Source organism: Leucoraja erinacea, chromosome 1 (genome assembly GCF_028641065.1).
Source record: "Leucoraja erinacea ecotype New England chromosome 1, Leri_hhj_1, whole genome shotgun sequence".
NCBI classification, from domain to species: domain Eukaryota; kingdom Metazoa; phylum Chordata; class Chondrichthyes; order Rajiformes; family Rajidae; genus Leucoraja; species Leucoraja erinaceus.
In genome coordinates, this window is record NC_073377.1 from 7,904,327 (window position 1) to 7,976,115 (window position 71,789).

At 44.6% G+C, this 71,789-nt stretch overlaps 3 protein-coding genes and 1 non-coding gene across 8 annotated transcripts in view; 1 reads left to right on the top strand and 3 right to left on the bottom strand.

Annotated features, from left to right (window-relative positions):
* Nucleotides 1–9,508: 9,508 nt before the first annotated feature.
* Nucleotides 9,509–34,412, bottom strand: ubox5 (U-box domain containing 5). 4 transcript variants are annotated; one of them, XM_055647403.1, is made up of 5 exons: nucleotides 34,297–34,412; nucleotides 22,765–22,858; nucleotides 19,034–20,195; nucleotides 13,811–13,954; nucleotides 9,509–11,081 (listed from the first exon to the last, which is right to left on the bottom strand). In XM_055647403.1, exons 2-5 carry the CDS (start codon nucleotides 22,813–22,815, stop codon nucleotides 10,879–10,881), a joined length of 1,560 nt encoding a protein of 519 aa, XP_055503378.1. In that variant the 5' UTR covers nucleotides 22,816–22,858; nucleotides 34,297–34,412; the 3' UTR covers nucleotides 9,509–10,878. The 4 variants fall into 4 exon arrangements, with proteins under 4 accessions (XP_055503378.1, XP_055503443.1, XP_055503500.1 ...); XM_055647468.1 differs by lacking the exon at nucleotides 34,297–34,412 and adding an exon at nucleotides 32,575–32,700; XM_055647525.1 differs by lacking the exon at nucleotides 34,297–34,412 and adding an exon at nucleotides 27,638–27,770.
* LOC129700724 (FAST kinase domain-containing protein 5, mitochondrial) lies at nucleotides 24,733–34,715 on the bottom strand. The gene is made up of 3 exons (XM_055641385.1): nucleotides 34,488–34,715; nucleotides 34,297–34,405; nucleotides 24,733–27,801 (listed from the first exon to the last, which is right to left on the bottom strand). Exons 1-3 carry the CDS (start codon nucleotides 34,713–34,715, stop codon nucleotides 25,241–25,243), a joined length of 2,898 nt encoding a protein of 965 aa, XP_055497360.1. The 3' UTR covers nucleotides 24,733–25,240.
* Nucleotides 34,716–36,133: 1,418 nt separating this feature from the next.
* Nucleotides 36,134–36,297, top strand: LOC129705066 (U1 spliceosomal RNA). Its single transcript, XR_008724848.1, has one exon. It is a non-coding gene; the product is annotated as a U1 spliceosomal RNA (small nuclear RNA).
* A 26,321-nt stretch (nucleotides 36,298–62,618) lies between these two features.
* LOC129704495 (leucine zipper putative tumor suppressor 3-like) overlaps nucleotides 62,619–71,789 on the bottom strand; it is a 195,099-nt gene continuing 185,928 nt past the window's right edge. For both annotated transcript variants that reach the window (XM_055647737.1, XM_055647654.1), the window contains exon 4: nucleotides 62,619–65,161. In XM_055647737.1, coding sequence (XP_055503712.1) covers nucleotides 64,385–65,161 — 777 coding nt within the window. In that variant the 3' untranslated portion in view covers nucleotides 62,619–64,384. The remainder of the gene's footprint in view (nucleotides 65,162–71,789) is intronic.

The following is a 71,789-nucleotide window of genomic DNA, read 5'->3' on the forward strand; positions in this document are numbered from 1 at the left end:
TGTGGTGGATGTTAATTTGTGTTTATTGTGTGTTTTGTTGTTTATTATTATATGTATGGCTGCAAGCAACGACATTTCGTTCAGACCGCAAGGTCTGAATGACAAATAAAGGATCTAATCTAATCTAATCTAATTCTTCTGCCTTCTTCCCATACACCCTTACTAATCAAGAACCTATCAATATCCGCTTTAAAAATACCCAATGACTTGGCCTCCACAGCCATCTGTGGCAATGAATTCGACAGATTCACCGCCCTCTGGCTAAGGAAATTCCTTCTCATCTCCTTTTTAAAGGTGCCTTCTTTTATTCTGAGGCTGTGCCTTCTGGTCCTAGACGCTCCCACTAGTGGAAATATCCTCTCCCACCCTACCTGGCCCTTTCACTATTCGGTAGGTTTCAATGAGATAGCCCATCATCCTTCTAAAATCCAGCGAGTATGTGCCCAGAGAGCATTCCTCGTACGTTAACCTAATCATCCCCAGGATGATTCTTGTAAACCTCCTCTGGACCCTCTCCAACACCAGCACGTCCTTCCTCAGATATGGGGCTCAAAACTGCTCACAATCCTCCAAATGCGGTCTGACCAGCGTCTTATAGAGCCCAAGTATTACATATTTTGGTCTTCTTGAAATGAATGATGACATTGCATTTGACTTCCTTACCAGCATGTAATAACAAAAGCTAGCAGAATATTGAATTTCATCTCAAGAGGAGAATACAAAATTCGTGGGATTTATAATTTAAGTGTACATAGCCTTAGTCAAGGTTTGACTGGAATATCGGATTCATTTCTGAGCACCACACGTCTGCAGAGGAAATTCAATAGAATAATCCAAGGATTTAAATGGTTAAATCTACTCTTTAAAAGCAATGCGGTAACCGCAGAAACAGTTTTTAAAACATGCTATTCTCGTCTTCATTTTGTTTATTTAAGTTATTCAGCAGACTCACTAATTAATAATTTCAAGCAACAAATTTAAAATGAAATGTAGATTTGTTATCCTGCTGCTCGCAGCGAATGTTTATTCCCCCGAACTAGTTAGTGGGGAAGCGTCAGTGAATTACATGCTTTTATTTCTTGGAAAAAAAGTCAGCCCACGCTTTGCATTCGTAACTCAGAATTAATGTCCTCAAATGAAAATCAATGACTTCAATCATCTTCTATCCCCCTACTGTACATAAAATGCATTGAAGCAACATGCTTCCCAATTATCTGATAATCAGTTAAAATGTTTATCAATGGTTGAAATTTGACATTCATTAAATCCAAATTACCAAAGGTAGGAGAAACTTACACACAGCAATGAAGCAACAAATTGTTAGTCACTGCTTGCCTGCAGTCCTGAGAATCACTCTAAGAAATTACACAGATTACGCATGAGACATTCTTAATGCATCAGAGGGACTATTTAGAAGAAGTGAATTTAGTGGAAAAAAAAAAGGCTTCTATCTTGGGAGTTAGTGCATTACCTCAGATCCCATGAATAGTAATGCTAACGCAGTACTTGGTGGTGAATATAAATACTTTCATTTATATAATGCAGTCTTGATGTAACTAATCCACCCGACTTCATGCTGTTAGTGTGCGGCTAATGACACACTCATGACACATCACACCAAGATAAACAAACTTAAGAGTTCTTTGATTTCCTGATTAAATTATCTGGCAAAAAACAGACTTTCTCAAATCCCCCCCAAAAAGAAATGAAATGAATGGGGTTGGAACACTGAGCAGGTCAGGCAGCATTTGCAGAGCAAGTAAAATAGAGTTCATGTTTTGGGCAGTTCTGATCCATGACAGTAAAGTGGATGGTATTGTAAATACAGTCATAGAGTAATACAGCATGGAAACAGGCCCTTTGGCACAACTTGCCCACACTGGCCAACATGTCCCAGCTACACTAGTCCCACCTGCCTGCGTTTGGCCCATATCCCTGGTCGCACAGCCCATAGAATAGATAATGAAGATGGTTGTCAAAATTTGCAGCAGCATCTGGATCGGTTGGGTAGGTGGACTGAGGAATGGTTGATGGAATTTAATACAGAGAAACGTGCGGTGTTGCATTTTAGGAAGTCTTAAAAAGGGCAGGATTGGGGGGGTGGGGCTGAGCTGTAGAGTAAAGTTGAGCAGGATAGCGCAGGACGATGAGGTGTGATGTTAAAGGTGTACAAAATCGTGAGAGGCTTTTGCAAAGTCTTTTGCCCAGAGTAGGGGAATAATGAACCAGAGGTCATTGGTTTAAGGTGGGGGGGGGGGGGTAGATTTAATAAGAACCTGAGGGGTAACTTTTTTACACAAAGGGTGGTGTATGGAACAAAGTGCTAGAGGAAGCAGTTGAGGCAAGTACTATTGCAACGTTTGAGAAACATTTAAGGTACATTGAACCTAAAATGTAGGTTTAGAGGGATATGAACCCAATGTAGGCAGGTGGGAATAGTGTAATGGGGTTTGCTGGTCATGTGCGCAAGTTGGGCCTGTTTCCATGCTGTATGACCCTATGACTCTACAAACTTGAGAAACATCAACTCAACTCTCAAGGTTTCAGGGTCAGTTTATTGTCACATGTACCAGTTAGGGTACAGTGAAATTTGAATTACCATCCAGCTATACTAAGAGAAAAGCAACAAGACACACGGTCACATAAAAGTTAACATAAACATCCACCACAGCGGATTCCATATTCCTCACTCTGATTCTCATCCCACAGATGCTGCCTGACCCTATGAACTTTTTTCAACATTTATTTTTTTATATTTCAGATTTCTAGCCTATGCTTTTGTAGCCTTTACCTACAAATCAAATAGAGTGCACTATTTATTGTAAATAAAAAGGGTGCAAATTGCTGGAGTAACTCAGCGGACTAGACAGCAACTCTGCAGAACATGGATAGGCAACGTTTCAGGTGGGGAATCATTTGCCTGAACTGCTGAGTTACTCCAGCACTTTGTGTCCTTTTGTGTGAACCAGCATCTGCAGTTCCTTGTTTCTGTACTGCTTATTACGAAGTGGTCTGAGATTACAATGGTTTAGGTTTAGGTTTGCTATTGTCATGGTTACCGATGTACTGCGAAAAGCTTTGTCTTGCATGCTATTCGATCAAATCAGATAATCTCATACATAAATACAATCAACCCAAACTCAGATACAATAGGTGGAGCAAAGGGGAGGATGTAGAGTGCAGAATATAGTTATTGTAGCGCACCAGTTCCAGGGACAAAGTCAAATGGCAGCAATTGTGGATGTGGTGGAAGTGAATTGGACAATACCCTAGCTTATGGAAGGACCATTCAGAAGCCTGATAAGAGAAGTTGTTCCTGGGACTTGGCTGGGCACACCCGTACAGCAGGTCCTACAGCTTTGTGGCTTCCAGAGCATAGAAACAGGCCATTTGGTCCAGCTAATCTGTACTACTTCTTGACTTATGCATCACATGGATCTCTTGCCGACATCTGCCTGAACTTGAGTTACCAGCATCTGAACAAAGAGTTCTTTTTTCTGTACTGCTTATTACGAAGTTTCTCAATGGTTTTTACATAGGTTTGCTACTGTCATATATCGAAAAGCTTTGTCTTGCATGTTTCAGATAATCCCATAAATACAATCAACCCAAACTCAATTGGAGCAAAGGGGAGGATTAGTCGATGTTATTGTGTAAGTCAAATGGCAGCGAATTGTGGATGCATCCTGATAAATTGGACAATACCCTAGCTTATGGAAGGACCATTCAGAAGCCTGATAAGAGAAGTTGTTCCTGGGACTTGGCTGGACACACCCGTACAGCAGGTCCTACAGCTTTGTGGCTTCCAGAGCATAGAAACAGGCCATTTGGTCCAGCTACTCTGTACTAGTCTTTATGCATCACATGGATCTCTTGCCAACCCTCTTGCTGACCATATCTACAAGACCTTTTCTTATTTTTACATAGCATATATGATGCATTATGCATTAAGTACCATACATTACCCCAGCTTCTTACATAAATGAAACGTTTGTCATCTTGCTGTTTCTTGGTTTAGCAATAGTGCATTGCATTGATACATTCAGCTTTTTCATAAATGAAAGTCGTTGCTGTTTTACAAATTAATCAGTCATCATTTTAATGTTATTACCCATTGAGGTGACAAAGGTAACTGATGAGGATTGTGTAGTGGATGTTGTCCAGTTGGATTTCAGTGAGGCATTTAATGAAGTCCCCCATGGTAGGTAGATCCAGAAGATTAAGTTCAGTTTAGTTTATTGTCACATGTACCAAGTTACAGTGAAAAACTTTTGCTGTGTGTTATCCAGTCAGCAGAAAGACAATACATGATTACAATCGAGCCATTTGCAGTGTATAGATACATGATAAGGTAGAGCCAGCAATGACCGATCAAAGATAGACCGAAGGTCACCATTGAGATAGATAGTAGTTCAGCACTGCTCTCTGGTTGTGGTAGGATGATTCAGTTGCCTGATAACATCTAAGACTGTCTTATAAATGGAGTCAGTAGAAGGGAGGTTGGTTTGAATGATGGTCTGGGCTGCGTCCACAATTCACTGCAATTTCTTGTGGTCTTGGATGGAGCTGTTACCAAACCAAGCTCTGATGCATCCTGATAAAATGCTTTCGGTGGTGCATCTGTAGAAGTTGGCGAGAGTTGTAGGGAGCATGTCAAACTTCCTAAACCTTCTGAGGAAGTAGAGACGTTGGTGTGCCACGGGATTAACATCCCCTTCCACCTACATTATTACTTCCTCTGGTCGTTTGGATTCACAACTGGCTTCCTGATAGACGACAGAAGGTTGTGGTGGAAGGACAATATTGAGGCTGGAGGTCCGTGACCACTAGAGTTCCACAGGGATCTGTGCAGAGACCTCTGTTGTTAGTGATATACATAAATGACTTGAATGTAAATGTAGATGGGTTAGTTGGTAAGTTTGCAGGTGACACTAAGATTGCTGGGGTTGCAGTCTGTGGGGAAGGCTGTCATAGTATACAGTGGGGGTATAGATTAGTTACGGAAATTACAGATGGAGTTTAATCAGAACAAATGTGAGATGCTGCACTACGGAGGGCGGGGGTCAATGTAAGGGGAAATATATGGTTGATAGAATGACACGTGACACGGATGGACTGAGCGCGTGTTTGGAAAAACGGTTGCCGAGTCTGCACTCCCGACCTGTCTCATTTGGAAGAACCCCATCCACGTTTCGAGGTGACTCGGATGTTCAGATGCACTTTCTCTCACCTCACCTGCTGCATCCGATGTTCCTGACGTGGTCTTCTGTACAATGGCGAGACCAAGCGTAGACTCGGTGACTATATCGCCATAACTTCTTCCCATTCCCACTGACCTTTCTGTTCTGGGCCTCCTCCATTACCAGAGTGAGGCCACATGCAAACTGGAGGAAAAACCTCATATTCTGCATGGGTAGCTTACAATCCAGCAGTGTGAACATTTAATTCTTCCATTTTAGATAACTGCACGACCTACTCCCAAGTTTCTTCCCCTATCTCCCTTTCATTACGAATTCCCTCTCCCCTGTGCCCCACCTGGAGTCACATCTATTTCTCCCCTAACCTTCCACCTACATTCCTTCGTCTAGCTTCATAATAAGGGTGAAAAGGTGAAGTACGAAGGTAAGCTGGCCAAGAATATGAAGAAGGATAATAAAAGCTTCTTTAAGCTTGTTAACAGAAAAAGATTAGTAAAGACAAATGTGGGTCCCTTGAAGGCAGAAACATGTGAAACTAGGGAACAAGGAAATGGCAGAGAGTTGAACAGGTACTTTGGTTCTGTCTTCACTAAGGAAGACACAAACAATCTCCCAGATGATAACCTCACATTTATCCACTAGAGGACAGAGGATCTAGGGTGACTGAAGGGGGCTAGAGGAACTGAAGGAAATTTGCATTAGGCGAGAGATAGTATTGGGTAGACTGATGGGATTGAAGGCTGATAAATCCGCAGGGCCTGATGGTCTTCATCCCAGGGTACTTAAGGAGGTGACGCATCGTTGACGCATTGATGATCATTTTCCAATGTTCTATAGATTCAGGATCAATTCCTGTGGATTGGAGGGTAGCTAATGTTATCCCACTTTTCAAGAATGGAGCGAAAGAGAAAATGAGGAATTATAGACCAGTTAACCTGACATCGGTGGTGGGAAAGATGCTGGAGTCAATTATTAAAGAACTAATAATGGCGCATTTGGGTAGCAGTAAAGTGATTGGTCCAAGTCAGCATGGATTTATGAAGTGGAAATCCTGCTTCACTAATCTGGAAATTTTTGAGGATGTGACAAGTAAAATGGATGAAGGAGAGCCAGTGGATGTAGTGTATCTGGACTTTCAGAAAGCCTTCGATAAGGTCCCATACAAGAGATTAGTGGGCAAAATTAGAGCACATGGTATTGGGGGTAGGGTATTGACATAGAGAATTGGTTGGCAGACAGGAAACAAAGAGTAGGAATAAACGGGTCCCTGTCAGAATGGCAGGTAGTGATAAGTGGAGTGCCGCAAGGCTCGGTGTTGGGGCCACAACTATTTACAATATATATTAATGATTTAGATGATTTGGATTAAAAGTAACACTAGCAAATTTGCAGATGACACAAAGCTGGGTGGTAGTGTGAACTGCGAAGAGGATGCTAGGAAGTTGCAGGGTGACTTGGACAGGTAGAGTGACTGGGCAGATGCAATATAATGTAGATAATGCGAGGTTATCCACTTTGGCAGCAAGAACAAGGAGGCAGATTATTATCTCAATGGTCAGATTAGGAAAAAGGGAAGTGCAACGAGACCTGGGTGTCCTTGTACACCAGTCACTGAAAGTAAACATGCAGGTGCAGCAGGCAATGAAGAAAGCTAATGGCATGTTGGCCTTCATAACAAAGGATTTGAGTATAGGAGTAAAGAGGTCCTTCTGCAGTTGTACAGGGCCTTAGTACAATACAATACAATTTTATTTGTCATTTGAACCTCGTTGAGGTCCAAATGAAATGTTGTTTCTGCAGTCATACATACAAAAAGAAAAAGACCTAAGACACAACACAATTTACACAGACATCCATCACAGCGCATCTCCTCCTTGCTGTGATGGAAGGCAAAAAACGTATCTCTCCCCTGCACTCCCCTCTCCCCCCCCGATGTCAGTCAAAGCCCCCGGCGGGCGATGGTAATTGTCCCGCGGCCATTAAAGCCACGCCGGGTGATGCAAGGCCACGCTCAGGGTCTTGTTGTTTGAGCCCCCGGCGGGCGCTAGCAAAGTCCCGCATTTGGAGTATTGTGTTCAGTTTTGGTCTCCTGATTTAAGGAAGGACATCCTTGCTATTGAGGTAGTGCAGCGTAGGTTCACGAGGTTAATCCCGGGATGCCAGGACTGTCATATTGTGAATTTGTGGAATTCTCTGCCATGGAAGGCCAATTCACTGGATGAATTTAAAAGAGAGTCAGGTAGAGCTCTTGGGGCTAGCGGAATCAAGGCAGGCACGGGTTACTGATTGTGGATGATTAGCCATGATCACAATGGGCCGAAGGGCCAAATGGCGTCCTCCTGCATCTATTTTCTGTTTCTAAAAGTGGGTGGTTTAGCAGATAATGAAGACGGGTGTGAAAAATTGCAGCAGGATCTGGATCGATTGGCCAGGTGGTCTGAGGAAAGGTTGATGGAATTTAATACAGATAAATGTGAGGTGTTGCATTTTGGGAAGCCTAATATGGGCAGGACCTACACAGTGAATGATAGGCCTGTGGGGAGTGTTGTAGAGATCTAGGGGTGCAGGTTCATGGTTCCCTGAAGGTGGAGTCGCAGGTAGATCGGGTGGTCAAAAAGGCTATTGGCACATTAGCCTTCATCAGTCAGAGTATTGAGAAAAGAAGTTGGAAAATTCTGTTGCAGTTGCATAAGACATTGGTGAGGCCGCATTTAGAATATTGTGTTCAGTTCTGGACACTATGCTATAGGAAAGATGGTGTCAAGCTGCAAAGGGTAGAGAAGATTTTCGAGGATGTTGCCAGGTCTAGAGGACCTGAGCTATAGGGAGAGGTTGAGTAGGCTGGAACTATTCCTTGGAGCGCAGGGTTATGTGATCTTATAGATGTTGAAGATGTTTCTCGGTAAATTGATGAGGGTAAAGCAGTGGATGTTGTGTATATGGACTTCAGTAAGGCCTTTGACAAGGTTCCTCATGGAAGGTTGGTTAAGAAGGTTCAATGGTTGGGTATTAATGGTGGAGTAGCAAGATGGATTCAACAGAGGCTGAATGGGAGATGCCAGAGAGTAATGGTGGATGGTTGTTTGTCAGGTTGGAGGCCAGTGACGAGTGGGGTGCCACAGGGATCTGTGTTGGGTCCACTGTTGTTTGTCATGTACATCTATGAACTGGATGATGGTGTGGTGAATTGGATTAGTAAGTATGCAGATGATACTAAGATAGGTGGGGTTGCGGGTAGTAGAGTTTCAAAGTCTACAGAGAGATTTATGCCAGTTGGAAGAGTGGGCTGAAAGATGGCAGATGGAGTTTAATGCTGATAAGTGTGAGGTGCTACATCTTGGCAGGACAAATCAAAATAGGACGTACATGGTAAATGGTAGGGAATTGAAGAATGTAGGTGAACAGAGAGATCTGGGAATAACTGTGCACAGTTCCCTGAAAGTGGAATCCCATGTAGATAGGGTGGTAAAGAAAGCTTTTGGTGTGCTGGCCTTTTATAAATCAGAGCATTGAGTATAGAAGTTGGGATGCAATGTTAAAATTGTACAAGGCATTGGTGAGGCCAATTCTGGAGTATGGTGTACAATTTTGGTCGCCTAATTATAGGAAGGATGTCAACAAAATAGAGAGAGTACAGAGGAGATTTACTAGAATGTTGCCTGGGTTTCAGCAACTAAGTTACAGAGAAAGGTTGAACAAGTTAGGGCTTTATTCTTTGGAGCGCAGAAGGTTAAGGGGGGACTTGATAGAGGTTTTTAAAATGATGAGAGGGATAGCCAGAGTTGACGTGGAAAAACCTTTCCCACTGAGAGTAGGGAAGATTCAAACAAGGGGACATGACTTGAGAATTAAGGGACTGAAGTTTAGGGGTAACATGAGGGGGAACTTCTTTACTCAGAGAGTGGTAGCTGTGTGGAATGAGCTTCCAGTGAAGGTGGTGGAGGCAGGTTCGTTTTTATCATTTAAAAATAAATTGGATAGTTATATGGACGGGAAGGGAATGGAGGGTTATGGTCTGAGGGCAGGTATATGGGACTAGGGGAAATTATGTGTTCGGCACGGACTAGAAGGGTCGAGATGGCCTGTTTCCGTGCTGTAATTGTTATATGGTTATATGGTTATAGGTGCAAAATCATGAGGGAAATATTTAGAGATTTTAGTAGTCTACACATTAAAAGGGTACAAAATAATCTTGGAAGGAGTTTGGGCAAAGGTGCAGAAAAAACTGATCTACTGATTTATTGGAATTGTAGAACACAGTGGTTGTTGATGCAATTTCTTTTTTTTATAAATTATTAGTAAGACAACAATTCAATATTAGATTTCAGCCAGGGAATTTATTAAACAAAAACCAAATATCTAATATTCCAGGGTAACTGGATTGTATTCTACTGTCACAGGTGGAAACCAAAAACCTTTACTTTTTAGTTTTTTAGTATAGTTTAGAGTTACTGTAGAAACAGGCCCTTCAGCCCATCGAGTCCGCGGCAACCTGCGATCCCCGCACACCAACACCACACCATCCTACGCATTAGGGACAATTTACAATTTTTTTTTTAACGAAGCCAATTAACCTACAAACTTGTACTTCTTTTGAGTGTGGGAGGAAACTGGAGCTCCCTGAGAAAACCCACGCAGATCACGGGGAGAACGTACAAACTCGGTACAGACAGCACCCGTAGTCAGGATCGAACCCGGGTCTCTGGTGCTGTAAGGCAGCAACTCTATCGCTGTGCCACCGTGCTGTGCCCCATTTATTTTTCTGGAGTGCATTAGTAAATACTCCTCACTTGTAAATTTACTTGTGTAAAGGAGTAATAAATATTATATTTACTTTAGCTCAAAATAACCAGAACAAGGGGCAGTATGGCTGCTTTTTACTGAATGGAGCCAGTCATTGATAGACCAATAAGCCAGACAGACACCAGGCAGTTCCAAACTCAGTTAAGCAGTTGGAATTTGCAACACTAATTCAATTTTAGGGTCGAAATTCCATTTATTAATTCCTCAAAGTTTACATTGTTCTTAATTCCCTTATTTTATTTGATATTTTTATTCTTCGGAGGGAGGATGCTCTAAGCCATCCAAGAACTAAATTCACAAAGTGACATTAGCAGCATAGCACACTGCCACAACATTGAGAGTTCTCTTGCTCCCACTCAACACCACTGTATCTGAAACCTGAGCAATATATCAAAATTATAATTTATACAATGTTGTAAATAATATTTTAAATATCGGGAAGATTTATATTTTTTGTTTAGTTTAGAGATATAGCACGAAAACAGGCCCTTCGGCCCACCGGGTCCGCGCCGACCAGCGATCCCCGCACATTAACACGATCCTACACACGCCAGGGACAATTTTACATTTATACCAAGCCAATTTACCTATAAATCTGTATGTCTCTGGAGTATGGGAGGAACCCATAGATCTCGGAGAAAACCCATGCAGGTCACGGGGAAAACGTACAAACTCTGTACAGACAGTAGCCGTAGTCAGGATCGAACCCGGGTCTCCGGGGCTGCATTCGCTGTAAGGCAGCAACTCTACCGCTGCGCCACCATAATATCTCTATTACTTTCAAATAATATCTCTATATTATTTCCACCTCTTTTAATGTTATCTGAAGGAGTATCTCCACCAGTTCCCCAATGTAGGAGGCCAAAGTGCTACAGATCTAGAGGTGCACCCGCACTACATCGCTGGTGCTGATTGTCCTCTTGCATTTGGAGCAGGAAGGTGCTGAAGACTTCTGCCTCGCGGATAAACAGGGTCTGCAGATCAGGTGCCCACACAGCAATCTATACACCACCAGGTGTTTGGAGTATGCAGAGAATGCCTCATTGCAGCTGCTGCAAGCTTCATCAGAGCTAACTGGATCTGTGGATAAAAAGCCAACATGTTAATATGCGATAATCCAAGGTTCATAAATTCCTAATTCAAAGGAGCAGAATTAGACACCAGCCCATTGAGTCTACTCCGCCATTAGGTCATAGCTGATCTATCTTTCTCTCTCAACCCAATTCTCCTGCTTTCTCCCCACAAACATTGACACCCATACAATTCAACAACCTTTTAGTTTAATTTAGAGATACGGTGTGGAAACAGGCCCTTTGGCCTTCTGAGTTCGCATCGACTAGCGATCCTTGCACACTAACACTATCCTCCACATAACAGGGACAATTTACTATTTTACCAAGACAATTAGCCTACAAACCTGTACGTCTTTGGAGTGCGGGAGAAAACTCATGCAGGTTACGGGGAAAGCATACAAATTCCGTACAGACAGCCCTCATAGTCAGGATCAGACCCGGCTCACTGGCGCTGTAAGGCAGCAACTCTACCGCTGCGCCACTGTGCCGCCATTAATCTACCGAACAAAAATCCACAGAACCTGTCAATCTCTGGAATATAAAAATAACCAATGACTTGGCCTCCTCTGTTATAAGTGGCAATTAATTCCAGATTTACAAAAATGGTGCAAGCACTATTTGAAAATGCTGCATTTCCCTCACGTTTAATTCTGAACTCTGGAAAACACATTTCCTTGACACAAGCAAAATATTGCAAGAAATGGGGGGCTCGTGGCGCAGCAGTAGTGTTGCTGCCTTACTGCACTTGAGGAGTTTGTACTTTCTCCCCATGACATGTGTGGGTTTTCACCGAGATCTTCTGTTTCTTCACACACTCCAAAGATGTATAGGTATGTAGGTTAATGGGCTTGGTAAATGTAAAAATTGTCCCCAGTGTATCAGGATAGTGTTAATGTGCAGGGATTGCTAGATGGCGCGGACCTGGTGGGTCGAAGGGCATAGTTCCGCGCTGTATCTCTAAACTAAACTAAATAAAAATCAGCGATAGCAGGAAAAGCTGCAAGAATGCAAGTCAGGCAGCAACTCTGTAGCGAGGATCAGAGTGAAATGTTTCACAGTGATGACCTTCAGATAAGGTCATCTAATAAAAGTTGATCAGTCCAAAACATTAACTCTGTTCATCTCTATACAGGTGCAGTCAGACGCGAGTACATATGGCACATTTTGATTGTACTTTAACCTCACTAACAACTAGCGCTGGCAACATTTTGAGGAAGGATTCTTGTTCAGGCAATGGGAGAATTCACAGCGTTTCTTCAAATTATCTCTGACCTCTGGGAAGCATGTTATTCAAAGTTTTGGCAAGTTTTCAAACATTACAGTATTGATGATTTTGCTGGTAACTGGCATTTGTTGTCTATCCCTCAATTACCCCTGTGAAGGCGTTGATGAGCTGACACCTCAAATAGTTCTAGTCATTTTGGTGAAGTTACCACAATGCTTTGGGTAGGGAGTTCCAAGATACCATAAGACATAGGAGCAGCCTTCGGCCCATCGATTACGGCTGATTTACTTTTCCCCTCTCAACCCCATCATACCACCTTCTCCCCATGACCACTGACCCCCTTACTAATCAAGAACCTACCAATCTTCACTAAAAATACCTAATTACTTGGCCTCCACTTGCGTGTGTGGCAATGAATTCTGCCTATTCCTCATCTCCATTCTAAAGGTACGTCCTTTTATTCTGAGGCTGTGCCCTATGGTCTTAGACACGCCTCATTCTTGGAAATCTGTCCACATCCACTCTATCCAGGCCTTTCATTATTCAGTAGGTCTCAATGAGGTGTGCACCGCCCCCCTCACATCCTTCTAGTACAGGCCCAGAGCTGTTAAACGCTCCTTATACTTTAACTCAATCATCCCTGGGATTATTCTCATAAACCTCTGGACCTCCTGCAATGCCAGCACATCACTCCTCACATAACAGTGAAAGGCTTGGAGGGGCTGGCATTTCCGCACATCATCTGTCTTTGTCGTTTCCGGCAAAAGAGATCGCTGACAGCGAGGTGCTGTTAAGGTGTACCTTATTCTCAGTAAAGCGGTCGCACAAGAGTCATGTTCTTTATTCATTCAATGGAAGGAACACAAACACTGGTGGAAAGACCATCATTTATCATGGAAGGTAGATACAAAATGCTGGAGTAACCCAGCGGATCAAGTTGCATCTCTGGAGAAAAGGAATAGGTGACGTTTTGGGTCGAGACCCTTCATCAGTCTGTTGAAGTGTCTCGTCCCGAAACGTCACCTATTCCTTTTCTCCAGAGATGCTGTCTAACCTGCTGAATTACTCCAGCATTTTGTGTCTATCTTCCATATAGACCAACACCTGCACTTCCTTCCTACCCATAATTTATCATCTTTGGCTACAAGCCCTTTGGTAAACCCTGTTGATATTGACCTTGATGCATATCTACACCAATTCCATTTGCCTGCATTATCCCAGTATCCCTCTCCACCTTTGCTAGCCAAGTTGCTGTCTAAATGCCTTTAAAACATTGGGCTTGTAAACATTTGTAAATTGTAAATCATAAATATTGTAATTGTGTCTGCCTCCACCACTTCCTCTGACGGCTCGGTCCAGATAACAACTACATTCTGTGAGAAAATAATGTTGCCCGTCAGATCCCCTTTCAATTCTGATTCTGCATAAGCGGCACGGTAATGCTGGTTTAGAACAGATGACAATGCTTGCAGCATTACAAAGTGGATCACAATCACTGTTTATAGATTTACCTTGCAGACGGTCAGTGTTGCTGCCATCAGCTGGCTGTGATTTGTCTTGTCTTTGTCTGGCAGTAAAGGATGGGAACACACTTAAGACGGAGGCCAATGCGTTGTCCAGACTCTGCGTTAACTTCTGCTCATGCGAAACTGAACCTGTTGGGACACAAACAACGTGCCAATTACACTAAGCCACAAAGAGTCATAGACATACAGCACGGAAACAGGCCCTTCAGCCCAATTTGCCAATGCTGACCAAGATGCCCCATCTACATTAGTCCCAACTGCCCGCATTTGGTTCATATTCCTTTAGACCTATCCTATCCGTTAACCTGTCCAAATGTCTTTTAAATGTGGTTATAGTACCAGTCTCAACTACCCCCTCTGGCAGCTCGTTCTACATATCCACTATCCTCTGTGTTAAAAAAGTTGCCCCTCAGGTTCCTATTAAATCTTTCCCCTCTCTCACCTTAAACCTATGTCCTCTGATTCTTGATTCTTTATCCTTTACCCACCATAAGATTACCCCCTCAGCGGGCACGCGACAACAATAAACTAATATCAACACCAAATGTCAGAATCATTTCTAGATTCAACTCCAGCTCTATATCAACCTTGGTGGCAAACCCAACACAGCTGCTGCCTCATAGCTCCAGGAACTCGAGTTCAATCCTGATCTCCAGTGCAGTCTGTGTGGAGTTTGTACATTCTCCCTTGTTCAACTGTGTGGGCTTGACCACTGTTCAAGTTTCACCCAAAGACATGTGGGTTGATGGGTTAATTGGAAAATTGCCCCGAGTGTGTAGGAGAATGGCAGTATTTGGGAGGAATTGATGGAACTGTGGGGAGAATAAAATGGACTTCATGCATGATTTGTGAAAATGGATGTTTTATGTTCGACATGGAGTCAGTGAGCTGTGGGATCCATTTCCATTGTGTACGACTACACTAATAATTTCATAACACTAAATAAAGACTTGCATATCAATGGAACTTGTCACAATGCAGAATGCCATTTTAAAGCCAATGAATGGGTGTATGGAATAACTGCCAGAGGAGGTAGTTGAAGCTGGGACTATCCCATCGTTTAAGAAACAATTAGACAGATACATGGATAGGACAGGTTTGGGGGGATATGGACCAAACGCAGGCAGGTGGGACTAGTGTAGCTGGGACATTGTTGGCCGTGTGGGCAAGTTGGGCTGAAGGGCTGGTTTCCACACTGCATCACTCTATGACTCCATGAATGTTCGGTGCTAGAAATTCTTATGTACTGCCTAGGTGAGATCTGCTGTATGATTTTACCTAGTTGCAGATAAAGTATTTCACTGTACCTAGGCACATGTGACAATAAAATATAATTGAACCATTAAAAATAGAACAGCAATAGAAGACCCTTTGTGTCATAAGGTCTGTGCTAAACATGATGCTAAGTAAACTAATCTCATCTGCCAGCGCATGATCCATATGCCCATTTCCATGGTCATTATAGACAATAGGTGCAGGAATAGGCCATTTGGCTCTTCGAGCCAGCACCGCCATTCAATGTGATCATGGCTGATCATCCACAATCAGTACCCCGTTCCTGCCTTCTCTCCATATACCTTAAACTCCGCTATCCCTAAGAGCTCTATCTAACTCCCTCTTGAAAGCATCCACAGAACCAGCCTCCACTGCACTCTGAGAATCTGCTGAGAATTTTACACACTCACAGCTCTCTGTGTGAAAGGGTTTTTCCTTTTTAAATGGCTTACCTCTTATTCTTACTACCTTTTCATCCTTCTAAATTCCAGAGTATACAAGCCCAGCTGCTCCAATCTACCAACATATGACAGTCCCGCCATCCCGGGAATTAATTTGTGAACCTACGCAGCACTCCCTCAATAGCAAGTATGTCCTTCCTCACGTTTGGAGACTAAAACTGCACACAATACTCCAGATGTGGTCTCACTAGGGCCCTGTATAATTGCAGGAGGACCTCTTTGCTCCTATGCTCAACTCCTCTTGTTATGAAGGCCAACATGCCAATAGCTTTCTTCACTGACCCCCAAATCCCATTGCACTTCCCCTTTTCCCAACTTGACACCATTTAGATAATAATTTGCCCTCCTGTTTTTGCCACTAAAGTGGATAACCTCACATTTATCCACATTAAACTTCATCTGCCATGCATCTGCCCATTCACCCAACCTGTCCAAGTCACCCTGCATTCTCATAGCATCCTCCTCACAGTTCACACTGCCTCCCAGCTTTGTGTCATCTGCAAATTTGCTAATGTTACCTTTAATCCCTTCATCCAAATCATTAATATATATTGTAAATAGCTGCTGTCCCAGCACCGAGCCTTGCGGTACCCCACTAGTGATCGCCTGCCATTCTGAAAGGGACCTGTTAATCCCTACTCCTTGTTTCCTGTCAGCCAACCAATTTTCTATCCATGTCAGCACCCTACCCCCAATACCATGTGCTCTAATTTTGCCCACTAATCTCCTATGCGGGACCTTATCAAATGCTTTCTGAAAGTCCAGGTACACTACATCCACTGGCTCTCCCTTGTCCATTATCCTGGTTACATCCTCAAAAAATTCCAGAAGATTAGTCAAGCATGATTTCGCCTTTGTAAATCCATGCTAACTCAGACCAATCCTGCTACCGCTATCCAAATGTGCCGCTATTTCATCTTTTATTATTGACTCCAGCATCTTCCCCACCACCGATGCTACGCTAACTGGTCTATACTCATTGTTACAATATAGGAAATTTAGCAGTCAATTTGCACACAGAGTTACAATTGCTCGTGGTCCAATTAACGACGAAGCATTCTTAGGCACGGACTCTCAATTCACTTGATTTTGAACTCCACTATAACAAGTTGAAATTATGAAATAGAAATTATAAAATGTCAACCTACTATTTATTATAAAATGTATTTTTTCATAATCAATTATCTTAATCCAGAGCCTGGCCCATAGTAATGTGGTTGACTCTTAACTGCCCAATGACCAATTGGGGAACAATTGAACAAAAATACTGTTCTTTGAATCCACAAACACATTTCTCGGGACCATGGGGAATCCCCTAATTTGAGGAAGGACATTCTTTCTATTGAAGGAGTGCAGCGCAGGTTCACGAGGTTAATTCCCAGGTTGGTGGGACCGTCATATGCTGTGAGAATGGAGCGGTTGGGCTTGTATATATACTCTGGAGTTTAGAAGGATGAGAAGGTCTCTTATTGAAACATATAAGATCATTAAGGGTTTGGACACGCTAGAGGCAGGAAACATGTTCCCGATGTTGGGGGAGTCCAGAACCAGGGGCCACAGTTTAAAAATAAAGGGTAATGCATTTAGAACGGAGATGAGGAAACACTTTTTCACACACAGAGTGGTGAGTCTGTGGAATTCCCTGCCTCAGAGGGCAGTGGAGGCCGGTTCTCCGGATACTTTCGAGAAATTAACATCAGCAATCTTGGAACTGAACTCTGTCTCGGGAGCGGGTTATGGGGAAGGAGGGGGGGTGGGAGACAGTGTTAATTTATGTAAATGTGAATCCAGGGGTGGGTTGGGGGGGAGGGAGTGTAAAAGGTATGAGTATGTGAATGTTTGAAGTTCTTTTAAATGAAGAGACACAGTAATCTCGTTGTATGTGACACATGCAATGACAATAAAGCATTCTGATTCTGATTCTGAAAGAGCTTGATAGGGCTCATAAAGATAGTGGAGTCAGGGAATATGGGAAGAAGGCAGGAATGGGGTACTGATTGTGGATGATCGGCTATGATCACATTGAATGGAGGTGCTGGCTCGAAGGGCCGAATGGTCTACTACTGCACTTATTGTCTATTGACTATTGACAGTATCCTAAGCATGTGGAAGGACTGCTCAGAAGCCTGCTAACAGAGGGGAAGGGCTGTTTCTGGTTGGTGGTGCATGCTTTCAAGCATCTGTGCTTACTGGCAGGGAGGAGGAATTAAATTTGGGCTGTCTTGAAATTCAAAGATGCACAGTCCTCTTGTGGGAAAAATATTGTCCTACTCAACCTTTTCAATAATGGGAGTCTAGAACCAGAGGGCACAGCCTCAGAATGAAAAGGCTTACCTTCAAAATGGAGAGGGGGACAGAGGGTGGGGAAACAGTGGAGTCCATTGCAACAGATGCCATGGAGGACAAGACACTGGGTATTTTCAAGGTGGAGATTGACAGGTTCTTGATTAGAATGGGCAAAGATTACGGTAGAAGGCAGGAGAATGGGGTTGAGTGGGAAAAATAGATCAGCCATGATTAATTGGCATAGACTTGATTTGTGAATGGCCTAATTCCACTCCCATGTCACATGGACTTACTTTTAAGTAATGACGTTGGCCCAAACATCAAAGTACAGGTATTGATCTAAGAAGAAGAGCAGTAATGGGCAAAATGCATAAAACCTAGGAATCTCTTGCTACCTATAATTTTTGCGTATACTAGCATCCGCAAAGTCCACTTGGATTTTCTGACACTTGGGATTTTTCTCATCAGTCATTTCAAAGGCGATTGGAGATGGAGTTTAAGCAAGTCATCCTCCTTCCACAGACCTTCGTAGACAGACCATGTAAGAAAAGCACCAAAATACGCCTAGATTATAATCATATGGTTATAAGCACATACGTGATAGGGGGTAGAATTAGGCCATTTGGCCATTCATGTCTACTCCGTCATTCAATCGTGGCTGATCTATCTCTCCCTCCTAACCCCATTCTCCTGCCTTCTCCCCATAACCTCTGACACCTGTACTAATCAAGAATCTATCTCTGCCTGAAAAATATCCACTGATGGCCTCCACAGCCTTTTGTGGCAAAGAATTCCCCAGATTCACCACTCCCTGACTAAAGAAATGTTTCCTTTAATTTCTTCCTAAAAGAATGTCCTTTAATTCTTAATGCTGAAGTTATATCAGAAATAATTGCTTTGTGGAAATGAGTAGAAATGGCTCGTTCATAGACAAATACCGCATGGAATCAGGCTCTTTTGCCTAATGAGTCCATTCCGACCATCAAGAATATTACAATAGGGTTACGTATAGCATCTATGAATTTCCCTTGTCCTGTAATCGATCTATGCTCACGCAAGGAATGGTCATTTGCAGACACATAATTAATATTGGGTGCTATAGGACCCATGTCCTAATTCACATTTTCACAAGTTAAAATCTGTATTTATGCAACACGGGGAAATGTATGCAAATATACAGCCATACCCAAATCTCTCTCAGGCTTTTGCAGTTCCTTTATTTCGGCTTTGAATCTCTTTTGATCAGAGTACAAAATTACAGCCGAGTTTGTACTGCAGGCACTCATTTGTTCTGAGACCGGATTCACGTCGTTAGCTTGTGTGGAGTCCGATTTTCTCTTCACAGCAGACGAGGCAACAAAACCAACTCGAGTTCTCCCCACAACAGTGTGGCCTGGTATTGGGCTGTGCAGCAGGAAATGGTCCAGCCTTGCTTTAAGAGTGGAGTGAGGAACAGGCTTGCAATGGCGGCTGAAAGGGACGCCGGTGAAGGGGTCATTTGGCACCCGGCCCCAAGTAGCTTCACACCGACTATGTCTGTCCAGAGTGCTCTGATCGATTACTTTGCCGCTGGGCAGTAACATTGGAAGGACCAGGAGTTCAGAGGTAATGGGATCCAGAAATTCCTCTGGAATGCTCCCGCTGATCAGCGGAGATCCACCAGCATCTGGCTCTCGGCTATGACTTGGTGTATCGCTGGATGAGGCGATGGAAGCATTTCCCTGCTTGATCCTTGGAATCGATTGCTCAGCCTTGTATTCTTGATAAACCTTGAAGATGCTTTGGACAAGTTTACGAGGGGACGATCGAGATGGTTGACCCCAGATGTCCACCCTCTTCAAACAAGGCAAACGGCCTCCTGACACAAAGGTGATGCAGATCCTGAGGTGATTTATGCTTGTCAATGAAAACTGCCCTTTGTTCCACAAATCCTGTAGAGAAGTACAATGGTCAATGGCAGAAGGCTCATTTAACGCATGAAAAGGAGGTCTAGGTTTATATGCTATGTGCCTGAAAGATACCTTGTTTTGCTTCAGTACAACTTTACCCACTAAAGTAAAAACATCGTTGTCAAGAAAGGCCTGGCCAGCAGGCTGAGAGGTTTGTATGGAGTTTTCATTCCACGTCAAGGTCTTACTACATGTTGTACAAGTATAGATGTCCAATCCTATAGAGCTTTGCAAGGGCAGTGAGACTTCCAAGTCAATTCTACAAAGCTCCACATTGAATGGGAATGAAACAGTGACGTGTAGAGGAGGTTTGATGAAGTATTCAGCACGGAATCCACACTTCCTTTTCAGGGGATCTGCAGATATCAGATTGCCTACATCATAGCCGTCTGCGCAGACCTGAGCAAAAAGGAACAAAAGTCTTTTGTCACTTTGATTAAAAACGTTATGTGATAATTTGCTAACACTGAGGCAAAGGAATGGCACGGGTCAGGCTCCTGCAAGTTTCTAATGACTGTGGCACAGAGTGAGGAGGAAGTGGTTAAAGTCTGTGGTGTCATAGACACACAGAAACATAGGTGCAGGAGTAGGCCATTCGGCCCTTCGAGCCTGGACTGCCATTCAATGTGATCATGGCTGTTCATCCATCTCACTATCCTGTACCTGCTTTCTCTCCATACTCCCAGATCCCTTTAACCACAAGGGCCACATCTAACTCCCTCTTAAATATAGCCAATGAACTAGCCTCAACTACATTCTGTGGCCGAGAATTCTAGAGATTCACCACTCTCTGTGTAAAAATGTTTTTCTCATCTCAGTCCTAAACATAGAAACATAGAAAATAGGTGCAGGAGTAGGCCATTCGGCCCTTCAAGCCTGCACCGCCATTCAATATGATCATGGCTGATCATCCAACTCAGTATCCCGTACCTGCCTTCACTCCATACCCCCTGATCCCTTTAGCCACAAGGGCCACATCTAACTCCCTCTTAAATATAGCCAATGAACTGGCCTCAACTACCCTCTGCGGCAGAGAATTCCAGAGATTCACCACTCTCTGTGTGAAAAAGGTTTCCCTCATCTCGGTCCTAAAAGATTTCCCCTTTATCCTTAAACTGTGACCCCTTGTTCTGGACCTCCCCAACATCAGACACAATCTTCCTGTATCTAGCCTGTCCAACTACTTAAGAATTTTGTAAGTTTCTATAAGATCCCCCCTCAATCTTGTAAATTCTAGCGAGTACAAGCTGAGTTTATCCAGTCTTTCTTCATATGAAAGTCCTGACATCCCAGAAATCAGTCTGGTGATTCCTGGGATGTCTCTCTGCAAGGCGAGAGTGAAAAGGGGAGAGTAGATTGCTATTCTGGTCTCACAGCTCCACTCCAACCAAATGGCTGGTGGATTGGATTGCACATCTTCTCAGTAGCAGAGGGTCAGGGCTCAGTGAGCAGGGGAGTCTAAAACTCGACGGTGCTAACAAACAATAGTCCAGAAAATACTTCTTTATCTAGAGGATGCACAGAATGTGGAAATTGCATTCTCATGCAGACAGCTGAGGTAAAAAACAGAGATCCAAGTAGAAAAGCATGCAAGGGGGAAAGTTACAGATAGGATGCAATAAATCGAGGGATAAATCCTTTTGAGCTCATCCGCAATTTACTTGTTGTAAAAACGTCCGTCCATGGAAGAGTCTATGTGGAGACAAAGTTCTTTCTGCACAGCCAGGACACCATCCAATAGACTCAGATGTGGGCATCAGTGAGGAGTTATGGTGAATGGAGTTTAATGGAGATGTGCAAGATGTTGAATTTTGGGAAGTCAAACCAGGGCAGGACCTAGACAGTGAATGGTTCATAATAAGTTCATAAGTTGTAAGAACAGAATTAGGCCATTCGGCCCATCAAGTCTACTCCGCCATTCATTCATGACTGATCCATATTTCCCCCTCAAACCCATTTGCCTGCCTTCTCCACATAACCTCTGACATCTGTACTCATCAAGAATTTATCAATCTCCACCTTAAAAATATCCATTGACTTGGCGTCCACAAGAGTCACCACCCTCTAACTAGATAAATTCCTCTTCATCTTTCTTATGGTACACCCTTTTATTCTGAGCCTGTGGCCTCTGGTCCTAGACTCTCCCACCGATGGAAACATCCTTTCCACATCCAGGAATGGTAGGGCTCTGAGGAGTGTTGCGGACCATAGAAATCTAGGAGTGCATGTACACAGCTTCTTAAAAGTGGCGTCTCAGGTACATAGGGTTGTCAAGAAGGCTTTCAGCAAATTGGCCTTCGTCAGGGTATTGAGCATAGAAGTTGGGAAGTTATCTTAGTTGTACAAGGCACTGATGAGGCCAGAATTGGAGGATTATGTTCAGTTTTGGTCAACATGTTGTAGGAAAATATGTTGTTAAGCTGGAAAGAGTGCAGAGATGATTTACGAGAATGTCGCCAACACCTGAGGCCCTGAGCTATAGGGAGAGGTTGGGAAGGCTAGGACTTTATTCCTTGGAGCACAAGAGGCTGATGGGTGATCTTATAAGTGTATAAGATCATGAGGTGAATAAATATGGCAGATGCACAGAAACTTTTACCCAGAGCAAAGGAATCAAGAACCAGGGGGCATAGGTTTAAGGTGAGAAGGGAAAGATTTAATAGGAAGCTGAAGGGCAATTTTTTCACACTGAGGTTGGTGGGTGTATGGAACGAGCTTCCTGAGGAAGTAGTTGAGGCAGGTACTATAACAACATTTAAAATACATTTGGATAGGTACATGGAAAGGTTTAGACTAATATGGGCCAAATGTGGGCAGGTGGATGTAGCATAGATAGGGAATCTTGGGGGGCATGGGCAAGTTTGGCTGAAAGGGTTGTTTCAATGCTGTATGACTCTTATGACTATCTAATAGGAAGGTGATTTACTGCTTTCTTTAAAAAACGCAGCTAAAAACAGTATTAAGTTACCTTATTACATTGTATCCTTGGTTTAAAGCAGGGGAGGCAAAGGTTTATCATTCTTTACATCCAAATTAGGATCAAATTCCAAAAGATGTTTCTTCTGTAAAAGACAGAATAAAATATCAGTATTAAGCAAACTTGAACCAGGATTGAATACTAGACTTGTCCACAGCTATGCTGAAACACTTAAGTGACATTTACCCTGATCATAGACCATAGATTTGACCATAGACTTGGATCAGTCATGCAGACATGAAATGACTTGGGGATGAATCTGAGAATCATATGGTTTTCAGTCAAGCTTTTGCCCTTTTATCTCTGCTGTTGTATTACAACCTTCATTCAAACAGTAAAGATGGGCAAGGTACTCACTGCAACTGGTGATGAAATATCACTCACATCTACATAAAAGAGCTTTGGTCATATTCTGTTGCAACTTGAGGTTTCTGTGGAAATATGTAGGGACAAGTGATCTGGCATGCAACAAGACATGCTAAATTTGACGTTCCTTTTTTGATCACTTTATAAGTACTCGGGATTGCAAACTGACAGCAATTGGCAATTCAAAGGCAGAAAAATTCAATACCGCTTGCCGCAAACAGCCGACATACTTACTGAGAATATCAATATTGAAATTGAGGACCTGAAAGTACAAACAAAATGCTACATTGTTGGATAGAGAAACATAGAAAATAGGTGCAGGAGTAGGCCATTCGGCCCTTCGAGCCTGCACCGCCATTCAATATGATCATGGCTGATCATCCAACTCAGTATCCTGTACCTACCTTCTCTCCATACCCCCTGATCCCTTTAGCCACAAGGGCCACATCTAACTCCCTCTTAAATATAGCCAATGAACTGGCCTCAACTACCTTCTGTGGCAGAGAGTTCCAGAGATTCACCACTCTCTGTGTAAAAAATGTTTTTCTCACCTCAGTACTAAAAAATTCCCCATTTATCCTTAAACTGTGACCCCTTGTCCTGGACTTCCCCAACATCGGGAATAATCTTCCTGCATCTAGCCTGTCTAACCCCTTAAGAATTTTGTAAGTTTCTATAAGATCCCCCCTCAATCTTCTAAATTCTAGCTTCTACAAGCCGAGTCTATCCAGTCTTCTTTCATATGATAGTCCCGACATCCCAGGAATCAGTCTGGGAATCAGTCTCTGTACTCCCTCTATGGCAAGAATGTCTTTCCTCAGATTTGGAGACCAAAACTGTACGCAATACTCCAGATGTGGTCTCACCAAGACCCTGTACAACTGCAGTAAAACCTCCCTGCTCCTATACTCAAATCCTTTTGCTATGAATGCTAACATACCATTCGCTTCCTTCACTGCCTGCTGCACCTGCATGCCTACTTTCAATGACTGGTGTGCCCAGGTCTCATTGCATCTCCCCTTTTCCTAATCGGCCACCATTCATATAATAGTCTACTTTCCTGTTTTTGCCACCAAAGTGGATAACCTCACATTTATCCACATTATACTGTATCTGCCATGCATTTGCCCACTCACCCAGCCTATCCAAGTCACCTTGCAGTCTCCTAGCATCCTCCTCACAGCTAACACTGCCCCCCTGCTTCGTGTCATCCGCAATTTGTGTCATCGCATCCCAAGAAGGACATGGATTTCATTTTTATAATTTAGTTTATAGATTTCTACTTTTGTCATATTTTCAGAAGTGCAGTTTGACTGAAATTGTTTCAATGGTGATTTATTTCAATGCTGCTTTATTTGCCACAACAGCACAGTGAAATTCCTTTTGCATATTTACACATGCAGTCTGTAAAATTTTGCTGCGTAAAGAACCGACTCTTTTGCCAATTAATATTCTGAACCCACTAAGCAAGTTTATTATTTTAATAGGCAATTATGTACAGAATAAGAAAATAACTCATTTCTCCCCAGGCACTTCCCACAATTATCCAAGCTATCATTCGCATCTCCCAAGAAAATGAACAGTTCTTTGGCAACAATTTTGACCATTTATTTACATGAAACAGATGTAGGTACATTTACAATAAATCAGAAAACCCTCATAGATTCTAGGTCCCTCATGTTAGTGATGAGATTTCAGAACTGTGACAATATGTTGAAAAGATTCAGAATTACCAGGCTTGTTAATCACCATGAACACTGTATTTGTGCATTAGTAATACGAATGCACAGAAATATATCCCCAGGTTACAAATGACCCGATCTACAGAATAGTTTTCAAGCTACTGTACAATAATAAATAAAAATATATTTCATAATACACATTAATGATGGAATATTGTATATATTGCATTAATTTAATTGTGTTTGGTGTTCACCAATAGATTCCTATAACGTTTTATTTTCATGACACGGAGCAAGGAGCTTGACATGGAATAGATAGTTTACTTTTTTTGAATTTAATTGCATTAAACTCAGTAATTTCAGAACATTAAATTCTGGCCTGAGAGACATGATCTCCTTTCAAGAAGGCGTGTTTTATTTCAATCCAGTGCATTGTAGAGTTTCTGTTGCAAGTAGGCTATTTTCTCAGAGCGAGTCCTTTTAAGTAAAGGGACCCACTCCCAATATGGAAGCTCTATGACCACATAGCCTACTCGTGCCAGCTGCCTCCTCTTCATGCTGTGCAGCCCCAGGAGGATGTTGGAACTGTGGCAGTAGTGGTTGCGGTTGGACACCTGAATGGCAAGTTTTTTTATTTCTGATCGTTCCTTGGGCTGGCAAGCAGTTGTTTTGTCCACAGTATTTGAGTTAGTCAGTGAGCTGAGGAGACTGTTGGTAAGGGCCACATCATTTCTAAATTGCTTTATATTTAATCTCACGTGGTTTCTTTCTTTTATATCTTCAGTGTTGCGTAAAGTTTTAACAATGTCCACATCTTCTCCCACGCCTGAGCTGTCAGGGTCATTTTTTAAAGTGGACCTGCTGACTCTGCATTTTGCAATTTGGGAAATTAACTCATCGGTGACCTGAACGCTGTTGAACTTCAACTCGAGTTTTTGCACCTTGTTACTTGAAGCTACTGTGTTAAATGGAAGTGGCTTGCCAAACGGGTCAAAATGCACCTCTAGATCAGCTGACCTGGTATGGGGCAAAATCAGATGGTTCTTTACAAACTGAGGGCCACCCAGCATAATTTGCAGCAAAGTGGCAGCTTCCACCATCTCAGGCTTCACACAGATATCCTGCTTGGCAAAACTCCAGAGCATTTCTGTGACTTCTTGTTGCAACAGCTGTGGGAGACGATGACCTCCGTAAACGGGGCACTCAATTGCCACCGTGCCGTCGAGCGTGAAGAGATCTTTCTTCAGCTCAAATGGACTCCCTTCCGTTGCTAGCTTCACAAACTGCGGACTCAGAGCGATGTCGATGAGATCGTGAGGGAAGCGTTGAGTAAACGCCAGCGCCAACAACGAGGTCAGAAAATGCTCCGGGAAACGCTGAAACTCCTGCATTTTGTGGTGCAGCTGCTCAGTTAGGCTGGAGAAGAAGTCCACAGCATTGTTGGGCTCGTAGTTCAGAGCTGCGAAGGACCAGAGGTATTTGGCGACATCTTTGCTCCTGCAATACTGTACCTTTGAAGGCACCTTTGCAGCGACAGCGTCCAAGATACGGCTGTCTCGATAGTGCAATGCTGCACATGCCAGCACAATATGCATCACCCCCTGCGTGCCAATCGTGGGAATGCGCTCAGCTGCCACCTCCCCTAGACGCTCCAAGAACGGCAAGTGGCTCTGGTGCGTGTAACGGAACATTTTCATCACGTTCACCAAGCTATAATTACTAATATCCTCCATATTAGCAGCAACCTTGTCACCGATTCTTTTCATCAGCTGCTCCGAAAATCCATTTTTTGACTTGAAGAAACCCAGGCAGGCAGTTCCGACGTCCTCCATGTTCATCCGATCCAAATGCGTGGAGAGCAGCAGTTCCAGTTTCTGCATGAGATCCGGAGGGGCCCGGCGACTTTCTCCGATGATGTAAAGGAGCTGAACCAGCTGGGGCATGGTCAGCTCCTTCCAGCGCAAGCCCACGTAGCTCAGGAGAAGTCCCGTGTACCGCGGCACGCTGCGCCCCAGGCAGCGCCACAGGTCGGCTGTGAACAAGAGCTGATCAAAGTCCATATCCCACACCCGGCGGCAGAACTCGGCCTCGTAGGCCTTCAGGAACGTGTGGGCAGGGGGCACCCCCAGGCGGACCGTGCCCTCGAGAATTCGGAGGAGCTGAGGCAAAGTGAATGCTTCCTGAATGTCTAAGCTGTACTGACAAAGCATTGCAAAGCGGGAATCTGCCTTCACTTGTGTGTGCTGATCGGCAGGCAGCCAGCTGAGCTGCCACAAGTAGTCAGATATGCACTCCGGGGTCAGGCTGCTCTTCATGATGGAAATATTACTCAGGATCTTCTGCCCCTCTTGCACAGAGAGTGCCTCTCTCTGTTCTGAGCCGCAGTAACAAAGAGCCTTGTAGGCACTTCCAATTTTCTGGAACCCTCGAGGGTCTTCTTTGGTATCATAGACCTCCACACTGTCCACATCCAGCTTTTCCTTTGAGGTCACATGCCACTGTGCATCACCCAGCTGCTCTTCATTGGCCTTACTATGAGATAGATTCAGCAGAGTGTTTCTGACACTGGACAGCTGCCGAGAACAAGTCACCATGTAGGTGTTACGCACTTGCTTGATCCCCATATTGGATGAAACATGTTCCAATAGAAGCGGGAAAGTGTCCCTGTAATCATCTGTCTCCTTGGAAATATTCTGCTGCGCCTGGATTTTAATGCTGGCATACGCCGCAGGGAGGGAACATACTTTATAGTCCAGCCTCACTAAGTCTGTGCCGGGCACGGAGAGATTGGTCCCGGCAAACCTTACACCACCTGCCTTGTTAATTTCATTCACTTTCTTTTCTTCATCTCTTGTTGCTTCAGTACATCTACTGGTTTTTGAATATGTTCGCCAATTGTAGATTCTTCTGGGAAGCTTCCAGCACTTGACTGTAGCCATATCTGGGAAGTGTGGGGGACCGGACTTGGCTCTCTCCAGTACTGAAAAAAAGGCAGAATAGTAAGTGCTTTGATGCTTTGAATGTCCAAGATCAAGATTAATAATTTCATGGGAAAGGAAGGAGGAATGGAGGAGGAATTTCTTTAGTCAGAGAGTGGTGAGTGTGGAATCCATTGCCACAGAAGTCTGCGGAGGCCAATTCAATGGATATTTTTACGACGGAGATTGACAGATTCTTGATCAGTATGGATCTCGGGGGTTATGGGGAGAAAGTAGGAGAATGGGATTGAGAGGGAAAGATAATCAATCAAGATTGAATGGTGGAGTAGACCTGATGGGATGGATGGCCTAATTCTGGTCCTACAACTTTTGAACATGTACTCCTTGGGGACCTGCAAACACGTCTACTAGGTAACTTCTGTTTTATGACAACAGGAACATTTCCTAAAGAAAACAGTAACTAGCAAAATACATTCCAACTATCAATTCTACTTTGATATCCAACAGACCACTTGCATCTGATGGATGACAGTGCCTTTTGCATCTTCTGCAGTTTAACATTCATCACTCTAATGCAGCAGACCGAATGTATCTAGACTCTCAGTACTGGGGATGTTGATCTGGAAGACAACACTGGTTTGTTTATTGGTCCCTCCTGGCGGATTTTGAGGATTGTCTGGTGATATTTTTTCCAATGCATTGAGAGGTCTGCTCTTGTTGGTCCAGATCATACAAGTGTATAGGAGGAGAGAGATCACTGTTGCTCAGGTCTGAGGTCTTGATGTTCAAATACCCTATACTTCAATGGGGCAAAGGCTGTGATGGTAGTGAACGTCATCATACATGTCTGACTTCACTGAGACATGGATTCTGAGATACAGGACGTGGCCCACATTTTCTAGGGTGCATGGTGGAGATGAACTTTATTGTTGGAGGTGTAGTTCGGCAAGGGCAGGCTGGTGTAGGTCTTTTGCTGTGCAGATGTGGAGCATAGGGCTCGTATAATTCAAAGAAAGCAATGATGGCACTTGACCAAGTGTGCACAGGCACAAGTGTTACCTCCAGAGTACAGCTTAAGTAATTTCAGTGCTGAGGTGGAGTTGTGCAGGTTAACAGCTTCCCATTACTTGGTAAAATTAAAGTTTACTCAGGAAGATGTGTTGGGAGATCAAATGTTAGAACGCAGCAGGAAAGATCCACTGGTTAACATGATGGCGGTCATGAAGTAACTGGACATGGAGACAAGTCTCCGCCAAATGTGGGGAGGATATTCCGCTGTCCCTTTTGACTACAAAGACTATGGCGAGGTGATTAAGACCATCTGTGTAGTGGCTGTAGCTGCTCCCTGCACCTCCCTCAGAGTTGTTGCACAATGAAGATGTCAATTTTGCCTCTGGATTGTTAGAATCCAGAGTGATTCAGGAAGCAGTGACAGGCAGCTGAGGAAAGTCCCATCAATGACTTCTCCTGGGGGCAGGCAACAGGGAAGCCTTCAGTAGTTACCACAGTCAGAATGGCTTCCATTCTTTAAGATAATTATCACATCTGTGAGGTCCTCGACAAAATCATCCTCTTCATAGGCGTGCAATTTTGACAGATGGGGCTCAGTAAACAGTGGTTCAGTCGCTTAGTTTAGTTTAGTTTATTATTGTCACGTGTACAGAGGTATAGTGGGGAGCTGTTGTTTGCGAACTATCCAGCCAATGAAAAGACGATACATGATTACAATCAAGGCGTCCACAGTACACTAATAAAGAATAAAGGGATAAACAACATTTAGTGCAAGATAAAGTCCAATTGAATATGGATCAAAGGTCGCCAATGAGGTAGATGGGAGCCCAGGACTACATTCTAGTTGATGAGAGAGGACCATTCAGATATCTGATTACAGCCGGGAAGAAACTGTCCCTCAATCTGTACCCCTTGCCTGATGGGAGAGGAGTGAGATGAGACAGGTTTTTAATTATACCTGGACTATTGATCCACAGATACAGATTAAAATCCCACCATAGCAGCAGCAAAATGTAAATGCTGCTGATTAATTAAATCTGGAATTAAAATAACAATATCAAAAGTGTGCCACCCATCAATGCAAGAGCACCTGGCGAGAACGGCCTGGAACATCGGGCCTCCGTAGAGGCAACTGTGGAGGCCTCAATAGGCCCGGCTATGGGTGAACTGGGGTTGGGGACTGGACTTTGTGCCTTCCCTCATAATGGAAACCATTGTGGGGGGATGTTTTTATGTTAAAGATTCTTATTGTTCCATTTCCAAGATGACTGCCGGAAGGGAGAGTGAACACTGGTGCGATTAGCTGCCGCTGCTCTCTCTTTGAATTGTGTATTGTTGATGTCTTTACTATTTATTTACTTATTTATTTATTTATTGTTGTTTTTTTGTTTTGTTTCATTCCGCTTACATGTTTTGTAATCTGTTTACTAAATTTTGTAAGGTGTCCTTGAGAGTCCTTGAAAGGCGCCCATAAGTATAATGTATTATTATTATTATTACCATAGGCTTAAGGTGAGAATGGGGAAATTTAAGAGTGACATCAGAGGCAATGTTTTCACTCAGAGAGTAGCCTGAACCTGGAACAAGTTACTAGTAGAAGTTATAGAGCCTGATACAATTACAACTTTTAAAAGACATTTGGACAGATGTCTGGAGGGCTTTAGAGGGATATGAACCAAATACAGAAAAATTGGACAAACCCAGAGTGCCAAGGTGGGCAAGGATAAGATGGGCTGAAGGGGCTGTTTCTGTGCTGTGTATCCTTCTATGGCTCACACTCAACTGGCACATCTAATGGAGTCTGAAGAAGGATCTCGACCCGAAACAGCATCCAGAGATGCTGCCTGTCCCGCTGAGTTATCCCAGCATTTTGTATGTCTTTGAATAAAACAGATACTGGAACATTATACAGTGGGATCTAATAATTCACTGAACAAAGATATCAACTTAAAAGGGGCATTATGGCTTTCTCCTGCTCCTGTTTCTTGTGTTCTTTTAAGTAAATAGCCCCTTTATTATGAAAGATGAAAAGGAAGTAACAGTTTCTGGGACACTAACTACTCTCGAGATGCGTCTTAAAATCATCTTACATCGCTTACCAAAACCGAGCAAAATGTAATCAAACCAGACCAAACAATTTCTCTCTGCAAGTACCTTCAGAAGAATAGTGCTTTATTAGTTCTGTTTATGGACACAACGCAGTTCCTTCCTACACATCTAATAATCTACCTGGTCAGTGTCAAGCCAGCAGGCCATTCAACTATGAACTCAATTACTGGCTCCAAAGCTTTTCTCCTAGCTAATAAACAGTGGGAAGACTGGCTACCTCTAATTAATTTGTCTCATTACCATGGTAATGGTCAACCATTATAAGTGGCGCCAAACTGGCGATTCTGTATACTGTCTTAGTATACTGCTACTACAGACGTGTACTGTATCTGAGATGCTTATCTAATATATATCTAATTGCCTAGGGTCGGAAGGGTCTCGACCTGAAACGTCACTCATTCCTTCTCTCCAGAGCTACTCCAGCATTTTATGTCTATATCTAAGTGCTTATGTATAGTGACACTTGTACTGAACTGTATACAAAAATGAATTTCACTGTACATTGGTACATGTAACAAATAAAGTGCCACACCATACCATGCCAAAGAGCCAGTTCATAGATTTAATTTAAATATCATTGAAGGGTGGCACACTTGGCCTACCATTACCATGCACGACAAAAACTGGTGCAATCATGACTCATTCCACTTCCAGCACTTGTTCCATTGTCTGTTTTATTTAAAGAATTGGTATAATGAACTTGACCTATACATAATTTGAATCATGAAAACTGGCACCAAAATATGGCGACTCTTGTATAGTGGCTCAGTGTACTATTCCTATACACTTGTACTTAACTAAGATTCTGCTTATGCATAGCAATACTATTACTGAACTGTATGCAAAATTGGAATTTTACTGTACGTCAATCAATCAACCTTTATTGTCATCTTGCAAGCAACAAGTACAGTGCAAAATGAAAAGACGTTTCCCAGTGAATAGCGGAGCCTCGCACATGAAATTTAAAACACTTCTCACATAATTTGTGACAATAAAACACCTTTGTATCATAATCAAGGCGACAATGAAAGAAAGGTAAAAGCATGTTGGGCAACAACTTTTCATACCACCAAAGGTGCCTCCTCAAAACCCAGCATCAGGTTAAGCAAACCACCTTCTCCTTGGCCAACAGGCCCAGCGTTGAAGCCTTAATTACTCTCAGTGGCAGGGCACATTATTCAAATGCCCAACACCAGGCTATTGAAACAGGCACTCTATTCCAAACTGTTATAGAAGATTGCCTGATGGACATAGGGAAAACCTCTTTGAAAACATGCAATGTTATAGGTAGCTTACAACCCAATGGTATGAACATCAAATTCTCCAGTTTTAGGCAACCATTTTCCTATCAAAATCCTTTATCATCTATTACTGACTAGAAACAAGGAACTGCAGATGCTGGCTTACACGAAAGGACAGAGTGCTGGAGTAAATCAGCGGGTCAAGCAACATATCTAGAGAACATGGATACAAAGAAGAGTCCTGACCCGAAACATCACCTATCCAAGTTCATCAGAGATGCTGCCTAACCCACTCTTGCATTTTGTCTATTTTTGTAAATCAGCATCTGTAATTCATTGTTTCTACATGCAATACCATTACCCACTTATTGTAATCACTGACCCAAAATTCAGTATGGAGCACATAGAAACCCAGCATAAACCTTGAAGGAAGTTTCCATCCACCAAACTTACAATAGGCCAAGGATCTCCTGTCATGACTAAGGTAGAGCCTGCGCATCTCTCTTTGTATTCAGCCATCTCAGAATCCACAAAAACAGACTTGAACCAAGTTATGCTCATTCCTGAGAATCTTGAGGGATGGGTTGCACCTGAACTGGAGAGAGACCAATATCCTGGTGGGTAGTTGGATTAGCAAAGACAACTCGTAAAGGTTTAATTTTGATTGTCGGGGAAACGGGATCAAATGCAGTATCGAGGCAGGTCATAGAGCCATACAGCGTGGAAACAGGCCCTTCGGCACAACCTGCCCACGCCGACGAACATTCTGTAACAGTTATTTACAGAGGTCAATGACAGCAAGTTCAGAAAACAAGCAAGGCAGGAGCATGGCAGGGAGCAAGCAAAGACATTTGGATTAAATTGCAGTTAATTCAGTGCCATAAGCCTGATAGGTAAGGCTTAAGGATAACATCGCAGCAGTGGTAGGAGATAATACTGAAGGATTGTCCAGTGAGGCCATATGGTGGTGCTGAGAAATAAAAAAAGGGATGATCTCTTTGGTGAAAATGTACTATCAGCCTCAAAATTGTCAATGGAATTAGGGGAACAAATATGCCAGAGGGTTGCAGATAGTTCCAAGACCAAGAGGCTCATCATAGTGGTGTATTTTAATTTTCCCCAATAGACTGGGATTGCTACAGTGCCATGGGTTTTGACGGTGGAATTTGTTAAGTGTGTTCAGGAAAGCCTCTTCGAGCAATAATATGTAGAGGGTGCTACAAGAAGGCTCATCAGCGTCTCTTCTTCCTGAGAAGACTGAAGAAGGTCCATCTGTCTCCTCAGATCCTGGTGAACTTCTACCGCTGCACCATCGAGAGCATCCTTACCAACTGCATCACAGTATGGTATGGCAACTGCTCTGTCTCCGACCGGAAGGCATTGCAGAGGGTGGTGAAAATTGCCCAACGCATCACCGGTTCCACGCTCCCCTCCATTGAGTCTGTCCACAGCAAGCGTGTCTGCGGAGGGCGCTCAGCATCGCCAAGGACTGCTCTCACCCCAACCATTGACCCTCCTACCATCCGGGTGGCGCACAGTTCTCCTCGACCAGCAGGTCGAGGAACAGCTTCTTTCGGCGGCCGCTGTCACTCTACTAAACAGTACCTCGGTGACTGCCAGATTTTTTTTAATTCAAAATCGTTTGCTATGTCGCTCTTCAAAGGAGATGCTAAATGCATTTCGTTGTCTCTGTACTGTACACTGACAATGACAATTAAACTTGAATCTGAATCTGAATCTGAAGAGCTTAACTTACTCTAAGGAAACTGACAAGGTGACAGAAGTGCCAGTGGACGAGCCTTTGAGACCAGTGGACACAGTTCACTCGAGCAAGTATATTGTTATAGAGGTGAAGAGAGCATGGATAGGACAGGTTTGGAGGGATATGGACCAAGCACAGGCAGGTGGGACTAGTGTAGCTGGGACATTGTTGGCCGGTGTGGGCAAGTTGTGTCCACACTGTTCACTCTATATGACTAAAGCAGATGGAGACTCCACAGACGGCGACCAGTCCGCTGCCCGCGGCCCATTGACCGGACCCAGGGTTTAACACATGAACCGATTCCACACTCCCCGTGTCCGCAACCTGCTCCAGCCCCGAACCCGCCTCCACATCATCACCGTCTTTAATTTGATCAGCCGCCCCATTGAAACGCATTGAAACGTCTCGGTTACCTTCAAGGCGCCTGGAAGTGATTGTAGATTCCGCAGGCCTCGCCGGCCCGAGACCCCGCACATGCGCACACGCCCTCTGCTCCAACCGTCCCCGCACATGCGCACACCCCTGCTCCAACCGTCCCCGCACATGCGCACAAGCCCCCTGCTCCAACCGTCCCCGCACATGCGCACAAGCCCCCTGCTCCAACCGTCCCCGCACATGCGCACACGTCCCCTGCTCCAACCGTCACCGCACATGCGCACACGCCGCTGGCTATGACCGTCCCCGCACATGCGCACACGCCCCCTGCTCCAACCGCCCCGCACATGCGCACACGCCCCAGGCTCTGACCGTCCCCACACATGCGCACACGCCCCAGGCTCTGACCGTCCCCGCACATGCGCACACGCCCTCTGCTCCAACCGTCCCCGCACATGCGCACAACCCCCCTGCTCCAACCGCCCCCACACACATGCGCACCCCAGCCCTCTGCTCAGTTTTTCGCTACACATGCGCAGGTAGAGGGCACGTGCCAGGATGATGCTGCCCAAAGATCCTATAGCGGAGCAAGAATGGGCTGACGTGTAGTACGCTACGGAGGGGATCCTGGGTATTTTTCCCCGCCCATTTTAGTAACCGGAGCCTACGTGACCCGACCCGTCTCGCAGTGTAATCAATGTTGCGGGGCAACAGTTTGTGTGGGTCAGATTCATAAATCTGTCAGTTCAAATTTCTTGTCAAGAATAACATTTGACTCTGGTAATTGTCTTTTTTAATGTTTTTAAATCATTTCTTTTTAAATGGCTCACAAACAGTGTTTGAGTTGATTTTGTAGTAACCGGAACCGACCCGACTCGCAGGGTGATTGACAGGGGGGGACTTTTTGTGCGTGATATAGGGTTAGATTCATAATTCTGTTAGTTCATAATTCTGTTAATTCTTGTTAAAGAATAAAATGTTTATAAACACACATACATGAAAATTATATAAATGTATATAATCATATAACACACACGCAGTGTAATCAATTATTAGTTTCTACTAATAATATGCAGTTCCATATTATTCCAGGATGAGACCTGTTGCACAGTGAGAACCTTGCATGTAGACACAAAATGCTGAAGTAATTCAGCGGTTGAGGCAGCATCTCTGGAGAGAAGGAATTGGCGACGTTTCGGGTCGAGACCCTTCTTCAGACTCACTGTGACGTTGCATAACTGGTGGCATTAAGGGCCTTGGTTCTGTGTGTCCTGGTGGGGTAACGAGGCATGGAGCGGCCATGAGCGATGGATTGGATTTGCAGCAACATCCTCCTCTATCCGACGAGAATTCTGCAACACCCTCTCTTGCTGCACCTTCTCTATGATTCCTCCTGCTTTTGCGAATCTTTCATTCATTTGTTCTACATATAGACATTTGTCTACATTTCTCGTTTCCCTTTCCCCTGACTCTGTCTGAAGAAGGGTCTCGACCCTAAACGTCGCCTATTCCTTCCCTCCAGGGAAGATGCCTGACCAGCTAAGTTGTTACTCCAGCATTTGTATCTAACTTCATTGAATGAAACGCTGGCGGTGGAGCAGACTGCCACTCAGAGGCGATGCTCAGTAACTGCAAGTCGGCGGCAATTCGGCAAAGGCTGCTTCCTTTAAAGGAAGAAATGCAAATGAAGCGAGCAGCAGGGAAAAGCGGGCAAATATGAAAAAGATCAGAGGTAAAACGAGAAATGAAAGGCGAAAATATGTCCTTTTTTCTGTTTTCGGCAATCAAGTGCAATATAACGTTACATTTTTGGCTCGTACAGACTTGAAAGTGTAATGATAGAGGTTGGTTGGGAGAGAGCGACAATATTCTAGCATACTTACCTGGCAGGGGAGACACCATGATCACCAAGGTGGTTCTCCCAGGACGAGGCTATCCCATTGCACTTCGGGTGTGCTGACGCCTGCGATGTCCCCAAATGCGGGATACTCGACTGCAAAATTTGTGGTAGTGGGGGACTGCGTTCGCGCTCTCCCCTGATTTAAAAATGAAAAATAGAGTTAATGCACACAAACCCCATATATGCCCGAAAGTGTAGTATCTGTTCTTATCAGGATGAGCGTTAGGGGTGTGAGGAAAGAGTTAGCAGGCATGGTTGATTTAGACTAGGGATAGAAAAATAACTTAGAAAGAAATAAGGCAGAAACCAGACTGCTAGTAGATTAGAAAGTAACGATATAAGAACAGAGAGAAATTCTAGATAAAAAGTAGCAGTAGAAATACTTCAGCAGGAGATAGTAAAGAAATTAGAACGAAGGGGAAAGGGACACGAAGTCACGCTCAACTACGCATGCTTGATGAGATTACATGAATATGTACGCACACCCACTATGACAAGATGCCTAATTTAAATGCACATGCGATGCATGATAGGGGAGGTGTCTTTGACGTTAGGTGGGCGTTCCCAGACGTTCTGGTGGGAAACAGGGCTTTATGTTATGATTGGAAGAAGCTCAATGGGGAGGGATGAGAATGTGATAATAATGAAATGAACTGTATAAAGATAGAAAGCATCTCCATCTTCTGTGTGCCTCTAGGGGACATCAGAGGAGAGGCACCTATTCTGCAGAATATGAAATTAATAAAAACACTTCTTTGTCTGAATTTGTCTCAAGAGCATTTGTGATTTTTGAATCTCACAGGGGTAAAAGAGAACATCTGTTCTTATTAGAACAATGAAAGGGGCTATCTGTTCTTGTTAGAACAGTCCTGGCCAAAGATCTTAGAGCAGAGCAAGATGGGCTACTCCTGCAAAATACAATGGGCTGACGTGTAGTACGCTACGGAGGGGATCCTGGGTATTTTTCCCCGCCCATTTTAGTAACCTGACCTGACCCGACCCGACTCGCAGTGTAATCAATGTTGCGGGGCAACAGTTTGTGTGGGTTAGATTCATAAATCTGTCAGTTCAAATTTCTTGTCAAGAATAACATTTGACTCTGGTAATTGTCTTTTTTAATGTTTTTAAATCATTTCTTTTTAAATGGCTCACAAACAGTGTTTGAGTTGATTTTGTAGTAACCGGAACCGACCCGACTCGCAGGGTGATTGACAGGGGGGGGGGGGGACTTTTTGTGCGTGATATAGGGTTAGATTCATAATTCTGTTAGTTCATAATTCTGTTAATTCTTGTTAAAGAATAAAATGTTTATAAACACACATACATGAAAATTATATAAATGTATATAATCATATAACACACACAATTATATTTCTTCTGATCCAATAATGAACTTTATTTTAGATTAGATACAATTTATTTGTCATTTGGACCCCTTGAGGTCCAAACGAAATGACGTTTCTGCAGCCATGCATTACAAACAAATAGACCCAAGACACAACATAATTTACATAAACATCCATCACATTGCTGTGATGGAAGGCCAAAAAACTTATCTCTCCACTGCACCTAACCCTAACCCGCGGGCTCCCGGTGCCGTCGTCCGCCAGACCCGCAGTTGCAGCCTCCGAATCTCCGGAGGTCGGGCCGCAGCAGCGCTCCACCACCGCGCCACCCGCTCTGGACTCGGCCAGCTCCGCGACGGTGAGGTGAGTCGTCGGCACCAGAGCCACCGGTCTTTCCTGTTGGAGGCCGCTCCTCGTTGCAGCCCCAACTACAACGGAGACCCGACAAAGAAAAGGTTGGGTCTCCCGTGCAGGAAAGAGATTTAAAAGATACCCCCCTCCCTCCCACCCCCCCCCCCCCCCCCCCCCACCCCCCCACACACATACCCCAGCAAAAAATAACAAATACTGCATAGAAAAACATAGACAAAAAATAATAAAAACGCAGACGGGCTGCAGAGGCCGCTGCTGACGAGAGTCGCGCCGCCTACTATTTCAGACTAGACACGGGACATTAAATAAGAAACATTGTAAATAAGAAACATTGTAAACCTCCCCGCAACTTCACACACACTAGGCCTTATCCCCCCCCCCCCCGCCCCCCCGGCACTCCCTCGCCTGCCCCCACACTACAATGTCTCCCCCTCTCCCCGCTGCCCCGCACTCCCTCTCCCGCTGCCCCGGGCCGCGCACTCCCTCTCCCGCTGCCCCGGGCCGCGCACTCCCTCTCCCCGCTGCGGATCCAATCTTTGGCCAGAAGCGAGATGGCTGAGCAAGATGGCCGAACAAGATGGCGGGGGCTGGTTGCTAAAATGAGTCATAAAATCACCCATGAATCCGCCCATGAGCGTACTACGCGTTTGCGTGAGAGTAACCCATCTTGCTCTGCTATAGGATCTTCGATGCTGCCTTCTTGAGGCATAAGGACCATGAGATATAGGAGCAGGATTAGGCCATTCAGCCCATCGGTCCTACTCCGCCATTCAATAGACAACAGGTGCAGGAGTAGGCCATTCGGTCCTTCGAGCCAGCACCGCCATTCAATGTGATCATGGCTGATCATCCCCAATCAGTATCACGTTCCTGCCTTCTCTCATACATCCCCTGAGGAACTACAGGACACAGAGAATATCTCATAACGAGGGATCCATCAATGACAGCAGGGAGAAATTATGTTTACTAAAGAACAGGACAGGCTAGAGTGGAAAGCCTTACCTTGGGAGCAGATGTGGAAGAGATGGAGCCATTGAGGATAGGGGATGGCATCTTTTCAAGAGACTGGGAGGGAGGAGGTGTAGTCCAGGTGACTGTGAGATTTTTGTTGAGTCTAGGTCCCTCATTCAATGCAGTGCAATGAAAGGCATAGATAGAGTGGATGTGGAAAGAATGTTTCCACTGGTGGGAGAGTCTTGGACCAGAGGTCATAGCCTCAGAATTAAAGGGCGCTCTTTTAGAAAGGAGGTGAGGAGGAACCTCTTTAGTCAGAGGGTAGTTAATCTGTGGAACTCACTGTCACAGAGGGCTGTGGAAGCAAAATCAGTGGATATTTTTAAGGCAGAGATAGAAAAATTCCTAATTAGAACAGGTGTCAAGGGTTATGGGGAGAAGGCAGGAAATGGGATTAGGAAGCAGAGATCAGCCATAATTGAATGATGGAGTAGACTCGGTGAGCCCAATGGCCTAATTCTACTCATATAACATGTGAACATGAACTTGTGAAAATATATGTCTCCTGCAGTGCAATGCTGGCATGCAGTTCTCAGGGTGAAATGTAGCCACTCCAGAAATTCAACCAGGTGTTTCCTGATACTAATCCCTGCTGCACGTATGAGGCATTTCTGCTTTCCATATGCATTCAATTACGTTATCTCATGTGTAACCCCTTGCTTCTAGTGTTTGGAGGAATTGGTCATGTAATAGAGATGGAGTCATAGAGTGATACAGTGTGGAAACAGACCCTTCGGCCCAACTTGCCCACACCGGCCAACAATGTCCCAGCTGCACTAGTCCCACTTGCCTGTGCTTGGTCCATATCCCTCCAAACCTGTCCTATCCACGTACCCGTCCAACTGTTTCTTAAATGATGGGATAGCCCCAACCTCAATTACCTCCTCTGGCAGCTTGTTCCATACACCCACCACCCTTTGTGTGAAAATGTTACCCCTCAGATTCCTATTAAATCTTTACCCCTTCATCTTGAACCTATGACCTCCGGTCTTCAATTCCCCTACACTGGGCAAAGGACTCTGTGCATCTATCCAATCTATTCCTCTCATGATTTTGTACACCTCTATAGAACCCCCCCCCCCATCCTCCTGCGCTCCATGGAATAGAGGCCCACCCTACTCAACCTCTACCTACAGCTCACGCCCTCTAGTCCAGGCAACATCCTCGTAAATCTTTTCTGAACCCTTTCAAACTTATTGATCCAAGCCAAGGGATCACAGCCAATTTGGGTTTTATTTATAGAACTGCTGCTCTGCGGGTGTGGTTTCAAGTGGCCCTTTCTGAACAGGTTTCAACCCTGATGGCCATTTGCTACCTCTGGGCCACCTTCCAGTTACTTTCTTACCGGCTATCTTTTGGACTATTCGTGGCACTTACAACCGCCATATTAGGTAAAACTAGCATCCTATGTCCTTAAGTGACCCTGGTGTCTGAGTACTGCATGGAGGTTACAGGCAAGTTGCTTTATTTCCCTTGACCTTTTAATCCCATGACAGCTTTTTTTTTAAAAAGCGGTTTGGCAATTTCGGCACTGAACCTTCTGAATGTTGTAGTCGGCAGGGCAGTACTCTGCATATCGCCAACTTGGACAATTTTACATTTTTATCAAGCCAATTAACCTACAAACCTGTACGGCTTTGGAGTGTGGGAGGAAACCGAAGATCTCGGAGAAAACCCACGCAGATCACGGGGAGAACGTACAAACTCCATACAGACAGCGCCCGTAGTAGGGATCGAACCCGGGTCTCTGGCGCTGAGGGTAAGGCAGCAACTCTACCGCTGTGCCACCGTGACTGCCCGGCACAGTAGCACAGCAGTAGAGTTGCTGCCTTACAATGCCAGAGACCCGGATATGACGCTGACTACGGATGCTGTTTGTATGGAGTTTGTATGTTCTCCTCATGACCTGCATTGGCTTTAGACAATAGACAATAGACAATAGGTGCAGGAGGAGGCCATTCGGCTCTTCGAGCCAGCACCACCATTCAATGTGATCATGACTGATCATCCACAATCAGTACCCCGTTCCTGCCTTCTACCCATATCCCCTGACTCCGCTATCTTTATGAACCCTCTCTAGCTCTCTCTTGAAAGTATCCAGAGAACCAGCCTCCACCGCCCTCTGAGGCAGAGAATTCCACAGACTCACCACTCTGTGTGAAAAAATGCTTCCTCATCTCCGTACTAAATGGTTTACTCCTTATTCTTAAACTGCGGCCCCTGGTTCTGGACTCCCCAACATCGGGAACATGTTTCTTGCTTCTAGTGTGTCCAAACCCTTAATAATCTTATATGTTTCAATAAGGACCCTCTCATCCTTCTAAACTCCAGCGTGTACAAGCCCAGCCGCTCCATTCTCTACGTTTTCTATGCAACGTACAGTGAAAAGCTGTTTTTTGCATTCTACCCATTCAGCAGAAAGACAATACATGTTCCTAGTTTGTATAGGATAGTGTAAGTGTGCAGTGATTGCTGGTCGGCATAGGCTCGGTGGGCCGAAGGACCTGTTTGCCAGGCTGTACCTCTAAACTAAACTAAACAAAACATTTCCAACTTAAAGGATGCTCTAGTTCCTGATTGAAATCGTGTTATAACTAATTTGTCCCACAAAATATATCAATTGCATTATATCCAATTAGCATTATGGAAATAGGCACTATAGCAGAACTACCCACACTTTCTTTAAGTCTGGGAAAGACTAGTCTAGCTTTTTAGGATCCTTAAAGTCGTAAAAATGTCCAATCTATCTCCACTAGATGGCGCATGTTTCCCATTTAAGGATAATCAAGACCATTTCATGCACTCCCAACAGATGAGAGGTCTGGTTTCGTGCGGCTCATAGATCACTCGGAAGACGATAATGTACAATTCCCAGCAACATACACAAGGTGGCCCCAGGAAGGAGACTCGTATAGAGCCAGAGAAAAGGAAAATACAACCAAAAAGTGCTACAAATCCTCCGTAGTTCATGTCCCAATCTTTCTTATGACACAGTGGCGCAGCAGCAGAACAGCTGCTCACAGCACCAGAGACCGAGGTTCAATCTTGACTGTGTGTGCTGTCTGTACAGAGTTTGTACGTTCTCCCTGTGACCACGTGGGTTTTCACTGAGTGCCCCGGTTTCCTCCCATATTCCAAAGACATAACAGGTTTGTAGGTCAATTGGTTTCAGTAAATTACCCTTAGTGTGTGGGGATGGGATGGCACAGAACTAGTGTACAGGTGATCGATGGTCAGCAGGGACTCAGTGGGCCAAAGGGCTTGTTTTCACGCTGTATCTCTAAACTCTAAACACACTGACAGCCAAAGGTGAAACAAAAACTGCCATGGTAATTATGACACCAATTGTCTGCAAGATACTTTAAAAAGATACGTTACGTTGTGTAAAAAGGAACTGCAGATGCTGGTTTAAATCAGAGGAAGACACAAAATGCTCGGGTAGCTTAGCGGGACAGGCAGCATCTCTGAAGAGAAGGAATGGGTCGAGACCCTTCTCTCAACTCGAAACGTCACCCATTCCTTCTCTCCAGATATGCTGCCTGTCCCGCTGAGTTACTTTAAAAAGATATTCATGTTTGATTAGCCTTGCCATAATGCTGCCCTTTCAGTATTTGTATTCATGAGATTACAGGCTTAGGAAATATCACATGTCAATATCACTAAGTTCTACAGCTGACTAGATATTGGAACATTATACAGTGGGATCTGGGAATACACTGAACAAAGACATCAGATGAAAACTAGGTCAAAATCAGATCCGCCGCTATCATCGTGAATGGTGTGGCTGGCTTGTAGTATATAGAAACATAGAAACATAGAAATTAGGTGCAGGAGTAGGCCATTCGGCCCTTCGAGCCTGCACCACCATTCAATATGATCATGGCTGATCATCCAACTCAGTATCCCGTACCTGCCTTCTCTCCATACCCCCTGATCCCCTTAGCCACAAGGGCCACATCTAACTCCCTCTTAAATATAGCCAATGAACTAGCCTCAACTACCCTCTGTGGCAGAGAGTTCCAGAGATTCACCACTCTCTGTGTGAAAGAAGTTCTTCTCATCTCGGTTTTAAAGGATTTCCCCCTTATCCTTAAGCTGTGACCCCTTGTCCTGGACTTCCCTAACATCGGGAACAATCTTCCTGCATCTAGCCTGTCCAACCCCTTAAGAATTTTGTAAGTTTCTATAAGATCCCCTCTCAATCTCCTAAATTCTAGAGAGTATTTCATTCATAGAAATTAAATACTCTCTAGAATTTAGGAGATTGAGAGGGGATCTTATAGAAACTTATCTATCCAGTCTTTCTTCATAAGACAGTCCTGACATCCCAGGAATCAGTCTGGTGAACCGTCTCTGCACTCCTTCTATGGCAATAATGTCCTTCCTCAGATTTGGGAGATATTAGTTGGTTTCTTGTCCTTCTGTTTCTTGCACTGTTCGAAGTAGATAAGAACCATCCATTATGAAATATCAATACATATTCTGACATTCAACACCCCATTTTTTTTCCGTACCGTATCTCCGTCCGCACTGCGGCCTAACATCGAGGAGCTGGAGGCCTTTGCTGGAGACTGACTTCGGGAGCTCCAAACGCAGGAGCCTGCAGACTCAACATCGTGGAGCTCGCGGTCTCTGGTTAGAGACCAACTTCAGGAGCTCTAAGCTGCAGGGGCGTTGACCGCCCCGATCACGGGGGCTTCGATCGCCCCGACGGATGGTTCGACTGCCTCGACCACGGGAGAAAAATGAGGGAAGAAGATTAGACTTTATTGCCTTCCATCACAGTGAGGAATGTGGGGAAACCGCTGTGGTGGATGTTTATGCTAACTTTTATGTAGTTGTGTGTCTTGTTGCTATGATTTTAGTGTGGCTGTAAGGTAATGACTGTACGTTAAATTGGTAAAACACCTTTGAAACTTTTAAAACAACCCAAGTTTGTTCAGCCTTCCTATAGCTAATACCTAATCCAGACAGGATTCTGGTAAACCTCTTCTGCATCTTATCCAGAGGCTGCACATCCTTCCTCTTATTGGATGACCAGAACTGCATTCAATACTGCAAATGCAGCCTAAGCAAAGTCCTGAAAAGCTGCAAAATAACTTCCTGACTCTTAGATTATGACATTGGAGCAGAATTAGGCCAGTCGGCCCAACGAGTCTACCTTAACGTTTGTTGCCCTTACTATTCAAGAACCTATCAATCTCCGCTTTAAAAATACCCAATGAGTTAGCCTCCACAACCGCCTCTGGTGATGAATTCCACGGATTCACTACCCTCTGGTTAAAGAAATTCCTCCCCATCTATATTTAAGAGGGAGTTCGATGTGGCCCTGGTGGCTAAGGGGATCAGGGGGGTATGGAGAGAAGGCAGGTACGGGATACTGAGTTGGATGATCAGCCATGATCATATTGAATGGCGGTGCAGGCTCGAAGGGCCGAATGGCCTACTCCTGCACCTAATTTCTATGTTTCTATGTTTTATCTCCATTCTAAAGGTACGTCCTTTTATTCTGGGGCTGTATCCTCTGGTCCTAGACTCTCCAACTACTGGAAACATCCTCTTCACATCCACTCTATCTAGGCACCACAGTGGCACAGTGGCACAATGGCGCAGCAGTAGAGTTGCTGCTTTGCAGTGCACGAGACCTGGGTTTGATCCTGACTACGGGTGCTGTCTGTACGGAGTTTGTACGTTCTCCCTGCGACCATGTGGGTTATCTTTGGGTGCTTTGGTTTCCTCCCACACTCCAAAGATGTGCAGGTTTGTAGGAAAATTGGCTTTGGTCAGTTGTCCCTAGTGTGTCGGATAGTGCTTGTGTGTGGGTGATCGATGGTTGGCATGGACTCGGTGGGCCGAAGGGCCTGTTTCCAAGCTGTATCTTTAAAGTCTCGGGGCTGGAACGGCGCTCCCGTGAGGGGCTGTGACGCTCCCGTGAGGGCGGCCTGGCGCGGGGCTGAGACTCTCCCGTGAGGGGCTGTGGCGCTCCCGTCGGGGCGGCCCAGCCCAAGGGTGGAACGGTGCTCCCATCGGAGCGGCCCAGCTCAAGGGAGGTACGGCACTCCCGTCGGAGCGGCCCAGCTCGCTCCCATCGGAGCAGCCCAGCTCGAGGGTGGAACGGCACTCACGTGAGGGTGATCCAGCTAGGGGCTGGAACGATGCTCCGGTGGCTGGGACGGCGTTCTGGCGGCAGTGACCGGAGTCCGGTGTTCAGCCGCGGGCCAGCGGCTGCGTCCGCTGGACTGGAGGGCGGCAGCTTCGACCACCCCGGGCCGCGGTGTTTGAGCCGGCCCGTTTGCGGGGTTCGGTGAGCCGCGGGACTGTTTGTACCATCGCCCGGTGGGGAATCGCCTCAGCGCAGAGGGAGAAGAGGAGGGAAGAGACTGCAGCCCTAAGATTTTTGCCTCCACCACAGTGAGGAGGTGTTTGGAGGACTCACTGTGGTGGATGTTAATTTGTGTTTAGTGTTGTTTATTATTGTATTATTGTATGTATGACTGCAGGCACGAAATTTTGTTCAGACCGTAAGGTCTGAATGACAATAAAGGTAATTCTAATTCTAATTCTAAAAATAAATCCAAGGTAGTGAAAGAGATGCTTTAAGTCTAAAGTTAAAGTCTAAAGGCCATTCATTACTTGGTAAGTTTCATCCTTCTAAACTTCAGCGAGTACCAGTGCCATCAAACAACTCTCACACTCTTAATGCTTTTGGGGTAAATGGTACTTTGTCCTGTCTGGTGTAATAGTGACCTTCAGCTGAGTTTCCAGTTCTGCTGTTGATACCATCATTCAAATCTTTATCCCTTTCTGGCTTAATGTCTCTCAAGTAGGACTGCCTTCTCTCACCCTCTGTAAATCGTCCAAAACTCTCCACTGAGTCGATCCCAAAGGCATCTCCTAGATCCCTGAACCCTGTCCAAAGCTTCTGAATGAAAATTAATTTTATTGCACCCTTTCTACTCTAGTACTGCTGCAATCCTTCCCATCCAAAACGTTGTCTCTCCTGCATTTAGTCCACCATCGTGACCAGACCTTCACTCTACTGGACCAATCACATAAATATTCAAACTTTAGACTTTAGAGATACAGCACAGAAACAGGCTCACTAGTGGGAGAGTCGAGGATTAGAATTAGAGGATGTTCTTTTAGGATGGAGATGAGGATACATTTATTTGGTCAGAGGGTGGCGAATCTGTCGAATTCTTTGCCACAAAAGGCTGCGGAGACCATGTTAGTGGATATTTTTAAGGCAGAAATGGATAGATTCTCGTGTCAGAGGTTGTGGTGAGAAGGCAGGAGAATGGGGTTAGTAGGAAGAAATAGATCAGCCATGATTGAATGGCGTAGACTTGATGGGCCGAATGGCCTAATTCTACTATAATTGAAGACCTTATGACCTTACGACCAGAGGTAACCCATGCACTAGCACTATCCCACGCACCAGAGACAATTTACAATTTTACCAAAGCCGATTAACCTACAAATCTGTACGTCTTTAGAGTGTGGAAGGAAACCAGAGCACCAGGAGAAAACCCACGCAGTCATCGGGAGAATGTATAAACTCAGTACAGCCAATACCCCTGGTCAGGATCGATCCCGGGTCTCTGGCGCTGTAAGGCAGCAACTCTACCCCTGCGCAACCGTGCCGCCACAAAGAAACATTAAAGAAATGTTTGTGGACACCTTGAGATGGAAGAGATAAACACTGGAATATCAGCTCAAGGTCCTCTAGGACATTGTGTCCATAAACAGAACTAACAGAGCACTATTCTTCTGAAGGTACTTGCAGAGAGAAATTGTTTGGTCTGGGTTGATTACATTTTGCTTGGTTTTGGTAAGCGATGTAAGATGATTTAAAGACACATTTCCAGAGTAGTGAATGTCCTAGAAACTGCTACTTCCTATTGATCTTTCATAATGAATGGGGGCTATTTACTTAAAAGAACACAAGAAACATGAGCAGGAGAAAGCCATAATGTTCCTTTTAAGTTGATATCTTTGTTCAGTGAATTATTAGATCCCACTGTGTAATGTTCCAGTATCTGTTTTATTCAAAGGTCGACACAAAAAGCTGGAGTAATTCAGCGGGACAGGGCAGCATCACTGAAGAGAAGGAACGGGTGACATTTCGGGCCAAGACCCTTCTTCTGACTGATGTCAGGGGAGTGGGTAGGACAGAGATAGAATGTAGTCAGAGGCAGTAGTCTAGTTTGAGTGTGGACGACTTTCTGACTGTTCAGGGAACAGGGACTACAGAGTGACAGCGGTCGGTACAACTCTGGTCACATCACGGTGAACATGATGCCAAGACAAACTCTTATCTACCTGCACATAATCCATATCCCTTCCCTGGACGCAATACCCCAAATGCGTTCTAACCAAAGTTCTATGGAGCTGCATCACCTCGATATGCCTATCCAAAAGTCTCTTAAAAGCTACTCTCGTACCTGCTGCCGCAACCATCAGCCCTGGTAGCAAATTCAACGCACTTGCCACCCTCTGTGTAAAAAAGTGGCTCTCCACATCTCCTTTAAATTTTGTCCGTCTCACCTAAAAGTTATCCCCTCCAGTATTTCATTTATCCATCCTGGGAATAAGATTCTGAAATATACCTTATTTATGCCTCTCATAATTATCTATCAGATCTCCTCGCAGCTTCCAGTGTTCCAGAGAAAATAATCCAAGTCTGTTCAACCCCCCCAGAGTTTCTGCTTTGGTTTCCTCCCACACTCCAAAGACAAACAGGTTTGTTGGTTAATTGGCTTTGGTAAAATTGTAATAGTTCCTAATGTGCGTGGGATAGTGTTAGTGTGCGGGGGTCAGTGTGGCCTTGGAGGGCCGAAGGGCCTGTTTCCATGCTGTGTCTCTAAACTAAACTAAACTATGTATAAAACAACTTCTCCTGCGTTTCACCCATAAAAAATATTAAATGTTGAGCTGTCCAACGACTGTTCACTGAACTTTTCATGCCTTTGTCGGCGCCAGCAACGTGGCGACTCTTGTGTACTGCCTAGGTCCGGTCTGCTGTGTGATTTTACCGGACTGTGCGCAAAATAAAGCATTTCACTGATATGGTACAATGGCACATGTGACAATAAGGTATCTCAATAAAATCATTGAAAAACCAACAAAAACTCTGCTAATGGGAGTAAATTTGGAAAGTACTTCTTATAAGCACTTCTTAAATTTGCAAAGCACTTGCAAAACTAATAATTTTGGTGATACATTTCTCCTTCCTGACCACCAACACTCTCACCCAGCCCCACCGCCTTCAGTTTTAAGTCACATTGGTTAAAAACTCCACCTGACCATGCAAGCACTATCCTGACAATGTACCTTAGATACACAGAGTCTCTTTAGACGCATACTCTTACCCAGAGTCTGGGACTCAAGAACCAGAGGATATAGGTTTACGGTGAGGGGAAAAATAATGAATAGGAAACTGAAGGGTAACCTTTTCACACAAAGGGAGGTGTGTGGATGGAACGAGCTGCCAGAGGAAGTAGTTGAGTCAGGAACTATCGCAATGTCTAATAATCATTTGGACAGGTACATGGATAAGACATGTGTTGAGTGATATGGGCTAAACGCATGCAGGTGGGACTAGTGTAGATGAAACATGTTGGTCAATGAGGGCAAGTTGGGCTGAAGGGCCTGGTTTCAGCGCTATAAGACTATGACTATCCAGTGTGCTTTCGTTTTTTTATCTCTTCTGTTGCAAGGGTCAAAGCCCAATGGTTCTGATAGCAATAAATATGTGTTTGTAAATGTTTGCAAGGAACAAAAAATGAAATCGATACTGAAGATGCATTGAGGTCTGTCTGCAATGGAGGTCTGTCTGCAATGGAGAGGAATAGACAGGAGTGTTCAAGAAGGAACTCCAGATGCTGGAAGATCGAAGGTACACAAAAATGCTGGAGAAACTCAGCGGGTGCAGCAGCATCTATGGAGCGAAGGAAATAGGCGACGTTTCGGGCCGAAACCCTTCTTCAGACAGGAGTCATGATTTATCTTATAAGTAATAAATCTCCAACCTCTTTGAAACCTTTCCAAGAGCTTTACCTGTAATTAATTCTTTGAAGTCTGCTGGCTCTTTCTGTAGACAAAAGCCTATTTATGCTGAGGATGATGTTAATCTACTTTTAATCATTTCGATTCAGGAGACATTTTTGCCAAGGATGGTGGGGAACTCCCCATCCTTCTATACGTGAGAAATGGAATGGTGTCTTGGCAAATAATCTACACTGGTAACATCAGTCCCTTTCTCACTTTTTTTCTGGGGTGGATAGATCTATTTAGAGATGCTGAGCAGAATCAGGCCCATTGGCCCACCGAGTCCGCGCTGAACAGTGATCATCCCGTATACTAACACAACCCTACACACTAGGGGCAATTTTACAATTTTACCTAAGCTAATAGGTCAGTAAGCCAATGTTACCTAAGCCAATCTACCTGCAAAACTGTAAGTCTTTGGAGTGTGGGAGGAAACCGGAGCACCCGGAGAAAACCCACGCGGTCAGAGGGAGAACGTGCAAACTCCGTACAGACAGCACACATAGTTAGGATCGAACCCGGGTCTCTGTAAGACATCAACTCTACCGCTGTGCCACCTTGTCGACCCTAATTTAAGTCGTTTATCTTAAAAGCGCAACTTAGAAAGACTGTAAGCAAAACTGTTATATGATCATGTTTATTTTCTTTTCATTTATGAACTATAAACAAAAACATTTATGTTACCAAGAAGCAAACTTGAATTTAATATTTTATATAGATAAGTTGATATTCGAAACGTGCTTGGAATATTGAAGAAGGATTATTGAATGAACCTTGACCTGCCTTGTGCTTTTAACACTTCCTTATTTGTGATTTTCTAGTCAGGCCAGTGGTCTGTACTCGTTCATCATTTCTCTCTCAGTCTTGTACTATTTGTCTCTATGAGGCTCAAGGTTTGTATACTTCTTTAACTGCTATGCACATACGCCAATTACTTGCCTGGACCCTTTCAGAATGCTATTCTTTATTTTACAGGGCATGCACTCATTTTTCTTCCGAAGTGTAACACGCTAATTTTCCACGTTAAATTTCATTTGAAAGTAGCCATGGGTAAATTCAACACAAATTCATAAGAATTAGGAGTAGCACAGCTGATAGAGCTGCCGCCTCACAGCCACAGAAAGCCTGGTTCATTTCTGACCTCAGGTACTGTCTGTGTGGTGTTGAGGAATGCAGGAAGATTATTCCCGATGTTGGGGAAGTCCAGAACTAGGGGTCACAGTTTAAGGATAAGAGGGAAGTATTTTAGGACCGAGATGAGAATTTTTTTACACAGAGAGTGGTGAATCTGTGGAATTCTCTGCCACAGAAGGTAGTTGAGGCCAGTTCATTGGCTATATTTAAGAGGGAGTTAGATGTGGCCCTTGTGGCTAAAGGGATCAGGTATGGAGAGAAGGCAGGTACGGGATACTGAGTTGGACGATCAGCCATGATCATATTGAATGGCGGTGCAGGCTCGAAGGGCTGAATGGCCTACTCCTGCACCTATTTTATATGTTTCTTTGTTTCTATTCTCCCTGTGACCGCGTGGATTTCCACCGCGTGCTCCTGTTTCCTACAACATCCCAAAGACATGTGAGTTTGTGGGTTAATTGGCCTCTGTAAATTGCCCTTATTGTGTAGGAAATGGATACGAAAGTGGGATAATGTAAAATTAATGTGCATGGGTGATCAACGGTCGGCATGGAGTCGATGTGCTGAAGGGGATGTTTCAATGCTGTATCTTTCAACAAATATCATTAACCTGGAGATGTTGAAAATGTTGCATTTCTTAACACTTGGAAATATAGAGGTGCGCAAGAGAGAAAAAGGAATGGAAAATTGAGCTACAATGAGAGGGACCTCATTTACCTGGATAGTTGATAGAGAAAGCAATCTATTCTTATGCCAGGAAATAGATAAAATCTGCCGTAAATGCAGTTTTTTCAGCAATGTCAGTTTCTGCCCCACAGGTGTAAATGATATCCTTGCTTCTTCTTATCGAGTCCACACAGAAGATTAGAAGTTGTTCAGCCAGAGCTGAATACACTTCTCGGCATCTGCATAAAATGGCATCTGTCTTGTCGTTTTCTTGTGCTTCTTGTGCGTGGCGGTGGAAAGATGGGTGGAAACAGAGTCGAGATGTGAACGCTCTTTCCTTGACCCCATATCCTTGTTAATGTTTAGGAACGAACTGCAGATTTAAATCGAAGGAAGCCACAAAATGCTGGAGTAACTTAGCGGGACAGGCAGCATCGCTGGAGAGAAGGAATGGGTGCCGACTGATGTCAGGGGAGGGGGCGGGACGGAGATAGAATGTTGTAGGAGACAGTAAAGGGCCTATCCCATGAGCATGCGACTCCTTGCGGCAAGCGCCACCTAACGTGTTCGCTTGAGCCGTACGGCCTCGCGGGGCCGGTCCCACTTTGATCGCCGGAGCCGTTTGGAGTTGTGCGGAGCTGGTCCCGACATGCGCGGGGCTCCGAAAAATTGACCGTGTTCAAGAATTCCGCGCGGCAACGGCCTGCCGGCCCGCAGCCGCCTCATCTCCGTATGCACCACCTCGACGGGCGTGCGCAGCGTCTTGAGGCCGTACGTCACGAGCGAACTTTCTGCAGACTTCGCTCGAACTTCACGTCACTCACTCGACCTTCTCTCGGCCCCCGCTTCCGGTTTGGTTGCGCTTGCCGCATGCAGGTCGCATGCTGATGGGACCGGCCCTGTACGGGGATCACTCGACATCCGCGCGGCCCCCGCTTACGGTTTGGTCGCGCTTGCCGCATGCAGGTCACATGCTGATGGGACCGGCCCTTTAGACTGTTGGGAGAGCTGGGAAGGGGAAGGGGATGGAGAGAGAGGGAAAGCAAGGGCTATTTGAAGTTAGAGAAGTTAGAGAAATACCCCAGCGGTATGAACATTGTCATAAATACCCCAGCGGTATGGATTTGTCTTTTGCTGTTGCAATGTATAAATATCAGTCGCTGAGAGTAAATGTTCAATGAATAACACTAGAAACACACACTGAAAAATGCATAAGCTTGGGGAATCTGAGTGCTTGGTGAAGTGTGCATGTATTTGACATTGATTTCAGGAGACAACTGTAAGAATGTCTGGCATTGCCACAGCCCGGCGTTCCTGTCTCTTGCACACAAGGCACAAGCCCGTAAAATCCGTCAAGTTCATCTCAGGGACGAGTTGAAATCATGTGCAATGGGGTCAGGCTCTATTTTCCCCTGGGCATCCATTCTCCTGCCCCTCCACACTTCAAGGTGTGCATCTTGGCTCAATGTTGCCACTTGCACCTCAGCGTTCTGAGGTTCAAGAAGGTAATTGTGTCAGAGAGCATCTACATGTAGTTGGATAGCCAAGGACAGATTAGGGATAGTGAGCAGAAGTGTGAAAACACATATCTCCAGATTCAGGGACAGTTTATTCCCAGCTGTAATCAGGCTAGTGAACCATACTATCAAGATTAAAGATTCAAGAGAGTTTATTGTCATGTGTCCCAGATAGGACAATGAAATTCTTGCTTTGCTTCTGCACAACAGAATATAGTAGGCATGAATACAGAACAGATCAGTGTGTCCATCTACCATTATATAAATATACACACACATGAATAAATATACAGATAAAGTGCAAAAAAACAGATAATGGGCTCTGTTCAGAGTTTTGTTTGAGTTGAGTTTAATAGCCTGATGGCTGTGGGGAAGTAGCTGTTCCTGAACCTGGACATTGCAGTGTTCAGGCTCCTGTACCTTCTACCTGACGGTAGTGGGGAGATGAGTGTGTGGCCAGGATGGTGTGGGTCTTTGATGATGCTGCCAGCCTTTTTGAGGCAGCATCATCAGCATAGATCCCCTCGATGGTACGGAGGTCAGAGCCGATGATGGACTGGGCAGTGTTTACTACTGAGCTATTACCTACCTCATTGGAGACCCTCGGACTATCTTCAATCGGACTTTATCTTGCACTAAACATTATTCCCTTGATCATGTGTCTGTACACTGCGGATGGCTCCATTGTAATCACGTATTGTCTTTCCGCGGACCCTTTAGCATGCAACAAAAGCTTTTCACTGTACCTCGATGACAATAAACTAAACTAAAGTAAACCATTTGCAATTTCTCCACTCTTGTCTGCAACTGATCAATATCATTTGACAGTCTTCTTCACTGTACGCATCTCCACCAGTATATGTGTCTTCTGCAAAGTAACTAAACAACCATCTATAATTTTTGGTTTGTCATTTATGTATATAGAAGATCAAGGGCCATATAACCATATAACCATATAACAATTACAGCACTGACCAGTCTCACCCCAGTACTCCATCTTCTCCCCTCTCCCATTAGGCAAGAGGGACAGAAGTGTAAAAACAGAGGTCTCAATGTTGATCCTTGTGGAACACCACTTGTCATAGACCTCCATCTAGAATAATGCCCTTCCACCAAAGCTCACTATCTTCAATCGGTTCAGGCCAGTTCTGAATCAAAACTACAAAATCACAGTGGATTCCATTCATTTTAATAGACAATAGACAATAGGTGCAGGAGTAGGCCATTTGGCTCTTCGAGCCATTCACTGTGATCATGCCTGATCATCCACAATCAGTACCCCGTTCCTGCCTTCTCCCCATATGCCTTGACTCTGTTATCTTTCAGAGCTCTAACTAACTCTCTCTTGAAAGCATCCAGAGAATCGGCCTGCACTGCCTTCTGAGGCAGAGAATTCCACAGGTTCACAACTCTCTGTGTGAAAAAGTTTTTCCTCATCCCCGTTCTAAATGGCCAACCCCTTATTCTTAAACTGTGGTCCCTGGATCTGGACTCCCCCAACATCAGGAACATGTTTCCTGCCTCTAGCATGTCCAATCCCTTAATAATCTTATATGTTTCAATAAGATGCCCACTCATCCTTCTAATCTGCCTTCCTATTCTTGCCATCAAAGTGGATAACCTCACATTTATCCACATTATACTGCATCTGCCATGCATCTGCCCACTCACCCAACCTGTCCAAGTCACCCTGCATCCACATAGCATCCTCCTCACAGTTCTCACTGCCACCCAGCTTTGTGTCATCTGCGAATTTGCTAATCTTACTTTTGATCCCTTCATCTAAATCATTAATGTATATTGTAAATAGCTGGGGTCCAAGCACAGAGCCTTGCGGTACCCCACTAGTCACTGCCTGCCGTTCTGAAAGGGACCCATTAATCCCTACTCTTTGTTTCCTGTCTGCCATCCAATTTTCAATCCATGTCAGTACCCTACCCCCAATACCATGTGCTCTGAGTCCAGTCCTAAGTCCAGGTACACTACATCCACTGATGGATCAGCCCACCATTAGATATGTTGTCAAATGCCTTTCTGACGTCTATAAAGATAACATCCGCTGCCCTATCCTCAACAATCACCTTTGTCACCTTCTCAAAAAATGCAATCAATTGTTCATTGGTACTTTTTGTAACCTGTACCTGGGTACTATGGAATTCCTTTCAGTAAAAATCTCATGTTTGCAAGACATGACTTGCCCAGCAGCTGCCTATAATTAACCCATTCTTTGCTGAAAGCAAGTCAATCCTATCCCACAGAATCCTCTACAATGGTTTCTCCACCACTATAGTGACAATGGGTAGAGAGCAAAGTGATGGAGTAACTCAACGGGTTAGGCTGCATCTCAGGAGAACAGGGATCGGCAACATTTCGAGTTGGGACGTTTCTTCAGACTGTCAGTCTGAAGGAGGGTCCTGACCAAAACATCAACTATCCATGTCCTCCTGAGATGCTGCCTGACCCGCTGCGTTACTCCAGCACATTGTATTCTGTGCAAAACTCCATAATCTGTAGTTCCTTGTGTCTCCACTGAATTGACCTTTGAAATTTCCACTCAATTACCTACTGTTTGCCTTTTAAGGGGTCACGTGAAGGACAAAGATGTACCCACAACCAAATGTCATCTTCTTGAACTTCTTTTATAATGTCTGTAATTTGACAGTTAATAAGCCAAAGATTACACCTTCCCAGTTCATTAAATAATGGGGTAATTTTACTCCCATGCTCAATAAAGCAATATGTAATAACAAGTACCAGCAGATGCTGGTTAGTAGGCCCCTCTCGGTCATGACTGACCATGGGCGATGCATCCTGGTCGGATGCAAGCCTGGGCAGTCATCCTGGGTGGCCCATGCAGCACGACCCCCCTCTCCACGTCACTGATCGATCCAAAGGAACAGCAGGGCCGTTACGGTTTGGTACCAGCGCCGTTGCAGGAGCTGGCAGAGCGAGGTTGGAGACAACGACAAACTGCCTTAGGGGCTCCGACATTGGATTTTCTTAAGGTTTATTTCCTGGAACCTTTTCCATGACTGGATATGTCCACAAGGCAGTGGCGGTTTTAAATCAGAGTTTTCCCTCTCCTAGATGGACCGCCTTCCCAGGCTGACGAGCCCCATCTGCCCGAACTCGTGGGGGCGGGAGTGTCTAACTTCCTGTGCAGGTCTATAGCACCTGCCCATGCTGGTTAATACCAAGGAATAAAGCAATATTGCTTGAGACGTTTAACTTAAATACTCAACTCAGAAAGACGCAAAAGCTTAATATGATCATGTTTATTTTGTTTTAATTTATGAAGCATAAACAAAAGTATTTTATGTTACAATAAAAACAAACTTTAATATTTTGTATAGACAAGTCAATGTTCAGAGATTAAAACGTTTTTTTAAATGCAGCTCATCGCCACATAGTCATGAAGGTGAATCGAGTCGGTGTACAACTAAGGAAAGTTCAGGAGGAATTTTTGAAAGCTCTTCACTGGCTATGAATAAGACATTGTGTGCCATTGCTTCATTCTAGTACATGGCCCCTTCTGTGGGCAAGAGCTTGTAACATAGCAATGGCACACCAGCTATCATTCACCGCGTATTGGGGGTGTGGTGAATCTGTGGAATTCTTTGCCACAGATGGCTGTGGAGGCCAAGTCAGTGGATATTTTTAAGGCAGAGAAAGATAGATGTTTGATTAGTACAGGTGTTATGGGGAAAAGGCAGGAGAATGGGATTAGGGGGGAGAGATAGATCAGCCATGATTGAATGGCGGAGTAGACTTGATGGGCCAAATGGCCTAATTCTACTCCTATCTAAGAGATGGTGGTGCGTTCAGACGCAGCGGCTTTGCGCTCCCAAGTCCGAGTCAATTCGGAGCAGCCCGGTACCCAACGCAGCTGTGGAAATAAGGTATTTAAAAACCTTAGAACCTCGAGAATCCCTAGAAACCCCAGTACTCCCAGAAATCACAGTCAGACACATCTGCACTTTAGTCTGTTTGAACTGTTTTGACTACTTTACTGTTCTTTTTACAATCTCGGAGTATCTAAATCTAAATTGTATTAGTTATTTATGTTATGACATCGGATTGAAGCTGCATACCAAATCTCGTTGCGCTTATGTGCGATGACAATAAAAGATATTAATATTATTATCACTTGTGATCTTATTTCAGGAGTAACTCGCAGCATGTTCACTTTTTACTTATGCACCCCTGCTGCTCCACATGGAACAATTGCTCTGCTTTCATCTCTCAGCCAATATTAGGTGCACTGGGTTGATTTAGCATGGCGCTCCCTAAATTAATTTTCATGGTGAGTACTTTTAGTACAGAGTGAAACTGTTTGCCCTGGTAGCAGCACCACTAATGAAAGATAATGAAGGAAAATCAAAGGGGAGATGAGAACATATTTTTAAAGGTAATCGCAATCTGAAATGCCTTCCCCGAAAGGACTCTGGAACGGATTCAGCAGTAATTTCTGAAAGGAATTGGATATGTATTTGTAGGGGAAAATAACTGCAGGTCACTCAACCAAAGGGGCATAGAATGGGACTAATTAGGAACGTGAGAACAGGAGGTTGGCATGCAGCCCTCGAGCCTGCCCCGTCACTCTCTGAAATTATGCCTGATCTCTGATCGAACTCCACATAACTGTCTATTTCCTACGTCCCTTGATTCCTTGTGTAGGCAAAAAAAATCCATCAATGTCAGATTTAAAATGAACAAGTGACTCGGCATCGGAAGAGACTAAACAAATTTCTACCAGTTCCTCGAAGAAGAAGCATTTCCTAACTTCATTCTTTAAAGGCATAGTGCAAATTTTTAGGTTATGCCCCCCCCTTGCGAACTGGATTTCCCAATCAGCAGAAATAGTTTATCACTATCGGATCTGCTTAACAGTGTGAAAGCATCGATCAAACCCTGGTATAAATTCCTGGGAAGACCATCTTAGTACAGGTGTCAAGGTGTTATGGGGAGAAGGCAGGAAAATGGGGTTAAGAGGGAAAGATAGATCAGCCATGATTGAACGGGATACTGATTGTGGATGATCAGCCATGATCATATTGAATGGCGGTGCTGGCTCGAAGGCCCGAATGGCCTACTCCTGCGCCTATTGTCTATGTTTCTATGTTGACTTGATGGGCCAAATGACCTAATCCTGCTCCTGTCACATATGAAATGAACAGCTTCTGCAACCTTTCTGTGTAATTTAAAACATGCTTATAACTGGAATTTGCCCTGATTTAACAGGAGCTGGAGGAACCAATACCCCCAAGAAAAATCCCAATTTTTTTTACTGACTGCATTAAAATGTGTGTCCGCTTAAAATGTAACTGGTTGATTATGACTGCAACTACTATGCCTTTGCTGCTGGGAACTGAGTCTCAGCCTCCCTATCAGTATAAAAGGCTGCCATAGAAGTGGGCGGGGGGGGGACATAGAGCTCATGGCTTTTGGATATTTGCCCACTGGCCCATCTGTGATCGTTGGTGCAGATCGGGCACTGCATTGTGAGCGGCACCAAGGCACTGCCAGGCATGGATTCATGACTAGGTGGAGAGTACGGAATGTACCTGTGCTGTGTGTAGCTGCGCTAGGAACATAGAGATCCAGCCCTAGTTAGTGTGTGAATAATGCAGAGAGCACAGGGTGGCCACTAGTCAACCACAACTCAATGGCCCGCAGGGAGACCCTTTAATTCAGATCGCCTTGCTGACTAGCTGCAGGGTTTCTCTGGCTGTTAACAAACAAAGGTCATGACTTGTGTAATATTGCTCCATCTTCTGTCAATAAAGCAGATATTGAGGACAATAGACAAACCTCATGTATGTTGGTGATATGATTACATTTTGGAATGACACTGGACAAACATCTGCTTCATGGAGATGAAGACACGGGGACAGGTGCATGGATAGGAACGGTTCAGAGGGAAATGGGGCCAAATTCAGGCAGGTTGGACTATCTTCGGTCGATGTGGGCATAGGGCCTGTTCCCATGCTGTATGACTAAGAATGGAACCAGGACCAGTTTCACCACGAATGGGAACTACACAGCAAATTGCCACGATCACATTAAAACATACTTAAAATGGCTTTTATGCACGAGTTGTGCTTTAAAAAATGAGTGCAAAACAAGTTTAATTTCTAAGCTTTGGAATCCGAGGGTTCAGCCAAACAGTTCATTCAAAGATGGGCTACATGGCCTCATTCCGTACTGTAAGGCAGCTGTAAAGTGTCCACTACATTGCATTCCTTGACAGTCAATGCCTGTTCATATACAGAGTATTTGACATGATTAACTTTGGTATATCTATTCATATCTGGGCTTTAGATTTCTCATCAGATTCATCACGTTCCAAATATCTCTCCTGAGTTTCGGTGTTCTTTTAAATTGGCGGCAAAACAAAACAAAATGGGTGACGACATTTCCGACAACTATTTTTTCTTCGCAGTTCCTGACAAACAATTTTACTTCTATTTTTGCTGCATGTGATCTGAGCTTATCACCTAAAGGTCATTACCCACTAGAAATAATGTCGGCAGAAAAGTGTGTGATCAGCTTTTCGAAGGGCATTGTTATTCACGAGACACCACAGCCCAGCAATTCTCACACATATCCTTCTAGACACAGATACATAGAATGTACAGCAGTTAATTCCGGACAAAATGGCAAAAAAACAAGTACAGAGCAACATTATGTATTTACGCTGAGGATTTACTGTAAAAGTAGACATTGTCTGCCATTGAAAAAAGTGTTTTCACCAAATGCCTTTTGTTTATTGCTATATTTCAATTACTTCCTTGGGAGTGGGGTACAAGTGATTGGTACAACCACACTTCTCCGTGAAAAGGTATATGTCAACCCAGCGCTGGCTTGGCCATAGGCTGGGTTGTATCCAGTGCCAACCTTGAATGTAGCCAAGAGGAAGGTCTTCTGGATCAGTAGTCTCTGGCTTATATTAGCATCAGTTACACTGGAATCAGATATACTGGCATTTATTATTGTATCATAATAAATACGGCAAGATACTCCTGCCCACTTGTAACTAATTCTCTGTCAACGGCAACCTTGCTGGATCAAGTTGGTAAAGGTACCTTGTGGTACAGACAGCAGTGAACAAGATGCTTGGGTTCCTAATTGTTGAATAGAATGCACCAATGGATGGGGTATAATTTGAATGTTTAAAAACAAATCTAATGTAGTACAGAACACAACTAAAGAAACTTTGGTATAAACTAAAGTGCTAAAGATATTTCCACGTGCTGCATAACAGAGGGAGTGCCTGAAGCAAATGGAAATGTGCTTACTTCTGCCAACGCAGCCTATTTCTTTCCTTGTGCTTAGCTTATTAATAGACCAATTGTCAACATTTTGAGGCAATGAAGAAGTATAGTTGGGCACAGAATATTTACTGGATCTATGTAGGAACCTCAGATGCTGGTTTACACTGAAGGTAGACACAAACTGCTGGAGTAATTCAGCGGGACAGGCAGCATCTCTGGAGAGAAGAAATGGGTGATGTTTCGGGTCGAGAGCCCTCTTCAGACTGAGAGTCAGGAGAGAGAGAAACTAGAGATATGGAAGGGTACGAAGAGCAAGTAAGGTGTGAGAAGGACAGATCAAAGCAGACGATGATCAGGGAAATGTACGATGGTTAATTGATGGCTGAGGGGAAGGTGTGTGACAACATAGAAAATAGGTGCAGGAGTAGGCCATTCGGCCTTTCGAGCCTGCATGGCTGATAATATTGCCAATGAGACCCGCTGAATTACTCCAGCATGCCGAATCCATGATCCCTCCGTTCCTTAGCTATCCATGTGCCGAGATGTAACACAATGTATAACTGTTTTTTGAAATACCACTTTGGCAAAATTCAGTCTGTGCACCAGGGTATCCATGCCCACTCCTGATGTGTTAGTACAACTTAAATTGTATTTCTCCACCCCCCCCCCCCCCCACCCCCAACCTCCAGCAGGTTTGGTCAAGATTCAATCAAATGAAACAACCGCTAAGAAAGTATGAAGCTCCAAATTAATTTGCAAATTGGTTGCAAGCACTGCTTGTACATTTAATGTATTTTCAATTGCACAATGTTGTGGAAGTTAAAAGACCTCCGTAATTTGGTGACGCATAAAATGAACAATTAAACAGCTCTGTAAGGGAGATGCGTGGTAAATAATAAATTGCATTGTCTAATTGTACACTAAGTATTTAGAAACTGTAATCTTAGGAAGAATAATGTCTACCTTTACACACAGCACGGGCACACATATTTACATAGAACTATACACATTCTACCCAACATGTACCAACAAACAAATTAATGGATACTTCCTCGTTCAACTGGTGTTATAACAAGTAAATTACCAGTAATTCTCTGAAGGCTGATGCGAGGGGGAAATCTCTCAAATTGACAGAAATAGAAGTGACAACTTTTCCCCTGGTTGGTACAGTAATATTGACGAAGATGTGAATTATTGAACTACTATCCATTTCTTCATTTATTCCTTCCCTGTCACCTCTTCAGTACAGGAAGATGCACAAAGGGCCAAATGCTCGCCCCCTGTGTTGTTTGAATCTTATTAATCTTCATTTAATAATACAGGATTTTTCTTAATCATACACCCGGAGTATCAACCCTCCTTTATCACCGCAGATTCTTGAGGTCAGTGAAGGGGAAGAATCAGACAAAATTGCCAAGGCAGCCAGGTTTGAGGAATCTTATTTGTTTGCAAAATGACTCCATTTGCGTTTTCACACTCTAAAATAGTGGAGCAGAGTCCATTTGCCACTAAAGGACATCACACGTTGCTGAGGTCCTTGAAACATCAGTTGCATTCCCTTCTTGCTAAGCAAGCAATCGGACATGCCATTGCATCAGTTCTTTGAGTGCATTTACTTCTAGTGTGAGAGAAACAATGATAAAGAACAAATAATGATGGACACTATTTTGCTGTGCAGATGTGGAAAGCAAAATGTAGAATGGAATGAGCATTCGCTACAGCAATAAGTAAATTATATTACCAGTAGGCTCTCTTACAGTGTATGATTCTATCTTGTCGTAACTAGAATTGTACACGATAAATGTGGGCCAATCCAATAAAAATTATTGTCACGACCTTCACTCACATCATATGTTAGGATTTAATAAGGGCTAGGCATATTTTCGCTGGAAAGACATTTGGAGATGGCTCCTCCAGATTATGAAAGGGATTGAAGTTTGCCTGTTGAAAATGGAGTTCAAATCTCAAGGGTAGAGGTTGGATTTGGGCAAGGATTACAGGGCTTGTTTATTCAGCAAAGTACAACTTGTACAACATGCTCACCATGTTATAGGAAAGATGTTGTCAAGCTGGAAAGGGTGCACAGAAGATTTGCGAGGATGTTGCCAGGGCTCGAGGGACTGAGCCATATGGAAAGGTTGAGCAGACTAGGCAGGAGGATGAGGGGTGATCTTATAGAGGTGTACAAAACCATGAGAGGAATAGATCGGGTAGACGCACAGAGTCTCTTGCCCAGAGTAGGGAAATTGAGAATCAGAGGACAGAAGTTTAAGGTAAGAGAGAAGGATTTAATAGGAACCTGAGGGGCAGCTATTTTACACAGGGGTTGGTGGGTGTATGGAACAAGATGCTGGAGGAGGTAGTTGAGGCAGGTACTATCATAACATTTGGAGATATTTGGAATAGGATAGGTTTAGAGGGTTATGGGCCGAACACAGGCAAGTGGGACTAGTGTAGATGGGGCATGTTGGCTGGCGTGGGCAAATTGGGCTGAAGGGCCTGATTCCAGGCTGTGACTCTATAACATGTTTTCAAAGGAGGATGTTGGAATGAACATTCAGTACAGCAGGGTTCAAGACCCAATTAGATGTCTTTGTAGAAACAAAAGAGATTAAGGAATACCAATGAATATATAATTCCTTTGCAGGGCTATTCCTTGTATCTTGATATGTGATGTCTCTGTTATTCTAACATAAACTGAAGGTTGCTACAGATAGTTAAGGTGTTCCAGTGATTCACAGAGAATGTGGTCATGACGGAAGATTTCCCTGACAATTAACGTTCCTTTCTTTCTCTGATCGTGAGCCCCTAATACTCGTTCCACCTTGAAAATTAAATCAGGGCTGGCTTCAATAAGGTGGACTGATTATATAGCTCTTAGACTTTGTTCTCGTTTTCAGAAACTGCAAGCTCCAAACTGATCATTCTATCCAGTTAAGGTTTTATCCATCAGTAAAAAAACATTGTTAAAAAAGGTACACAAAAAAGCTGGAGAAACTCGGCGGGTGCAGCAGCATCTATGGAGCGAAGGAAATAGGCAACGTTTCGGCCCGAAACGTCGCCTATTTCCTTCGCTCCATAGATGCTGCTGCACCCGCTGAGTTTCTCCAGCTTTTTTGTGTGCCTTCGATTTTCCAGTATCTGCATTTCTTTCTTAAACACTTATTAAAAAAAGGTGGCAGGAACAGGGAGGAGGTGCGGGGTGAGGAAGAGGGGTTGTCAAGGAGGGTGAGAGGACAATTTAGAAATATGGAGCAATATTGCATCCAGGATCTTCATGAGGAGCTACTGGACCAGAAGGGTGGGAGGGAAGCTTCAAGGTAACCAAATATAATTTCAACAGGAAATGCTGGAACTATTCAGCAAGTCAGGCAGCATCTGTGAAGAGGGAAACCGAGGTAATGTTTCAGTTTGATGGCCCTTCACCAGCGCTGGAAGCTGTTAGATTGTATATGCAAGGGGAAAGGACACAGTGGCGCATCGGTAGAGTTGCTGCCTTGCAGTGCCAGCAATCCGGGTTCAATCCTGACTATGGGTGCTGTCTGTATAGTGTTTGTACGTTCTCCCCATGACCACGTGGGCTTTCTCCGGGTGCTCCGGTTTTCTCCCACATTCTAAAAACATACAGGTTTGTAGGTTAATTGACTTCTGTAAATTGTCCCTAGTGTGTAGGATAGTGCTCGTGTATGGGGCAATGATTAGTTGGCACGGACTCGGTGGGCTGAAGGGCCTGTTTACGCGCTGTATATATAACGTCAAAATAAAAGGAAGTGTAGGGGGAGTGTATGGAAAGAGCGAGAGGGAAAGTTTGTGGCAGGGAAGTATGGAGACTTTTTTACCCAGAGAATTGTGAATCTCTCAAATTCTCTGCCACAGAATGTAGTGGAGGCCAATTCACTGGATGTTTTCAAGAGAGAGTTAGATAGAGCTCTTAGAGCTAACGGAATCAAGGGATATGGGGAAAAAGCAGGAACGGGATACTGATTTTGGATGGCGGTGCTGGCTCGAAAGGCCGAATGACCTAATCCTGCACCTCTGTTCTATGTTTCTATGACTCACACAGATAATCATACTGCCAAACCTTACTGCATTCTTGGCTTTAATTTCAGACATGCAGTATTTTGTTCGGCTGCAGTCAGCTACCTGAAGCTCAGGGCAGTGATCTCTGGATGTATGATTTGGCTGGGAGTACAGCGCCTTGCATCGACCACATTGCACGCACTGGGAAACAGCTCACTCAAACCCTCTCTGCAAGAGGACACAAAGTGCCGGAGTAGCCCAGCGGGTCAGGCGGCATCTGAGGAGAACATGGATTGGTGACGATTTGGGTCGGGACCTTTCTTCAGACTCTCCCTGAAACGTTACCCTTCTCAATTCACTCCCTTAAAAACGCCCTTCTCACCTCTCTGCAAGTCTTAGTGCTGGAGGAACGGACACAGGGTGAATATTCTATTTTACATTTGGGAAGGGAGAGGGGTGGTAGACGGGGGGGGTAATTTTGTCCTCATTCAATTTTAAAAGGAAAAGGATCATATTTTGTGCTGTGCAAACACACATTTGAAAATCAGACCATATTTGAAGTGGCGCTACATGAAAATGAGGAGATGAGTTGAACACTGAAGATAGATACCAAATGCTGGAGTAACTAAGCGGGAGAGGCAGCATCTCTGGAGAGAATGAATGGGTGACGTTTTGGGTCGAGACCCTTCCTTCTTACTCCAGCATTTTGTGTCTATCTTCGGTGTAAACCAGCATTCCCAGTTCCTTCCGACACAGATGAATTGAACAGGCGAGGAGCTTTAGAGAAGCCATGTTCCCATTCGCACGTTAGTGTCACAGCCCCTTTGCAGGGATTATATCTCCGTGGATTCGATGCGTTCCAGCCGAGAAGGTGTCCATTGCTTGATGTCGTCGGCGGTGGGGGAGCTGCCCTTTGACGAGTTGATCTCGTCAAGTTTGCTCTCCAGGGTCTGGTTTTTCTGGTACATTTCCACATAGTTCAGCTGCAGCTGCTTCTGGTACTTGATGACTTTCTCCTTCTCCTCCTGCCAGGTCTGCCTCTCCTCCTCGAAGTGGGAGTGCTGCTGTTCATGCTGCTGCCTCTCCAGCCGTAGCTCCCCCTGCAGCCGCTCCACCTGCTTCTTCAACGCCCTCGCCGCTTCCTCGCTCTGCCGTTGCATCTTGGCCTCGTCGCTCTCGCAGGCCAGCCCGTCCCGCTGCTGCTGCTGCTGCTGCTGCTGCTGCTCCTCTCCCTCCTCCTCCTCCTCCTCCTCCTCTGCTGTCGGCGTTCCCGCATCCTTGCCGCACCTCCCGGCCTGCTGACCAGCGCCGGCCAGAGCCTGCTTCAGGCCTGCGATCTCCGCTTCGTTCTGGCCCAGCTTGTCCCTCAGCAGCTGGGCCTCGCTGGCCTTCCTCTGCAGCTCGTTCTGGCACACCTCCAGCTCGATGCCCTTGGCGTTGAAGGAGTCCTTCAGCGCCAGGACCTGCTCCTCCTTGGCCCGCAGTGCCGAGGATGCTTCCTTCAGCTGAGTCCTTAACGCCACCATCTCGTTCAGCTTCTGTGCCACGTCGGCTTGAGAATCCTTCATCTGCTGCTTCATGAGGGAGATCTCGCCTGCCTTCTGACATACCTGAGGCAGAGAGAGAGAGAGAGAGAGAGGGTGAGAGAGGGTGAATAATGGTCCAGCAAATATCACCATTGTAATCCCTTGTACTCTAACCAATGTCCCTATTGTAAAATTCCCACCCTTGTACTCCAACCAATCCCCCCCTTTACACTGACCAATGTCCCCATTGTAAAACTCCCACCCTTGTACTCCAACCAATGTCCCCAATGTAAAACACACACCCTTGTACTCCAACCAATGTCCCCATTGTAAAACTATCAACCTTGTACTCCAACTATTGGACATTCGCAAGAGTCAAAGAGTTTAATTGTAATATGTACCGACATTATGCTCTGCATGGATATTGAGGCCTGTTCTTGGGCTGCACTGTACTATGTGCTATGAATGTGGGGAGAATGTAATGGGATTGGTATCAATGGGTAGTTGATAGTCGGTGTGTCTTTTCAAAGGGCTTGTTTCCATGCTGAGTGAATCTTTGACTCTGCTACTCTTCCATTTCTAGCTTCCAGTTCACATCCACAGTTTCCACTGCGTGACTGCTCCTAGCACAGCCTTCAGCTACATCAAACGTTTTCTTTAACACTATCCACTTCTGTACCCTGTGACGAGATGTTCTGAAAACCCAACCTCTTTAGCAAACAATTTCACTGCCTGTCTAACATCCCTTTCTGCTACCAAATGCCTCTTCTACGCTATATCTCTAAACTAAACTAATCTTAGGGCAGCACGGTAGAGTTGCTGCCTTACAGCGCTTGCAACGCCAGAGACCCAGGTTTGGTTTGATCCTGACTACGGGTGCTGTCTGTAACGAGTTTGTATGTTCTCCCCATGACCGTGTGGGCTTTCTCCAAGATCTTCGGTTTCCACCCACACTTCAAAGACGTACAGGTTTGTAGGTTAATTGGCTTGTTATAAGTGAAAATTGTCCGTAGTGTGTGCTATTGTGCGGCAATCGCTGGTCGGTGCGGACTCGGTGGGCCAAAGGGCCTGTTTCCGCGCTGTATATCTAAACTAAACTAAAAAGAGTTGGCAAGTGATAGGCGGTTCCAGGTAAGGAACGGTTGATTTTGCAGAATGAGTCAGATGCGGGAGAAAGTTGAAGATGATAACCAAGGATGGAAGTGATACAGAGATTACAAAAGGGTGCACATGGTGGAATCTGACAAGAAAGGAAAGTGGGGACAGAAATGTAGAAGCAAACAGGGGGATGGCGGGTAGAAGGAATGGGGGGAGGGGAAGCAAAATGTGGGTGTCGGGAATGTGGAGGGGTAGGTGATGAGCAGGTAGATAAGGGGCAAGGAATTGGGTAGAGAGGAACAGGGGGTAAAGTTGCTGCCTTACAGCGCCAGAGATTTGGGTTCGATCCTGACCACGGGTGCTGTTTGTGCAGAATTTGTACGTTCTCCCTCTGACTGTGTGTGCTTTCTCCAGGTGCTCCGGTTTCCTCCCACATTCCAAAAACATATTGGTTTTGACTTTGGTAAAACATTGTAAATGGTCCCTAGCCTAGGAAGATAGTGCTGGTGTACAAAGATCACTGGTCGGTGCAGTGTCGGTGGGCCGAAGGGCCGAAGGGCCTGTTTCCGTGCTGTATCTCTAAACTAAACTAAACGGAACCAATGGAAGAATATGGGAGGTCGTGTCTCACAAATCTGATTGATTTTTTTGAAGACGTGACCAAAAAGGTTGACGAGGGCAAAGCTAAAGATGTTGTGTACATGGACTTTAAGAAGGCGTTCGACAAGTTGCCGCATGGCAGGCTGCTCCGGAAGGTTTGATCTCATGGGATCCATGGAGAGATAGCTGAATGGATAGAAAATTGGCTCAATAGAAGGAAGCAGAGGGTGATGGTGGAAGGTTGCTTCTCAGACTGGAGGCTTGTGACTAGTGGTGTGCCACAGGGTTTGGTGCTGGGCCCATTATCATGTTCAGTTCTGGGCACCATGTTACAGGAAAGATATTGTCAAGCTTTAAAGGGTTCAGAAAAGATTTACGAGGATGTTGCCAGGACTAGAGGCTGTGTGCTATTGGGAGAGGTTGAGCAGGCTGGGTCTCTATTCCATGGATCGTAGGAGGATGAGGGGAGATCTTATAGAGGTGTACAAAATCATGAGAGGAATAGATCGGGTTGATGTACAGAGTCTTTTACCCACAGTAGGGGAATCGAGGTCCAGAGGACAAAGGTTCAAGGATAAGGGGGAAAGATTTAATAGGAATCCGGTGGGTGTATGGAACAAGCTGCCAGAGGAGGTAGTTGAGGCTGGGACTATCCCATCGTTTAAGAAACAGTGGGACAGGTACATGGATAGGACAGGTTTGGAGAGTTATGGACCAAGTGCAGGCAAGTGGGACTAGTGTAGCTGGGACATTGTTGGTCGGTGTGGGCGAGTTGGGCTGAAGGGTCTGTTTCCACACGGTATCACTCTATGACTATAACTCACTGGGTCAAACAGCATCTGTGGAGACATAGGGTATAGTGAGCATTTTGGGTCAAGGCCTGTAATGTGTGAATGAGGCCTCTAATGTGTTAGAGAAGCCTTTGGAAGCAGAATGGAGCGTAATTATGAAAGGGAAGTGAGTAAACACTTGGAAAGGAAAATCTTGTGAGGCTGTGGAGAAAGAGTGGGCGAGGTGGGGAGGATTAATTAAAGAGCTCTGAATGGCTTCCTTCAATGCTGTAAGATTCTACGGCTCACCAATGAAAACAAACATTAAGTAACATGCCAGAAAATTAACATTATTTTCGCACCTCTGACTGACAAGGAAATGATGTCAGCATGTCAACGGTTCATTATGAAGTTAATCTGAGAAGCATTATATAGAACTATTCCTGTTACTGTGAATAAATGGAACAAAGTGCATGGCAGCTGGCACCTTCATTCTCTGGGAGTAGTAACCACCTGGACTATACCTTCGACACCTAGTTTATTTTATAGAGTTTACACCGTGGAAACAGGCCTTTGGACCAACTTGCCCACACCGGCCATTATGTCCCATCTACACTATTCACACCTGCCTATATTTGGCCCATATATCTCTCTAAACCCGTCTTATCCATGTACTAAACGTTGTAATAGTCCCTGTCTCAACTACCTCCTCCTGCAACTAGCTCCATACACCAACCACCCTTTGTGTGAAAAGGTTACCCCTCAAGTTCATATGAAATCTTTCCCCCCTCAGCTGAAATTCTCAAGTTTAGTTTAGTTTAGTTTAGCGAGAACCTGAACCGTTCCCAAGTCATGCCTGCTCCACCAAATGTTTACTAACACTTACCTTTTAACACGGAATGCAACAATAGAGGCCATTCAGCCCCAGGAATCTGTTTGTAAGTTCCTTTAGTTTAGTTTAGAGATACAGCGAGGAAGCAGGCCCTTCGCCAACCATGTCAGCGCCGACCAGCGATCACCCCGCACGCTAACACTATCCTACACACCAGCGACAGTTTACAACCTTTCCCATGGCCAATTAACCTACAAACCTGTACGTCTTTGGAATGTGGGAAGAAACTTGAGCACCCGTGGAAAACCCACGGGGTCACGGGAAGAACATACAAACTCCGTACAGACAGCACCTGTAGTCAGGATCGAACCCGAGTCTCCGGTGCTGTAAGGCAGCAACTCAGCCGCTGCGCCACCGTGCCGCCCCTACATGCAACGTCTGCAACCATTCTAAACACCCGTGTTAGAAAACATCCAACAATTTTGGATCTTAAATTACTAAACTGCAATTCAGTATAAAAATGGTGTTTGTGAACTATTTTTCCCATAGTCTTCCTCTCGCTCCTCTTTCATGGTTTTGATTTCTGGGTCCATTTTCTCTGATACCTTTTCCAATTATCTTTCTTCATGCTCGAGCTAAGAGAGTGTAACATTGATTTTCTTTTCTACAGGTATCAGCAGTTGGCAGGTGGATAACCTCAGAGATCGATGGCCTATAGCCCAACAGGTACATAAGACCAGAAGAGTAGAATTAGGCCATTCGGTCCATCGAGTCTACTCCACCATTCGATCATGGCTGATCTATTTTTCCTCTCTCACCCGCATTCTCCTGCCTTCTCCCCTTAACCTTTGACACTCTTACAAATCAAGAACCTGTCAATCTCTGCTTTAAAAATACCCAATGACTTGGCCTCCACAGATTCACCACCCACTGGCTAAAGAAATTCCTCCTCATCACCGTTTTAAGGGTACGGCCTTTTATTCTGAAACTGTGCCCTCTCGTCCTAGACTTTCCCACTACTGGAAACATCCTTTCACCAACCACTTTATTCAGGCCTTTCATTATTCGGTAAGTTTCAATGACATCCCCTCCTTCAGAACTCCAGTGAGTATGGGCTCAGAGTCATCAAATGCTCCTCCTTTGATAAACCAATCATTCCCAGGATCGTTCTTGTAAACTTCCTCTGGGCCGCAGGATTTTCTTTCACTCCGTGTATCGGAGTCGCTCGATGGATAATCACATTTGCCTGGATTACTCCTCACAGGCAGCATTGAACTGTCAGGGTCATGGGGCCTTGAGCTCCATTTTCCCATAGAAAGGTCAGAGGTAAATGGGATGTAGCCTAAAGGGCCTGTCCTACCAGCCTGCGATAGCGTGCGTGTAGCGCAATCAAACGTGGTCGCTTGAGCCGTACGGCCTCGCGGGGCCGGTCCCACTTCGATCGGCGGAGGCGTATGGAGCTGTGCGGGGCTGGTCCCGACATCTGGAATGCAACTTATCTGGCCCTGGGGATTTATCGACCTTTAATCCATTCAATGTACCTAACACCACTTCCCGGCTAACCTGGATTTCACTCAGTTCCTCCATCTCATTTAACCCCCGGTCCCTTGCTAGTTCCGGCAGATTATTTATGTCTTCCTTAGTGAAGACAGAACCAAAGTAGTTATTCAATTGGTCTGCCATGTCCTTGTTCCCCATGATCAATTCGCCTGTTTCTGACTGCAAGGGACCTACATTTGTTTTAACTAATCTTTTCCTCTTCACATATCTATAAAAACTTTTGCAGTTTTTATGTTCCCTGCCAGTTTTCTTTCATAATCTATTTTCCCTTTTGTGGCGGCTCCTAAGGGTCGTGCCATTATACTGCCGAACCCCTCGGCACAGGAGTGGTGCAGTCCGGAGGCGGCCCTCAGCCGGAGGGTTTAAAAGGCAGGGTTTGGGTGCCATCTTCCTCTGGTTTCGTCTTCCCTTCAACCGGGAGGAATACAATAAAAGTGATTCTCAAGCACTGGACTTCGTGCCTCCTTTTGAGACCCACGCACCACACTTTCCTAATTAAGCCTTTTGGCCTCCTCTGCTGGACTCTGAATTTCTCCCAGTCCTCTGGTAGGCTGCTTTTTCTGGCTAATTTGTACGCTTCATCTTTTGTTTTGATACTATCCCTGATTTCCCTTGTTATCCACGGATGCACTACGTTCCCTGATTTATTATTTTGCCAAACTGGGATAAACAATTGTTGTAGTTCATCCATGCAGTTTTTAAATGCCTTCCATTACATATCCACCGTCCACCATTTAAGAATCAATTGCCAGTCTATCTTGGCCAATTCACATCTCATACCCTCAAAGTCACCTTTCTTTAAGTTCAGAACCATTGTTTCTGAATTAACAATGTCACTCTCCATCCTAATGAAGAACTCAACCATATTATGGTCACTCTAGCCCAAGGGGCCACGCACAACAAGACTAACTAACCCTTCCTCATTACTCAATACCCAGTCTAAAATAGCCTGCCCTTTCGTTGGTTCCTCTACATGTTGGTTTAGAAAACTATCCCGCATACATTCCAAGAAATCCTCTTGCTCAGCACCCTTGCCAATTTGATTCACCCAATCTATATGTAGATTGAAGTCACCCATTATAACTGTTTTACCTTTGTTATAATTGTTTTACCTTTGTTATAATTGTTAACTTTGTTATAAAAGAAGCCAGCAATGGGCCGAACAGCCTCATCCCATGCTGTAGTGGCTCCATGACTGGAGTGGGAGATCAAAGATCTGCTTGAACCTACTTTACTGCTCCCAGTCAAAACGATCAAGAGAGTTTTATTGTCATATGTCCCAAAACGTAACATTTAAATTCTTACTTGCAGCAGGACAGAATGTGTAAATATAGTACACTGTAAGCATTGTAATAAATGGCAGGCAACAGTTCCAGAGACAATGTCTCAAGACAAAGTCCGGAATGTGGGGAGAACAGGTTACAGAGAACATTAGTGGGGAATGGGACTGATCATAAGCAAAAGGAGCAGTATTGGGCCATTCGGCCCATCAAGTCCACTCCGCCGTTCAATCATGGTTGATCTGTCTTCTCCTCTCAACCCTATTTTCCTGCCTTCTCCCCATAACCCCTGATACCCATACTGATCAAGAGTCTATGTATCTCTGCCGTAGAAATATCCATTGACTTGGCCTCCACAGCCTTCTGTGGCAATGGATTCCACAGATTCATCACCCTCTGACTAAAGACATTCCTCCTCATCTCCTTCCTAAAGGAACGTCTTTTAATTCTGAGGCTATGACTTCTGGCTCTAGACTCTCCCACTAGTGGAAACATCCTCTCCACATCCACTCTAACCAGGCCTTTCACTAGTCGATTGCATAGGCTTGATGGACCAAAATGGCCTCCGCCTG

What these genes read in the sequence shown, in the direction of transcription:
- ubox5 (XM_055647316.1), bottom strand. Translation starts at nt 21,553, where the DNA reads ATGCCCACATCTGAGTCTATTGGATGGTGTCCTGGCTGTGCAGAAAGA. An exon ending in GACGGACGTTTTTACAACAA is followed by an intron (nt 20,196 to 21,457) that starts GTAAATTGCGGA and finishes CTTTTTGCTCAG; the next exon opens with GTCTGCGCAGACGGCTATGA. An exon ending in AAAGCCTGAGAGAGATTTGG is followed by an intron (nt 13,955 to 19,033) that starts GTATGGCTGTAT and finishes GTGTCCCAACAG; the next exon opens with GTTCAGTTTCGCATGAGCAG.
- LOC129700724 (XM_055641385.1), bottom strand. Translation starts at nt 34,715, where the DNA reads ATGTGCGGGGACGGTTGGAGCAGAGGGCGTGTGCGCATGTGCGGGGAC. An exon ending in TGTGCGCATGTGCGGGGACG is followed by an intron (nt 34,406 to 34,487) that starts GTTGGAGCAGGG and finishes CGGTTGGAGCAG; the next exon opens with GGGTGTGCGCATGTGCGGGG. An exon ending in CACTTCCAGGCGCCTTGAAG is followed by an intron (nt 27,802 to 34,296) that starts GTAACCGAGACG and finishes CCTTTTTTTCAG; the next exon opens with TACTGGAGAGAGCCAAGTCC.